The 72089-nt window shown below is 39.1% G+C and overlaps 1 protein-coding gene across 1 annotated transcript; it reads left to right on the forward strand.

The window, feature by feature from the left end:
* The first annotated feature begins 12774 nt into the window (after positions 1-12774).
* On the forward strand, positions 12775-53277 carry LOC146002870 (RNA-binding protein MEX3B). Its single transcript, XM_083140887.1, has 2 exons — positions 12775-13172; positions 46367-53277. The coding sequence occupies exons 1-2, from the start codon at positions 12932-12934 to the stop codon at positions 47878-47880; spliced, it is 1755 nt and encodes a 584-aa protein (XP_082997013.1). The 5' UTR covers positions 12775-12931; the 3' UTR covers positions 47881-53277.
* The last annotated feature ends 18812 nt before the right edge of the window (positions 53278-72089 follow it).

The following is a 72089-nucleotide window of genomic DNA, read 5'->3' on the forward strand; positions in this document are numbered from 1 at the left end:
GACCCTTGGTTCCTTGACGTAATAATGTCCGACTTTCTTTCTAGCGGATAATTTAGGCAGCTGAACGCTTTGGAAGTGTGCCGAGAGATGGGGTTGTAGTTCAAACTCCATCGAAATACTCTTACAACGACAATGCTTTTATCCCGGTGATTTATCTACAAACGTATTACTTCCATCAATACCATCTCCAAATTGCTCGCAGAAGCTTAAGGTGTATTCATTTTGGCACTCAATTTACACTTATACACATTATACCCCACTTTAAAAACTACTCCCAGTCCTGGTTACCCTATCGGGGTCCAGGACAGTAATGTGCGTCTACGCGTAAACAACGAAAGTCTACATTCTACACATAGACTATTTTATACACGTGGTAGATTACTTAATCTATGTAAACAACATGGCGAAAGGTGATAACTTAGCAAAGGGTGCCGTAGAATTATAAGAACGTTATCTGCGTATCAGTTGTTGATGTGTGAGAAGAAATTTTCATACTCTTTCTTCCAAATTCGAACAATTTCTCACTTAGGATAACCTAATATAGGAAATATTCTAGTGTTTTATGGGGAAAATGCCACTTTGCCTCACGACTGCCATCTGTTGTCGTTTTTTGCATACTATTTATCTTCTTCCATAGATGATAATAGAAGAGAAGAGAAATTTGTTGTAAATAGGATTCTTTTTATTTCGTTAGAAACCAATATAGTTGAAAATGTCACTTTCCTTTCATGAAACCCTTGAAAATCAATTTTAATGCACTTTAGATTGTCTACGTAGTCTATGTAAACTAGAACCCAATGTAATCTACGCGTAGATTACGTGTAGACAATGCATGAAGACGTAAACTTATAGTCTACGGCACATCACTGGCCCAGGCTTTATATTGTATTTCTTATACCCTCAATCAGCAATCCGGCATTTTGTTTATTTATACACCATGTTTGGAGAAGATATAACTCAATTTACAAGTGTATCAATATACGCTGTAAAAACATACCTTCTTACTAACTTCGTTGACCCTGTACTATAACTAACTGTTCCGCTGGGCTTGCTTTACATAAAAATTAATTATTATAAATATAATATAAATAATAATCAAAATGAAAACACTAACACGAAAGATACTTGAATTCCCGGTCGAACTGTACCTTTCGCAAACATGCTGTGTAGACATGGACGTTCAGAAGAGGGACAAGGGCAGCCAGAACCCCTGGAAAATGATTGTCAACCTAAAATTATATATTTCATGTATATTATTTCATTTATGCTAATTATCAGAATGGCGTTGCAGTAACATGATAACTTCAAACTAAAGGAGTGCTTCTTGAGGGGGAGTCGCTATTAGGAGTGAAAATATGCCTTGTTTGCCCCTCCCCCTGGAAAAAATACCTTGCTTGTCCTTCCCCTAAAACAAATCCTGTTGACGCCCATGTGTAAAAAGGCGAGTGTAAGCGGGATTCATAGGCGTAACTTGGTGGGGGCAAAGGGCATCGAAAATCATGTTTATTTAAATTTAGGAGCAATATGAAGATACTATTTTTATGATTTCGCAAATGTAACAGGTATATCAAAATAGGCCTGGGGAGCTGCTATTATGGGAGAGAAAACTTCGAATTTGCCCCCCCCCCCCCCGTCAGTTTAACCCCCACGTTGTGCCCATGCCTGGACTCGCAGCCAGTATAATATTTTGTGCCGCTGGCGTAGTAGTAACGTCATCATCTTGTAATCAAAGAGTTTGATACTCGGTGGAGGCACAAGTGGTTCGGATACCACTTAAAACTGTAGGTCCAGTCCCGATTAGTTCTCCTTACATAAAGCGGACTTAAAAACAAAAACTCGACTCTTCTGTGAGGCTCGTGTTGTTTGTGCGTTAATGATTGTCTTTTACACTTCATCATCTTCGCGATTAGCCAAAGCTAGCAGAAAAGTGAAGTAATATCAACCAATCAAAATTTTATGAAAACATGCAAAACTTTCCCAAAAATGTCGTTCTCCCTGTCCCTCACGCATCTTACCCATTCTACCCGATATACATAGATCTAATCAATGCATTTTAGTTACAACTTATGCAAATGTGGATCTTAGGTCAACAGGAAAATTTATAAAAATGTTTGCTTCGCTTACTACGGTTTATTGCGCTGAAGAGAAGAGTGACTCTTGTTCCGCATGGAATAATAATGCTCTTGGCCCATCTTATGTTACTATTTCGCATGCACGATTGACCAAACAAGTTTGTTATCCATTGGACAAAAAAAAACTTGCTCAGATCAACTCAACTACTTAGAAGTTGTGCAAGGGCAGAAGGCTGCAAGATAACCTTCCACGACAACCAGCCAACCCTTGTAGTTCGTCATTTTGTCGCTAGATGGTGTTTGTTGCCCGGAGCGTAGCAGGTGCTAGCAGGCAATGTTGCAACGTGAAGGGAAATGTTCCTTTATACAGGGATATTCAGATAAAACTTTTAGATGAAAACGGGTGGAAAATTTCAAGACTAGATTCAAGCCCATTTGAAATGTGACTATTTTTCCTTTCTTTCTTAAGATAATTTTTACAAATTTATTCCCTCAAAATGGACTGATTATTAACAACGTTTGTAATGTTTATATTAACTGTATATGATGATTGTGATTGAAATAATCTAGTTCTGTCGTTGGCATGTCTTTCCATCATTGTCACCAAATCATCCTCATCATCGCGATTATCTATTAAATTTTTCGGAGACGACGGGGAAATTTGTATGGAAAGGGAATTTTTTGTACTTAGGGATGAGAAATTTTGATTGATGGTTCTGGCAACACTAGTGGTTAGCTTATCTTCGCAAACAGCGCCAACTTGTCTGAAATGAAGTTTTTCTGTTTGATAACACGTTTCGACGCTACGAATACTGGAGAAACAAAATTTTTAGCCTTAATATACGCAACCACGCAGCACAGGCTTACAATTGTCACTAATGGATTCACTTTGTAAGTATTATAGACAGTGGCGTTCCCAGGATTTTCGAAATGGGGTGACGAGTACTTTTTTTTAGTACTCAGTCCTCATTTTGCCATCTTTTCCTGCCTTCGAGTTCTTTTTTCTTTTAGGAAATCTGGACCAAAGGGCGGGGGTTATGAACCCCACCAACTCCCCCTGGGCACGCCACTGCTTGTAAACTAAATATATTATTTATGTATAAATGATCAGCTGCATATCCGTTTGGTATGTCTCAAGAAGTCTCGTGGTAAGGTAAATTTGATTTAGGCACATATTTCAAATGTCATACGAAAGTCTCGAAATCTCGATTCTCGTTTCGATTTTACTAAGGTCTCGACTCGATAAGTCTCGAAGTGTCTGGTCTCGTTTTCGTTTCGATTTCAGCAATGCTGTCTCGGTAGTACCTTTGCTGCTGCTACAGAACAATGAATTGAATGGGCTTATGTCATTGCAGTAACTGTCCGTTCAACCATGAGATAGGCAACAAGAAGTTTGTTTGTGCCAACTCTGCTTTAAAACTTCAGATGCAGGAAGGAATAGTAAAATATGATGTCGAATATTGTTCAAAGTAGTTGTAATACTTACTATCTTTTGATCGGATCCTATCCTTGAAAAATTCATGGGAACTCCATTCTCCATTTCTTTATTTCTCTTTCTCTCTCTCTCTTTCTCCATTCTTATCTTTCCTTCTTACTGTCTGTCTTTCTTGAACTTTGCTTATTTCTTTCTCTCCCTCTCTCTCTTTCACATTCTTATGTTTCTCTGTGCCTCTATCTTTCTCGAGCTTCTTTCATTTCTCTCTTTTTTATTTTATTTCACCCTTTCTCTGCTTTATCCACTTCTCTTGACGAACCGCGACAATAAGCATGAATGATGATTGTTGAACAGAGGCAGTGGCGTGCCAAGGATTTTCGAAGGTCCACATTTTGCCATATTTTATTACCTTTGACGTTATTTTTTTTAGGAATTCTGGGCCAAAGGAGGGGATTATACCCCCCCCCCTTTGGGCATGATAAATATAGAGACGTGCCAAGATTTTGGTATAGAGGGGTATCCACGTAAGAAGGATAACGTCCTTTTTTAGTAGTCAGACCTATATTTTGCCACATTGCACTAAATTTGCTTTTTATAGGAAAATGTATGTTCCATAGGAAGGCTATTTCCGTCACCACTAACCACCCTTTGGGTACAGTGGCGGCGCAGCGATTGGGCTCCAAAACCGGGGGGGGGCAAAGACAGTATATTTCTCTTTGTACATAAGATTTAGCATAGTGCGTGGGGAAAAGTGGCGAAAAGTAGGGGGATACAGCCCCCTCGCCCCCCCTGATCGCCGCCACTGTTGTTGGCGCATGCCCTGGCTGGTATCCGTACTCAGAATGTTCGGAACCCAATAATCACATACATCCAACTGGTATCCTGTTAATAATAATAATAATAATAATAATAATAATAACCAATTAACCCATGGCTAGACAGCCCTCGAATGGGCCTTGTCCTATCTCCCGACTGGCAGTCTACTTCCTACAGTCTCCTCCTACCTAGAGGTGTGGAGTTCTTCAACCGGTGGGGTGACGTGGGGTCAGCACGTCGAACCCTCAGCCGTTGTAGAACTTGGCGTTGGCCAAACATCGTGAGAACAATCGAAGGGAGACCTAAGTGACAAGAAGTAGCGGACTCCGGTCCGGAAAGCCAGATAACAGCGGCGATGGGACTCGATGCGCTGACCACTTCACACCCAACATAAAATCCTTTAGCATGTCTGGACCCTCAAACGGCTGTTGCGCAATGGTGGAACTCGTTGAGTGATCCAATCACGATATCGAAGGTTCCGGGTTCGAATCGCGGCACAGGCGTTCTTTTATGAGCGTCCCTCCGTCAATTTCAACGAATGGCCATTCATCCTCATCGTCGCGATTAGTCTGGACATGCATAAATGCAACGTAAAATGGGGGGATATTACAATATATGTCTACATGAACACAACTCGTAACCTTGTAGTAAAGTGTTACTTGTTCAAAGTAAGTGAGTTACAGCTATATATTTTAAAATATAACTCAGTACTTTCGAAGTAACTGCGTATAACTGTGTATAACTTTCTGCTAGAAATAGTCTGCCAAACAAGTCGCTTACAATACATTTTAATTGTAATACAAGTCTTTTATTTATGTTTCTGTTATATAATATAAAGTCTTCATGCATTTATATTATTACAACAAATAAAAAGTTATGAAACAAGGCATCAGCTTTGCTTGAATGATCATTCATTAAATTTTACTCTCTACAATTTAAGTGTCGTAAAGTGACTGTGAGAGTGACTGTGTTAGTGCTATAGTTTCTTAGTTTTAAAACTAACTAGTTACAATTATAATTCATCAAAAAGTAACTGTTGCTTGTAATTAGTTACTTCCAAACAGTGCCACGTTCAATATCGTTGGATGGCATAGTGGTAACGTCGTCGCCTTGTAATCAAGGGGTCCCGAGTTCGATACCCGATGGAGGCACATTGCACAGCGGTGCGGATCCAACTTTAAACTGTAGGTCCGGTCTGGATTAGCCAATCTGTGTGTAAAATCGATTTGATTAAATTGGCTCATTTTACGTCGCCTTTTTGCTCCTCGTGGCTAATTGTGAAGATGAGGATAAGTGATGACTAAAACGGAACTTCATGTGCTAAAAAGCTCAGAAATATTTTTTTTTTTTTGTGTCATAAATATTGAAAATATGTGACAAAAATAGAAAACATTTGGTAACAAAAACAAAATATTGCATGCATTTTAAACATCTGAAATCAGTTTCTTAATGCTTACCTCTTAGCGAGCTATTTTTTGGAAGAGTTGCAGTGGATCACCATAGTCTTTTATCCTAATTCTCCATTCTAAATCTATGACGATTATCTCTAAAATGCATCGTATATTGTGAGAAAGATCGCTCCACGTCACAAGAAACAATTCTTGCATATTTGAAGCACGAAATGCCACTAACGCTGAAGTTTTCCAAAGCTTCCTCTTCCTCTACTTCACCTTCCAAAACACGTGCAATTTGGCACAAAGTTTGAAAACCTTGGGTTTTTCCAAAACTTTCTGTACATTTAGACATTAGCACTTCTGCGTTAGATCCAGTGGGGGTAATATTTTCACCCAATAGAATCGTAGGCGAGGCGCCAGAGTCTGCCAGCGAGCGTGTTCAAAGACAAAACAAACATAGCACTCTCGATGGTGCAGAGAATAAACATTTTTCCTTCGAGGAAGCTGAAGTCAGTGAGCAATTTTATGTATTTAAAATGAAAATTCGCAAAATATGTATTTACATACGGAAAACTGGAAAATATGTGTTTTTATGTAAAATAAAATTTTCTGTGTTGACATATAAGGCTATGATCAGAATTTTGGCAAAAACGAGAGTCTCTATCTTATCGCAGAAAAAAAAACATTTATTTACCTAAATTTCCGTTCCCTAGTGATGACATTGATGAAAGGACGGTTACAAAGAACACCCATCCCCAGGCCGGAATTCGAACCCAAGACCCCTGGCGTCGTAGCGTGCTGTGCTAACCACTCCTCCGCAGAGTTCGGCTACTTAGAACTCTTATATCAACCGTCGTTTCTGAGAGAAATGCGCCGTATTGTAAAATTGCGTAACGCCCTGTGTATGTATTAACCGGGTGAAATGCAGTCGTGACCTCACTACTTGGCTGCACACAGCGGCGGATGCACGAAGCACTTTCTCTGTCGTACTCGCCAGAGCGAGGAGAGGAGTGTCCTTGAAATCCATTCAAGGTGAATCTAAACAAGATCGCAGATATATTATCCCCAACGAAGCGCGGTGGGACGTCTTTTTGACCAATGGGTTTTTATACCCCAGTACATTATTTTATTTATATTTCCTACCCTTTCTTCTTCTTCTTCTTCTCCTTCTTCTTGTTATTATTATATCTAGTCACTGGGGCCACATCTTACTGAATCTTGACCTGACTTTTTTTGAGTAGAGACGGTTACATAATATAGAACTGCACAATTTGTATACCTGTCCAGCAGTGGCGTATATGAGTCCAATATCTGGGCTATCTCACTATATCAAGTGGTCCTAGGCTATGAATAGAAATAAATTTACTCCTAAGAAATTAGGTTGCCAACTCATAAAGAATCAGGTTGCCAACTCATAAGAAATCAGGTTGCCAACTCATAGGAAATCAGGTTGCCAACTCATACGAAAACAGGTTGCCAACTCATGTATTTTATTATCTAGACTTCAGGCTTCGCAGATAGCCTAGCGAGCATAGAATATACGCTCCTGTTGTCCAGATATTATTAGAATAATAAAATCAAGAAGACGGAGGTTGGCAGGTCATGTGGCACGAATGAGAGAGGAAAGAAGAGCTTACAGGAAACCTGACGGTAAGAGACCAGTAGGAAGGCCAAGACGAAGATGGAGGGATAACGTTGAGATGGACCTAAAGGAAATCGGTAAGGATGGAAAAGATTGGATTGATGTTGCCCAGGATAAGGACAAATGGAAGGCGTGTGTTGCTGCAGCCATAAACCTTCGGGTTTAAGAAGGCTAGAGAGTTATACGAAACACTTGGGTTTCATTCCCGATAGAAGTGGCGTCGAGTCGAGAGGAAACTAGACGTGCGTCACGTGGGAGAGAGAAAAATGAAAGAAACTTCTCAGAGAGAGAGAGAGAGAGAGAGAGAGAGAGAGAGAGAGAGAGCACGAGAGAGGGAGAAAAGAAACTCAAAAGAGAATCAGAGTGCTATAAAAGAATTGAGAATACTAACTAATTGAACTTTATTTCTGTAATTAAGAATGAAATAACAAGCTCTCTACTTATTTTGTAACTTGGATGTAAGTAGGCTTACCATACATCCGGGATTAGCTCGGACAGTCCTGGTTTCTTAGTCCGAGATTGCAAACTGTCCGGGGTTTTCAGAATCTGAACATGAATATAGTTACCGGTATTGAATATTCACGACCAGAATTTATGACTGGCAAGGATCGATCGATTATACTTTTTCTTTCTTCGAGATATCGACTTCCGAGCGGTTTCGTTTCCGTACTTCCGTGAGCGTCTTGGTGGTCAAGGCAAGCAATTTCTAAGGTGTTTCAAAAGACTGATATTGCATGTGCCAACATTTCTAAAATGGTTGAGTTGGGTTATTTGCTATGTCTTTGCCTGAAACATCGGCTCCAGTTGAGAGAGTGTTTTCAATAATGGGGATATTTGGTCCACAGAAAGAGGTAGACTTCCAATATCCACTGTTAAACAGCTGCTGAATGTTAAAATTAATTCAGAACTTTCATGTTGTGAATTTTATGATGTAATTAAAACAAACAAGCCATTTCTGAAGAAAGTCATGTCTAGTGAAAAGTACAACTGAGTTTACTAACAGATAATGCTACCTAGAACAGAGAGGTTTCCTAAACATCAGAAAATGTATTATTCAATTAAACATTTGAAAATTAATTGATTGATTTTAGAAAATAATGTTAATATTTTTTCTTGTACAATTTATAGTTTAATGTTCCAATAAAATGTTAAGGCTTTTAAGTAATTTCAATTTATTTTTATAAAAAAAAAACAAATTCAGCAGTAACGAGTTGAATGCGAATGTCCTGGATTGGACCCCAAAAAATATGGTAAGCCTATATAAGATGCAAATTTCCGGGGGGTTTGGACGGATCGTTTTGACCCCCTTCCCCCTCTTCCAAGGCCCATGTGTCATCCAGTGTTTCCAGTGTTGATGATCCCAGTCAGGAATTTTTCCCTCCATGCAGTTCTAAGGGTCACTCAGCCTCTGATCGATGAGTGGAAAGTGACGGCCACTATTTCCCCCCATGGTCAACGTCGAAAATAAGTGGAACTTTACTTTCGCACAGTCGATGTGGCTTCATCACACTGAGCAATAAAACCTGAGTCGTGAGCGTAGCGCGCTACGAAGTATTGGATTCTAGGTTTGAATCCAGAATGAAGCATGGACTTTGATTCCATCATCGCGATTAAACTTCAGGGGTAGAAATGCGACGTTGAGTTTTCAGAGTGATACGCCACGTGCTACTTGGGAACAAACCTTCAGAAATAAAAACAACCTTTCATATCGAAGGCAGCTTTCGGACCGAACCGACAGGCCACAATCGCTACGCAACATGTGGCAAGCGTAAATCAACACAAATGGTTCACATCCAAACTACACGCGACACGATGGTTCACGCCGAACTACACGGGCGTCTTGGGAGATTTCAGAACGAAGCGACAAGTAACTGGCGACACGATGATTTAATACCAAAGCAATAAGTGACACGGGCCCATTCAGTCTACAAGAGAGCATTCACTACAGACCGAGGCGACACGATGCATGTCACTGAGAAAACTGCTCAGTCCGACCGACACGCAAACCACAAGCGATACGTGCAGCTTGTCGTGTCGCGTCGGTTCGAAAGGTTGCATTTTGTTTCTGAAAGCTGGCTTCCAAATGACACGTGTCGCATGCCACTTCGGTTTGAACAGCATCGTATACAGATATTTTGGCGCCGTAGGCATGATCATAGGCGTGCGCAGACCCTCTGATTAGGGAGGGGGGGGGCAAAGCCTTGATGAGAGTTCAGTGGGGAAAGAAAAACCATATATATATATATATATATATATATATATATATATATATATGTATCATATATATATATATGATCTAATGCAGCAACGTAGAGGCACCATAACGAATAAATAAATTGTCTCTGAAATGTGCTGCGCTCCTTTTCCTTCGAACAATTGTGTTCATGCATTTAAGACAAAACTGTTTAGCAGCAAGAGTCTGAAGCACTTTGTAGTTATAACTTCTCTCCCTCTGGTAATTTACAATGCATTACAGAAAACAATAAAATTGCGAGCCAAGCGCGCAAGATAATTTTTAGATCCAAATTTTTGTAAACTGAAAACCATATTAATTTAATATGGCACGAAAATTTCATGGGCAGCCATCGTTTACATTTTTTTTTCATTTCGGCGCCGACCAACTCCAACCGCCCACTAGCTACGGCTCTGAACTTGACAAGACTGTATGGAAAGCAGATGTTGCGAGCGAAGCGAGCAATAAAATTTTACGAAATGTATTTTTATTTGTACAAAATTTGGTATCGATGGGGGCAATTGTTTCTATGTACCCCCCTGCAGGTGCTCTTGGCCGTCTGGAAGAAATAATGCAAGAAAGACGTTAAAACAAATTCCATCTTGAGTATATTTTGATTTCAGTCATAGTAATTTACATTAATGGGGGGCAACACTCTTATCGGGGTAATGTGCGCCATGGAAAAAAAAACATGCTTGTCCCTCCATGGTTAAAATCTGCCGTCGTCCATGATTAGGGGGGGCGATTGCCCCCCTTGTCCCCCCCATGCGCACGCCTATGAGCATGATTGTGATTTGGCAATCCGCCCCCTCCCGCTCCCCACTCCCTCATCATTGCTGTGTATGGCGCCCTTACATTACCTTTCACTTCTCCAGGGTCTGAAAGCACGTTAAAAGACATGACGATTTGCCCATGTCACTTGTCGCTTCATGTTTCCTGGCCCGTGCCGCTTGGCTTGTGTCTGCATGATGAAGGTTGATTGATTGATTTGGAGTTTTAGGTCAACTTTATGCACAGTAAGACTAATCGGGTCTTGACCTACAGTTTAAAGTGGCATCCGAACCACTATGTGCCTCCACCGGGTATCGAACCCCTTGATTACAAGGAGCATGATGAAGATTCCACACCGAAACGACAAGTTCCTTTGGAATAAATGATTATCTTGTTCAGGAATTGGATTTTGAGCTGAAAGTAGCCTTTCACCATAAAAAATTGAATTGGCACCAGCAAGATAACACAGTGCCTGCAGCTCCTCTGACATCTTCTCCCGTCCGAGCCGATAGACGAATATAAGACTTTGGCATGATAATTCTGGCTATTGCAATAGTACGAACAAAATCAAACTGGTCAACATCAGCCACATTCTCAAGAGGAGTTCGTTGCGTGTCGCTTGAGGATTTCACCAATCGCTTGTCGCTTCGGTCTGAAAGCACACAATAAACGCAATGCACAAGGGACAGTTGAGGCATTGGGGTATTATGTACAGAACATACACCCAAAAGCTAAAATTTCTGACAGAAAAGGGACCCCCAACCCACAATAATTACCTCCCTGCCAGAGCAATGTAATAAGTCACATGTGCCACCGAGATCAATAGAGGTAAAATTTGGCTTGACGTTTTCTTTTAACTGCAATTTTTACGCTGTTCGTCAATTTTAAACATATCAAAAATGGCAATAACCTTGAGTTGAATGACTCAATAGATTTGTTTGGTTCAGTTTACTTCGCTTTTCCGCAACTTTGGCTAATCGCGAAGATGAGGAAGAGGGATGATATGATGAAATTAATGGACACTCTTGACTAGGCCTGGATTCGAACCCACCCCTTGTAGTTGTAGCGCTCTGTGCTAACCACTCCGCCATTGAGGCCGGCAAAAGCCGTGAATGGCCATCATATTTAACTTGAGGGTTTTGGAGGGGGGTTCACTCGGGGATTCGAAACCTACTCTCCTCTAATCTCAGAATCGCAGACTTGTGTTCTTTTGCTGCTTATCTGTGCGTACTGTTGAATGGACAAGAAGAAATTTCTTCCAATGCACGTTAAGAATACCATTTAATAGTGTTAATTTGTCCACCTTGCGGACAGTGATAATTTTCTTAATCTTTTATTTTTCGTCTGTTTACTTTTAAGATGCATGCGCGAGCGCTAAGGAGGACAAACACGAGAATTGTCAAATTGTTCTGCGCCCATATACGCCACAACGTCGCACCAACTTTACCCGCTGCATTTTTTCCCCACGGAACAGTGTTGGCAACGTATGCACCAAAATTGTGGCAAAATATGAAAGCTTGCTACCACGTGGTCCGAGATAACTGCAGCCGGCCTCTCTGGTATAGCGGTTTGTGTAACGAGCTGCTTTGACAGAGATATCAGGTTCGAATCGTGCGTGAATAAGACCAGGCTATCTATTTGTGCTTGATTTATCATAGATTTCATTAATTCATTTCCACTTATACTCCCCATTGTATCGTGATAAATTTAAAATGTAGGTAAAGTTGAATTGAAACAAGGTATAAAATGTAATGTAATAATTTTCCCTGCGAACTAGAAACATTTAATTCGTTACGGCCAGTGGCGTGCCCAAGGGGGTGTTGACGGGGGTTATAACCCCAACATTCGCACGTATTCCTAAAAAAAAAGAACGTCAAAGGTAGGAAAATATGACAAAATGAGGGCTGACTACCAAGAAAAAGTATACATAACCCCTCCCTTTCGAAAATCCTTGGCACGCCACTGGTTACGGCCATTGTATTGTACGGGTTTGCGCTAAGAATCAGTTATCTTTCATCATAAATACATATTTTTCTGCGTTTACTTTCATCATCATCCGCTCTCGTCATCGTGATTCAGATAGCGCGGTAAAGAGCTGAGCAAAAATAGTGAAACACAAAAAGATTTTGCGAAAAGGCTCGTAGCCGGAATATTCGAACCTCACAAAGAAATATGTATGCCTGGCAACCCTGCACTTTTGCTCTTGCAAAGCGAGTCACCAGTATCTTTGGCAGCCCCCTTCTTCCACCTCCCCTCCAGGCCGTCTGCGCATCGACCAATGGGAGCGCCATTAAGAAAAGCCTCTAATCGTGCAGCATTCCGTCCAGCCAATCAGGGACGAGATTTCAAATTTGCCGCTCGGATGGGCCGTGCGCTGTTCCCATGATGTAAACTAGCGAGCACATGCTTCAACCTAAAGAGGCAAACGTAGTGTAATCCCTGCAGTTGCCTGCCTAGCCGACTCGTAGTTCGGCTCTGAGGCTCAGGCCGATTCCGACACACAGTGGCAAAAGAAGATTTATTTTTGTATAGTGTTCTTTTTTTGTATGTTGTAATTATTTTCCTGTGATGCCTGCTAGTCTGTTTCCAGATATGGATCGAAATAACAGCGGTCTCGAAGACCAAAGAGCTCTACAACTGGCTTTTGAATTATCGATGTTAGGTTTGAGTGAGACATCTACAACGACTGAACATGATACTTTGAACACTCCATTCACGGATGAAAACCGAGGGAAGAAAAGTCAAAATATGACTGAGTGCGTGCCTGTGCCGAGTTCCGAACATGTGGCGGAAATCGTTGGAAGACAAGGTAAGCACAATTTTTTACTCGAGGTTTTATTTCTGTGCGAAGCGTCACGTGTGTTGCCGGCGAGTCGCCCGTCATGGCGGCAGACAAAGAACTTCGTGTTATGTGCCATGTGGTCGGGGAGGTCTTTGTCTGACCCCATGCACCGCGTGGGTCGTAATTCCATTTCTTAGTACATTTACCCTCAACGAAAAAGATTTCGATAATCGTTTCAGGATATCCCCCTTCATGTAGACTTGCACGTATCGCAAAAAAATTGTGGTTTTGTGACAATGACGTTTGCTCGGGCCTGCAACACCGGATGTATTTTTGTGTCGCAGATTAGATATAAACCCTCCCGAAAACAGTGCACGAGTGCGTGCGATTCTAGTATATTTTAGTTAAACTTTAATCCATCAGAAAGCGTAAATTGAAACTACAGTCTAATGAATTCGAATCTTAGAAATGCACGATCTTGTTTTTCGGCGCCGTGGGTTCTAGATAATGTAACTTTGGCAAGAAAATGTCAAATTTATATGAGAATGAATGAATGTATTAGTTTAGTACAAGGCAAATGAATGTTATAACGGTTCTCGTTGTGGTTGAATTTTTTTTTTTGGGTTTCATTGTTTGCGTTTTCTTGAAGAAACTAAATTGTATTATCATTTGTTGGTAAGCAAGAGGACTGGACATCAGGTCCAGCGATTTAGTTTTGATAGTTTTGCAGCTCATCGCGTGGAATTGCGTTCTTACCGGGCACATTGCGTATAGAAGTTGTTAGGTACGGTGGCGCCGGCCGGTCTGCAATGAGGGGAATGGCATCGAGTGAGGTATGACTGATAAGGTGTGGAAACTTGAATAATTTCCATACCTAATCGATGCTGATGTGCACAGGGGCGGTCGTATTTACTAGTCGGTTCCAAATATTGTGGTACTCTAAACCAAGGGATTGAGCATTTCCGGGAATTGAACTACCGGCTTATTGGACAACCCAAACGTGTGATCCTCCTACGACTAGGCGAAGATATTAGTTTTCAGTCAAATTTAACGCCTCTTGCAAGATTGTCCTGCGAAGAATTCAGCATTTTTCTTTAGTTTAATGTGGTTTTGTCTCGACTTAACCATAGTGACTTCGTGATTAGTTTTATATATATATATATATACACACACCACCACCACATACAGTGGCGCATAGTATATTAGAAAAAGCTAGTGATTAATCGAGGCGTTCGAATCACAGTAAAGGCGCCTGCTTTCGTGCATCTATAGTCAATTACAGACCAGTATTAGCAGTTCTGAATTTTGCACTTTACTACAGTACTCGTTGTAATGCATTGTCAGGTTTCATTCATTTTTTAGGCCGTAAGATTATTCTCGATCTTGGAAAATATTTACTGTAATGAATTTGAGATGGTGCTGTAAATATGACGAAGTCGTAGCATGTATGTGTAAACTAGCCTCCAAGTGCGTATTTAGCAATTGTTGAAATTGGTTACAATGAACTATATTAATTCCTATAGGCGTGTCGGCTAGATATTGTCCGGTCGTATATTCGCGGTGTTTTTACGGTGCATAAGAGTTGTGGCAGTTTCATTATCAGGGTTTTCCAACCGCAGTCAATGTTTTTTTTTTTTTTAGCTCTCATTAAGTGTTGATAAGGTTTTATTTACAAGACGGGATGGAAAACAAGTTCTTTTTTGCAGGAAGCTTGTGGATGTGAAGCGCGATGTTTTTGTTTTGGTTCAACCCGGAATGTTACTAAATTTTATTGCATAGTTCTTTATCTCCAAAAGCACGTTGCGGTCATTCTCAGCTCGTGAGAGCAAAGTTCGCGTGATATAAATATGACAACACTGTAAAGCGCCATCGACCGCTTGGTTCCAGGTTTAGTAGGGGAGGGACGGGCGTTGTCTAGGTGGCGCGCGCATCGCATCATTCTTCAACTCGTCTGTTCGTCTGCTAAAAATCCCAGTTGCAGCTTTTTTCAAGACCTCCCACAGATGAAATGCGTACGTGGGGACAAGAAATCATGAATGAGTCGAGGCAGGTTTTTTTATCGTAATTATCTGATTAATGTAATATTCTGACTTATAAGAAAGGATGACAGACGCGAGCTTTTTCCTCGGCACGAGTTAAATTTAGTGTGGGAGCAGATATCACTTGAATAATTGATAGGTTTGATCGTTTCGTACTCACGTGCTCTTGTGCTTAGAGGTGCCGGGTTCGAATTGCGAATGTTGCGTGGTAGCATTTTTTATTTGCATAGACACTGACAATCCAGCTAATTGTTTTCTTGGAGTGGGATGGATACAAAAAGACTGGACAAATTTTCAATCTCCGTATAGTGCTAGTACAATTCAGTCCCATAAAAGGTCTTAAGATGTAAGAAATAATTGAGCAATAAATCTCGCAAAGCTAGTCTACTGCAAAATAATTGGCAATGTTTCTTTATAATTGGAACAAAGAATTCTTGTTTGGATTTATTTTTGTTTATGATTAGCTATTTTGAGTGTTAGAGGAAATGTCTGAAATAAAGATTGTAAAACTGAATATTTCTCTGCTAATGCAGTTTTTGATTTTTTAAGCTAACAAACGTGGTGGTGCTAAAATTGCAGTTTGCATAATTTAGATTTTAGATTGTTACAGTTCTCACGTACAAATATTTTTTTTGTGTAGTGTCTGTTTACACCTTCTTTGGATATCCACGTATTGTTTTTGGTCGTGATTAACTTTGTTAAAGTTTATTGCTTAATTGGGTAGTTTTATTCATGGGGATGAACCCAAGTAACACTTCTGAAAAAAATCCAGCATTGCTCATATACAGACACAGGGAATATAATTAAGGGGCTTCATCAAAACTGCGATAGTCCACATGTACAATAGTTCGTCGATTTTTCCATGCTTCTTAATGGCGGAATTTTTTATTTCACATTTGAAAGCAGTAGCACCAACTTTTGAGAAATATTTGGTAGGCTGAACTTTGAGATTTGTTTTATAATTTTGTGCAGTAATATGTATAGAGTGAGAATTTTCCCTAAAATGCTTTTTTTTTCTTGACCAGAAAATTTAGGCTTTTATGTTTAAATCAGTTTCAGGCAATTTCAGAGTGGCAGTTTTGCCTATTGTAGTCATAATTGCCTATTTTGAAGGGAGCGGCTTTGAATACCTAATCCAGGAAAACTAAAAATCTGATTTATCATTTTCGGTTTGTCTATTTAGTATTTTGGTGTTCTTTGCCTGCCTATTTTTAGCAATTTTAGTGCCTATCGATCTTCATCATGGTTATAACATGTGACCATGGATAGTGTAAATATCACACTGAAAAATATCATACTGGAGATGTAACAAATTATTTGATATATTTTGTTTACAATCTGTCGGTAATTAAGTTTGGAAATCTTTAAATGTATGATGACAAATTTTGTTTTGTTAAGCGTGGAAATTTTATTTGTAAAAAAAAAAAAAAAAAAAAAAAAAAACGGTAAATTATTGATTTGGCTCTTGCCCCACAGGCCCATATGAGTTGGCTCCACTGTTTAGAATTTGTTTTTGTACATACAAGAGAATCTTGTTTGCAATGGAGCCAGAAAAAAATTCCTCCTAATAGTATGGAGCTGAAACGAAAGAAAATTTGTTTCTGTATATTCGAAAATTAAAATTCATACTAAGTAAGACATTGGTTACTAAATTTGATGGTTTCCCAATGCATGAAGTCTCCAATGAAGAAAATAGTTTCTATAATTTTATTTTTCTTAAATGTTACATATGGTGGAAAGCTTTCAAAATAAGTTAACACATTTCATGTGTTCACTCTGTGGGGATTAATGTGCATTGCCCAAAGTTCTATTCTAGAATAACTTTTCCTTGGCCCAAAGTTGTGTGGAGGGGGGGGGGGCCTAGGATCTCGATTGGCAACATCTTTGTAATCAAGAAATTGTGGGATTAATAAGTCAAGCTAGTGTCACATAAACTAATTCTTAACTTCTAGTTGTTGGTATAGTAATTAATAGTGTCAGAATTTTTTTGGCACTTTTTTGTAAGGGCTAAAAGGTCCAAAAATATATACATGTACTCTTGTTTCGGAAAGATAGTGAAGGCGTTGCCAGGGATTGTGCATGCACATATGCAACCAGCATATATTTACTTTTGTACATGAGGCTTTGTTTACTGACAATAGGTTGTCATGTACATTTAAAAATACATGTATTCACTGTGCACTGCAACTTAGGTCTCATAAAGTGAACTAGGAAGAAGTAAATCCCAGAAAATAGTATTTATATTTGGAAGTGAATACCCGATATTTTCAAATTCCATAATTAGGCTAACTTTTTTTAATCTTAGTAAATCTTGCAACCCATGAAAACACAATTTCTCAATTAAATTTTATCATTAGGTTCTGTTTTTTTAAGTCATAGTTATGGAAATGTTAGGTCATAAGTGCATATTTAATTGTGCACATTTTGGTGATTTTTAAGTTTTGAGGATTCTGGCTCTTATTAAGATTGATCATATTTGGGAATTTCATTATTGCATGGACAGAGCAGATGCTTTTCTATGCAACACAGTGTGAGATTAGGATATAAGAGGTATCTTATCTGTCCTGTTTACACTTCTTAATTGTTAATGTCTCTCCTTGAAGTAAAGCAAGCAGCTTTTGGGCAGTGATATCTAATCTTTCTTAAAAGGAAGCTTGAAATTTCCTTCTGCAGAGATTGTGAACAATGGCTCATTCAGAACTGAAAGCCATGTAGTTCAATGTGGAAACTTGTCATATTTTGAGAAGTTGAAGCTGTCATTCCTGAACTTGCTTAATTGATTGATTTGGTGTTTTAAGTCCACTTTATGCACTGTAAGGCTAATCGGGACTGGGCCTACAGTTTAAAGTTTGATCCGAAAGTAGTGGGCTCAACAGGGTAAAAAAATTGTTACTTTCACTGGACAGAAGTACAATCTGCTAACACAAGGCTACTATTCTACAGGGTTTATTTTATATCCGCTGTTTAGCATCTGTATCCAGTATAGTTCATAACTACCTATAAAGAAGCATTGAGAGGTTGGAATTAATCAAATGAAATAAGTAGTTGATTTTCAAACTCTTATGCATTAGGTGGTTGGGAATTTTGAAGTGGGTTAGAAGTAAATATTTATGTACTTGTTGAGCAATCCCTAAGTGTCTTGTCACTGTTTTAAGGCTGTATTCTCTTGGGTGAACCTGGTATCTGTCTGAATGTACTTGACATTCTTGTTCTTTGCTTTGTTTCACTCTAGATTTGTCAGTATTCAGATTTTTTAACAATTTGTCTTTAATCGCAGTTGTTTTCATGAGACAAATTATGGTTTTGAATTTTTCTCTGCTGGATTGTTTTTAGCACACTGAACCTACATAGGGCCTCTCGATGGCGCAGTGGTAGGGTCGTCGCCTTGTAATCAAGGGGACCCAGGTTCGATACCCAGTGAAGGCACAAGTGGTTCGGATACCACTTTAAACTGTAGGTCCAGTCCCGATTAGCCTTACTGTGCATAAAGTGGACTTAAAACAGCAAATCAACCAACCATGATTGAGCCTACCTCCTGGACATCACTATTAGCATTTGTATGTGGGCAGTACATTTCAAAACTCCGTGGAGTGTGTTTAAATCCTTAGTAATCGTGTTAGTTTTTATTAATGCCCAGGTTATATAACGTGTTGTAAGTGGAACGTAACAAGTGTGCGAGTTGCTCAGGTTCGGCAAACAACTGTGGACCTACATACTGTAGCTCGACCGCTTTCGTTTTCAAGACGTTCAACGTTCCCTCCTTTTGCAGAGCTGAAGACTTGAATTTGTCATGGCTGGTATTCTTTACTGACAAAGCTAGTGAAGGTTGAGAACGAAAGTGCTAAAATTTTGTTGAAATCGAAATTGTCTTTGCTAGTTTAGTGTTGTGCTTTTCTTTACTATGGAAAAAGTCCCGAGTCTTGTTACGGAGTATTTAACTCCCACCGCGAGAGGCGCTGTAACTAGTTAATTTCCGGTCATCTCAAGAAAAGCTATCTTATCTATTCAAGGAATAAGAACGCCTTCCAGTTTTCCGTGTTCTTGATCGCAGCTCTTTCTTTCGGCAGAATTTTATTCATACTTTATATATGTAACAGATAACGAGCATTCACTAGTAAGTTTTGTTGATCCATTGCTGTTGGCCTTGATTGTTGATAAACAAATTTCCTCTTCACTGCACATATCAGGAGTTGCAATGATAAAATACTGTCTCATGTTGACGTTTGGAGTTGAGCGTGGATGCCTTTGTGTAGGTGCACGTTTTCAGCTGTGATTTAGGATGTTGAACAGGACAGGAAATTAGTAGTGGTTTCCTCTCAGAGCCGGGAGCAGTAGCATGTGGGGTGGGGAGTCAGGAGTTGCATTGTTGCCAGATGTAAATCCTTTGTCACTATTGTGAATCGTGCAGCTGTTTTTCGAACGTTCTTTGATGCAACTGTGCATTGTCACAATGTTGTTGATGCAAATTTACATGCAATGTGTTCAGTATTTAATGATATCTCCCCATAGCCTTTAGTTACTTGGCCAGATCTGAGGATTTCATTATGTCCGAAACGGAATGTTTCCTGTGGTTCTGGGTACCACGTGAAAACTAGGCATGCTATTCCTAACGTGATATTTTAACGGAAAGCTTATTGTTGAGGAAGGGGAACGCAATGCTCTGGATTATATTTTTGCTCACATTAATTCGTGTAGAATTGGTAAATGAAGCAAGCTCAAAGTCAGTCGAGCAATAAAGTTATACATTTTGGCTTGACCCCTACCAAAGTCATTGGTCGGCCATGTTTTTCGAAGTTCTTATAGCTATTTTAAGTACAGGACAATGCAGTTTTGTGGAAAGCCTGAATTTGTTTCCGGAAGTACAGTGGGATGCATATGGTTTGCTTGACAATTTTTCCAATACTATTTTCGTTAATTTTCCCCTTGCATCCTACACGTTAATGAATGGACCTTATGTCCTCTGGCACATAGGTTGTCCGCTGCTTGTTTTGTTCAATAAAAGTATGGTGATGAACAATTTACTTGGTAATACTTATGCATCCCAGTGTACCTGAACTCTTAAAACTCCCATTTCATTCGAACCTCTTTGTTTCCGTTATTTTGCGTCGCTTTAGTAAGGTCTGCTTGAACAATTTGCATAGTAGCGAGAGAGCTTGGGGTCTTAATTTTCGTTTAATTTAATAGGTACGTCATCCTGAACCACTACATTCAAGAGCGTTGTTGTAGTGAACTCCTAGTTTCCGAACAAAGTTAATCCCACGTGCTAGAACTGCTTACCCTTTCATATGCAACGTTTTCGGTGTCTTAATCGTTTACTCGAGGCGGGAGATGTTATTCACGATGCCACTTTCCCCTGTACCTCCTGCTGTAGCAGATTGTATTATTCCTCCACCTTTCTTTGGTGATTCTTGCTAGAGCATCGCAACCATCGGGTTCAACTTGGAGCCATAAACTGTGTCCTTGACACATTTAGGAGGTGAAGATTTTATCGCCTGTCATTGACTGCAAATAAACTTTCACATGTTTTGAACACACATTTTCCTAGGCGGATATCTCCACCCAAGTTTCAATCTAAAAGAATTGAAAATACAAGTGTCAGATTTCATACATGCTTTGCGAGGAACTTGTGCGCGCCAAGCATTCCCTTGTACATGTTACAAATATTGACTGCATTCCCACACGTGTGCTTTGCGGTTGTGTTGATGCGACAGGTTTTCTTAACACAGTTATCGCCAGGTGGGTTTAGTCCATTGTTGTGGCAGGAAATGGTTCGTAGATTATTGCTGTGTAAAAAGTTGATGTGAAGTACCTTTGGTCTTGTGTTCTTGTCTTTGTTCCCCTTGCACTTCGCTACAGCCGTGATTGTGTGTTTATTTTCAGAACAGGCTTGTTCCAATTTATTTACTTCTATTGTATTGTTTTATGAGTTTCACTGAAGTTAGTTGGTTTGTGGTTTTGAGTGCTTCTTTTATAAGATATGTAAAATACTGTGTGGAAATACTGTCCGGCGTCTAATTAGAATTTAGTAACAAACTATTCGCTTTTAATTTTCTTGGACTACTTGCTTTATATATTTCTGTATACTGATGTTGCCATCGTTAAGTGTGTCGTTTAATGGTGGATGTGAATATCAGCAAAATAATAGTGATGAAAACGTTACGGATAAAACTCATTTAGATATTCTCTATTGGATACAGTTGTCTTTGTACTCGAAGTACCATTATTGCTGTTCCAGATGCCCCTGGCATCCTGTATTCAATCCGGACCCCCTAGTTCGATTCCACTTAAAGGGTTTTCAGGGTTTTTTCGATATATTTGAATGCAGGAGTTCGTGATGTTTTGTAAAGTAAATGAAAGTTGGTCAACTTTTCAATACACACTCCTTGCATTTTCTTTACTGTTCGATTTACTCATTTCGATTATTGTAGGAATACAATATTTCCTTTCTGAAAATCTGTCCAAATTTTCTTTGAGAAAATTACTGCCAATTACAGTGTTTGTTCCATATATTCTGAAACATGCATAAGTTGTAAAGTAAATAACATTATTGCAATTGAAGATTGTGACCATCCACTACAAATAAACGTAAAGGTTTCGAAATTATAGTAATATAATGAATGATTAATTGTTGATTTGAATGTGTAATTAACGCAAAATGTTTACTAACCTAATGAGAGGGGTGTGGACAAGTTAATAAACCCCTCCGTTATACACAGCCATCAATTGGCATCAGATTTGTTTGTGCACTGTACGGTTTGAAGATTAATGTAACCTCACATAATGCTGATTGCACGTGTTCTTAATCTCCTCCATAGACGGATTAAGTCTTAAGAGGGTGATCGCCTCCATGCAGTCTAAAGTTAGGCCTTCGCTCTGAGAGGGCACTGCCAGACTATTGGCCTCTCACCAATTAATTGGGTAACTTTTGGCCAGGTTTGTCCTTGAACCTTGAATAAACCATTGGGCCACTGTTCTTGTAGGACATTAAGCAGCTCACATGTTTCAGTGTATGTATTTTCGTGAAGACTCCGAAGCTGCAAGATATCGGCATGAGTGTTTGCTCTTGAATTCGCTTTCATGTACGCATGCGGTGACTGTTCAGCCACATTCACTTTCCTTCAGCGTAATCACGTGGAGTCAACAGTTTCAGATCGAGGTTACCCCTCGCTTGATGTAACTGTAGTGTTTTATGATTTCAAGGTCACGGTTAGTTGGCAACACTTGGATTTTTTTAATGGGCCGGGAGGCTGGCGGGAACTTGGCTCGTTAATTTTTTTCGTGTGCATTTATTTGTCCAAAGCACGTCTCGGTTTCACCTTTCGCTTTAGAAGCCACTGTAATCCTGTTGACTATTTTGTGACTGTATTGCCGAAACGTTACAGTCCCTCCCTCTTTTGTGCGAGCAGCCAAACCGCCGATTAAGATTTCTACAGTTTTGTAGATAGTGTTGGTTTTCTTCACCTTTACTTTTCTTTTAAACAAGATTAGTCATTCAGATACGCTCGTTGAGTGACACGTGGCCAGCGCATCTCCTCCCCCCCCCCCCACGCTCTTAAATCTAGGTCTGGTTCCGCTATGTCAGTTCTCACTGATTTATCGAACTTTGTACCACTGGCATCGACTAGATATTTCTAGCGTAGTTATGGGCAGAGGGTAACAGCCCTGAATTCTATGCCCTTGGACAATTCACCTGATATGCAATGAATTGTTTCGATATATTTGTTATTGTCACAGGCATATTCTACGTATGTATTAGTGTAGTTTGTTTTATGTGCAGAAAGGCTAATCGGGACCTACAGTTTAAACCGGGTTTCGAACTCGGGACATCTTGATTACAAGGTAAGGTTACCTGTAATCCATCGAGAAGGCTCGCTAAGTGTAGAGGTATAATGAAGTATTTACATATACACGTTGCTTTTATTAACGCAGCTTTCATTCATAATTATTACAAGTGATTTTGTGTTATTGTTGTAAACAGTGAAAACATAGAGTGGGTGACAAGGATGTAGACAACCTTTGGGGGAAGGGACAAATTTGATATACTATATATAAGCCACCGAAAATTTGGGTGTGCAGATGCAAATTTCGGAGGGGCTAGTGCCCCTTAGCTCCTCGTTGACGACGTTCCTGTCTTACGACTTTTGTCAATATCAATAAACTCCTGGCGGGCTCAAATTACCTTAATGCTGACATTCGTTTAACTTGCCAAGTTCACTTGCTATACTAACCTGGCAACACTTGTGCAGTGTGACATTGAAAAACGCGTGGTGAGGCAAGTTTGGTTGCAATTCGCTTGAAGAGTTTTTCTTGCTAGTTTCCATTGCAATTAGCCAAAACAGAAGTATCATTGTGAATAGGCAAAGTTACAACGCTTGGTAGCAATGTTGTTGATAAACAGTGCCACAGGACAAATATTCTGTGTAGATCACGTGATGTCGCAAGATTGAAGTGACGTTATGCTGTGTCCTACGTGTCTGCGTTCTTTGTGGATATTCACGTATTCGCTGGCTGCGTAGGGGGCTGTGACGTCACGGTGCATTGACCTATGCGGCGTTTATCTATCGCTACTTGTGGGAGGAGGTTGAGGTGTGATGCGAAGTTGTTCTCGCTGTTTTATTGCGTATTCCTGCGGATTGGAGGTCTTTGTGTAATCTGTATGCAATCGTGGCTATGGTATGCCTCGCATCAGTTTACGTATGGAGGGGAAAATGGGTATTCATTTGTTCGTGCCTTATATAGGCAAGTCGGCGTTGTGCTTAGCAAAGCCGTTCTAAGATGTATGTTATGTACTCTCTGCGAATCTTGTGGTTCTGGGTTCGAATTCGAATATATATAATCTCATCGCGGTTAACTTGTCAGGGATGGTATGTATGGGCGAATGTTTTTTCTTTGTTATCGAACGTATCTTCTATTATCTTTGGAAAGTTATCAGTAGGCCTGGGATTTTTATGACCTCAAATTGTACAAAATATGCACTATAATTTGAAAAATATTCCCTTATGACTAGACTGTTTCAAACATAAATATGTAACTTATGCTGAAATATTTTCATATACACTTTCGGTAAATTTTCAATTAAAAATGAAACATTTTGCTGCAGTCCAAAAAACAAGAGAACTCGAGTGAACATGGGAGTAAAAATGAATCCACTTGGAAAATGACTTTCTTGAAAAAGCCAAAATATGCTGAATATGACCGAAAATCCATCAAAATATGGTCTTTAGAAATGGCCAAATATGCCCTTGAAAAGCACCTTAATTTAGTTTCTTAACAGTATGAATTTCTATATATTTAGGGAACAAATCATCTTTACCAAAAGAAATATGCTAAGTCATAAAAATCTTAGCCCTAGTGATCAGTGTCAACGGAAGCTTATAAGTTACTGCAGAGTTCTTTGAACTAATTGTGGTCGGGCTTGTACTTTTCGTTGTGCTAGTTTTTACCAATAATACGCAACTCAAGTGAATGAATTTGTTTCTTCACTTACCTGCTGCTCAGATAAGCTAATCGGGACTGGGTCTGCAGTGTACAGGAATCAAACCCGGGACCTCTTATTACAATCATATAGTTAGCATTTGTCGCGATATGGTACTATTTTTGTACAGTTATATTCCCTTGTCAGGTCAATGAAAAATTACTATTTAAGGTTCGTCAAAGTATTCAAACTTAAATGGCTTTGTCATATGGTAATGTCTGGAATTGTTTCACTCCATAAGTAAGATATCATTATTTGTAACTTGACATCAGTTGACAAGTTAAAATAATGTGGGCATGCTAGGGTTCGGCGCTACAGCGGTTGAGGTGTACCAAACTGAGAATGTTGGAATCAAGGACACAATTCTATACATGTTACGACGACTACATTCTCTTGTTTTTTAGTCGTTGGATAAGTTACTCAAAGTAACACGTCACAGTAACTGTTTCTTTGCATCCAAAAGTAACGTACAGTTACTCTGCCATACAATAAGAACATTTAACTGTTTTAAGCTAGTTCAAATAGTGCACGATTTTAACTTTTACATCAGTAACTTCCTTCAGTCAACTCATAGGAACTAAACATTAAACATTGTTAGAGATGAAGGAAATATGCCATGGTGGGTGTTAACTAAATTTGTGAATTAATTATCTTTACAAGTGGAAAGCTTGAAGTAAAAAAAAAACGTCCCTGAATGAAGCTTATACATTGAAATGTATATCGTGTAGTGTACATAGAACAAAGTAATTCCTCAACGTTTTTAGTTTTGAAAATATATTCTTAAATTCAATATTGGTGTTACATTTATATTAAGGGTGTTAGGAATGTTCTACGAATTCAAGGTCAGTACGAAATAGACACGCTAAGAACAAAATTGGAACAATAAACTCGTTGGATCCATACAGTTTGGTATATTTTAAACTAAACTTTCTGTATCTGGTTAAGATTTTTTCCTCTAAAACTTTTCAGGGAGTTTCTCGTCCCGGTACAAACCCGCCGCATTGATTCGTGGTTCTTTGTAAACCATTGAGAAATCTTTCACTTCAATGTCTTCCTCTGCCTTCTATTCATCATCTTGTTGATGAAGAGTTTGTAATTAACTTAGCATCTCGGCGGAGGCAGCGTCAATTATCATTTATGTGTTAATAGTGTGTGCGTTGAGTTTTTTAGTGGTGTCTTGGGTCTCAACAGTTCAGTCTTGACGCCTGGCCAGGTGTGGTTATGCTAAGGCTGTGGATTGGATTCCTGGGTTTGGAGGGAGTCTATATCCGTAACCATTTGTCCTTCTCGAATAGGGAAGGTGATCGGTAGGTTTTTGTCTCGCGAAAGAGATACTTTCCCCAAGCACCCAAATGTGATACTATTCCACGTAGCCTCTGGCGTCTGCAGATTGTCTTACCAGTCTGGAAAACGTGTAATCTTGTGTAAAGATCAATAATTTTATAGTGCACTAAAAGTAGGTGTTAGAAAAAAGAACAAGCAAGAAATTTTAAATATGTTCACAAACTGTGCTTCATTTTGGTATAATGTATTACCAGGAGTTTCGGTAAAATTACATAAGTACTGGGGGGGGGGGGAGCTGTCAGATTTTTAACTTTTCAACGGGCAACCTACTACAGTAAGTGGCTGTACCACTTTTTGGTGCAACTTGTGGATTGTTTCGTACATATTGGAATTACTGCATACATTACTAAATTTTACTATAATTGTGTATTTAGGATTTTTATTGAAAATAATTCCTCATTAATCAATACGTGGCAGTTATTATGTAAAAGCTCACCCCCTGCTGCATAGTGGGTTTCTGAGTATGGTGTTTATAGTTAAAATGTAGTCCTTGTGCAAATGTGTAAATACATGAACTGCCCTAATGACTCCTCGAAATTTTACACCCTGGTCTGGCAACGAGTGTTCCTTTCTGCCCTAACAATGTGCTTGTCCTTTCATCACTCATTCCAGCCTGTACGATTAGCCAAAGTGGCAGAAAAGTGAAGTACGCGTAAACCAAAAAAATATGTACCATGTGACCGCACAAACTATCAACGTATAGATGCAATTTTGAGGCAAGGCCTTTTCCGCTTCGTCTTGTTTCGACGCTGCAAACACTCGAAAGCCAGAATCTGAATATATTCGACCACTTAGCACAGGCTAACAATTGCCACTAATGGATTAGTTTTGTAATTACTATAAACAAAATATAATGTATGTTAATGAACAGCTAACTGGTACAGCCATCTGCAATAAAATCATGTTGTCCGTCACTCTAAAACACATTTCGTATATTCTATGAAATAACTTATTTGCAAACAAAATATCCTCAGATTTAACTGAACGCGCAGAGGATTTTCAAAAAAAAAAGGGGGTATGTATACTTTTTTAGTATTCATTTTGCCATACTGTCTTATTTTTTTAGAAATACTGGGTCAAAGGGTTTTTTTAGTCCCCCCATCCCCTCCCCCTTGGTGATTCACCCGCATTCCTGTGCCTTACTAAGAGGGTGTAATTTTCTATTTACCAGGAAGTGTTGCAACCTTGATTCCCTGTAATATTCCTTTGTAGTAATAGTTATTGCAGTCATTATCAAGGCTCTATATATTAATGTCAGAATCTTTTGACTTCCCTGTCGCGCTTTCGGAGCCTGTACCCCGCCGCACATAAATTACTTGAAGGTCATGCGCATTTATACCTTGTCAATACTACCGGCTTTCCTTCATGTATTAATATTTTCTTGGTCGGTTGGCACTTCTTGCTTTATTCTAATGGTGTGTGGGACGCTTGTTTATTTATTCTCTTGGTCGCTTGTTGACGTTCACATTTTCTGTAAACTTTCTACGCTGTTGAAACTATTTCGTAAGAGCTGGATAAAACAAACTTTTGATCAAATAAAAGTTTTCACGAGCATTTTCTGTATCCTTCAGCTATCATTACTGCCATACTGTTAAGAATCCCCATTTATTTCAAAGTTAGTTGAATGAAACAGTTTTAAAGCTTAGAGTAATTAGCTTTCTTTGCCTCTACATGTTTCACAAGCATGTGGCACTATATAATCAGGAGAAAAGGATAAATTAGATTGTGAATGACACAATAGTTTGACTCATTTTTAAATTTCCTTTTACTGAACGGAAATTTCAAGTTCCTATCATGCTTTCGTTATCTTGTGTGCTGTTTAATGAAAAATTCGGTGTAGAATAGTTTTCTAGCTGTTTATAAACAATATTATACTCTTATAATAGAGTATTTTCAAACCGATGAAAGTTCTAGCAACGTGGGGGAGGGCTTTGTCATGCAATTGGTTGTCTCATTGACAAGTCGAGGTGTTTAAACCTTTGCATCAAGACTAACAATGTAGGATAGGATATTGTCATAAGCCTGCAGAAGTTCATTCTAAAGTTGGACCAACATATGCTATCCAATATTTGCAAATATGTATGAATTCAATTCGAAAGCGCGTGTGTAGTGACAGATTTAGTTTAAGAGAATTCATGGATTTTGATTAGATTAGTCTTTCCTTTACTTGGAGTAAATGGGAGTTCAGTTTCCGCATCAGAAGTATATGTATATAATTACGCTTAAAATTACATTAAATGTGCATAGAAATAGGTTTTCTGGGGTCTGAACCTTCCTAGGTAAGCCGCTGTTTTGTATATTTGTAAAGCAGCTAGATGGAATGTGTTTTCCTTTCCCCGGCTGAACGTTCCAAGACTTTTGCCCCTCCCCCCCCTCAGAGGGTGAACGCGTGACAATGATATTTTTGCTGTGACTATGGCCTCCTTGTGCAGCTTTTCTCGTTCCAATGAAACGTTAAAGGTACAGTCCTGTCCAAACTTATACAATGTGCCACTTTGTGAACAGGAGTGTACAAACAAAACCTTCGTACATGTCGCTAAATACTGAACCGGAGGACATGAGAATTCGCATCTGGGAGGTGATTGTCCGGCTCTTCGTTCGTTGCTCCGCCTGGCTACATGCCAGACAGGAGCGCAAGACATAAGGTTCCTCGCAGTTCGTCACCTCGATCCGATTGTGGGAACGTTTGTTGAGGCTGGAACTGCGGTGTCAGTTTTCCCTCGCGACTGATAACACTAGACAGTGTGGGGAAAAAGCAAAGATAAGATAGCTTTATTTGCTTTTAGAGCGATGTAGCCAGTGGTCGATGTTTGCGAGAGTTGTTTTCAGTGCAAAGGGTATTATCAGAGCACGCAAGCTTGCATGCCAGCGAGGCTCTGGCGTGCAATATTTCCCTTTCAGATTTTTCATGCAAAAAATTTAATCGCCATGTCTACTTTATCAGTAGTATTATAGTCCGACAATATTGATTCATAGTAATATTTCATTTGATTGAATAAAGAGCAATTTATACACTTTGGGACAAATAAACGAAATATGAAGTTCAATGTTCAATAAACATTGTTTGCTACCTGTTGTTAAATTTTTAAATTCCTTGACAGTTCCTTATTTTGAACCTTCAGTTCAGATATGTTAAATACTTCGTACATGTGGGGCCTGGTCCTACAAAACCATGGTGAAAATCCCGGTTGCAGGGTTTTTCCAGAATTTTGTCTGGAGGTAGGCCTCCCAGATAACGTAGTGGTAACTGTCGCCTTGAAATCTAGCAGTCCCGGGCTCGATAGCCAGTCGAAGCACATACTGGTTCGGATCTCCTTTAAACTGTAGGTCCAGTCCCGATTAACCTATCTGTGCATAAAGTGAACTTTCTCTAGCATGGATTGTGAGTGTACGCTGGAGTACGTAACGGCAATGCGAGTCACCATAAAGACTTCAATGTGACGTTTTTTAGGATCCACCCGGATAACGACTAACCTGCATATTATAACCCTTCCCGAAAAGAATGATCTCGATATTCTTCGGGTTTTTGAGATGCATAGAGAGTTTGGGAAACAAAGTGTACGTTGATATTCGTTCAGTAATCAGCTGTTGTGAAATTAACCTTCACCGTGCTTATTGATCTAGTATAAATGTGTTGAAATTTATTTTAAAAAGAATTTCTTTCGGTATAAATGTACAATACCGGAAGTATCTCAGATTACTTTGAAATTCGGCATACTCGCTAATTTTGGCCTCGTAATCACGAATCTGCGGTTAAAAATTGGCGGTCACGTCTAGAAAATGCGAAATAACCTTGTCAATTACCGCTATGATTCTCCATATACTAACATGGAAACCATGTTTTCTGATATGAAGACTTCTTCCTTTTCGCACAACGGTCTTGCTACCAACGTTGCTCAAGTGTTGTGCATTAAGTGAGAACCGTTCAGTGTAGCGTTGATTTACGTGTGAGAAAATGGCATTTTGCGTAAAGGTGGAAAACATGTTTGCCCCCCGAACAATTCACGTTAAAGTTAGGTTAGGCAAGCATAGTTAAAATTCAAGGTAATCATAAACATAGTTTTGGAATGCTAATCATTGCAAAAAAAATTGTTCTTTCCTTCATAAATTACCGGTGTTTACTTCGTTCACGGACCAACTTATTTCGCATTTGCTAGACGTGACCGCCACTTTTTAACTGCAGATTTGTGATTACGACGCCAAAATTAGTGAGCATGCAGAATTTGAAAGCAATCGAACATACTTCCGGTATTGTACATTTGCTCCTTTCTTTCAAGCATTTATTGTGATGCAGTATATTAGTTGGGAACTATAGTGGTTAGCTACATTATACGTGAAAGATCACTATGTACAATCATGAAATAAATTACTTCCCCCGTAGAGCCTGAACACCAGTAGTCTTATAGGGAAAGTATTTTTTTCGACGACTGTGCACTGCTGTTCACTTTAGTCATATTTTGTGTTGTTGAACAGTTGAATTATGTGCCACCTTATGTGGACAGGAGTGAACATGAGCAAATAAATAATACTATTTGTTTTCCAGCGCGCATATAAAAGGTTATATAAAGGAAGTGTTTTGTAGTTCTTGATTAAGGGGGGTGATAAAAGTACCAAAATCCATAGAACCTTTATAAGAGACTTGTGAAGTATAGCGGTTAGTTTTATCCACACGAAACTTCCAAATGCACTTTTGAGTTGCATTTCTGTGCATGTCGTTGATAAATTATTGACATGATTTTATATCGTAGATCTTACGGCCCTGTCAATCTTCATTGGGAAGAAATGCATGAGGGGGCTGCATGGAACTTGTTTGCACCCCGGAAGGCTTCCAAGAGTGCAAAGTGTCGATATCCTTACCTCTATTGATTAAACTTAGTTCGTGAAGGATATGCAGTGTTTCTGCTGTACAAATGAAGTTTTCAGTGGATGAAAATAACATTTAAGAATGGAGGAAAGAAATATTTCTTTTCTGTGTGGTGGCTGCTACCTAATATGTAGACTCGCATCAGTTTTGAAACAATACTCCTGCTTTTGACGTTCTTTTTAAGAATACTGGGCCAAAGGGTGGTTATGGCCCCCCACCAAACCCCCTTGGGCACGCCACTGGGTATACGTCTGTCCAGAAGTATTTTTGTTGTCACTTTTCTGAAGTTAGTGGCAATAATGAGGATGAGATCAGGGGCCTTGACTTTATATTTAAAACAACCTCTTGCGCATTGCTTGATTGATTTGTTTTACTACCACTTTTGGCTAATCTCGAAGATGGTTATGTGGCAAAGAACACCCATGCCCAGGCCGGGACCCCTGGCGTCGTAGCGCAAATCGCGCTAACCACTCCGCCACAGTGGTCTACTCGTACCACATTTCATTATGACGTGAAATCATATAGGGTGATGTGGAGGTAGGGACGCGAACATTCACTATATTCGTCCATTGTGGATGTGATGTGATTAGTATCACTCTTCAGCCTCCTTTACCCCAGGTAGCCATTTGTTAGCCTTGGCGAACCCCAGAGCCGCTTCATGCAGGCATATTGCAGCATGCTCCTACCGGCTGGACCACCCCGTCTGTCTATAGATGTTGTAGAAGTCTATAACTATTTGATCAAGGAATCCGGGTTCGATATCCCGTGTAGGCACATGTTTTGATCCCACTTTAAACTCTAGGTTCAGTCCCGATTAGCCTTTCTGTACATAAAGTGGACTTAACAAACTCAAGTCAAAACTATTTGAGCAATTGATCATAGGCTATATTGCAATAGTAGAGTGAGATTATTTCCGTAACAGCTCTGGCCGTTTTGCGCTTGCACCTTGGGAGCGAGTCATAACTCCAGACACCTCCAATCAAGAAGTGAACCGCTGACGTCATCTCTACTCTGCGCCTATAGCTTACTATATTGCTCACGCTGTACACTGCTCGCTGGCTAGACTCGCGCAGTCTGCTGGAGATGTTCCGAATGCACTCTGACTACTGATGACTTTGTCCTAAGGCAAACCGCATTGTAAAAGATAGTGGGCTCAAATTTGCACATAGAGCCATGAGCTTCAGTGCCTTAACCTGGGATTCGAAACCAACCCCCCTGGCTTCGTGGCTCGCTACGTCAACGTCATTCCAGCTGTGTTTTTTTCTGAGCCTATAGCTATTGCCACGATACTCGCAAAGGAATGCCGTTGGGCAAGCTGGAGCTCGAACTCTGAACTTACATACTTGTTGAACTTACATACTTGTCCATTATCCATCGTGTACCATGCTTCTGAATGCGAATAACCTTTTTATAAATACATAATTCTGCAACTATCAGACTGATTATAATTCATATGATTGCAGAAAAAAGATCTGGAAATTTGGGTGGGTCACTGCGTTGTCAATAGAAAGTTACGACACACCACTTTCTCATGCTTTCCTTGCCTAGCTGCTCCCAACAGTCTACCACTAACCGCGAACAGATGGTTGGGCGAGCACAGGCTATTGCGCAAGTAGGGGAAGCTCTATCGTTGTGGCGTAACATGGGATGGGCAGGGTTTTGATCTGATAACGGTACAGTTAACACTCGGGCGACAGGTCTCCTGTGTTATGCTTTGTATGCTGCGGTCTTTACAGAAGCACAACGCATAAATCATCACTGAAACGTTGCCCTATAAACATATTGCTCCAGTTTTCACATATTGGGTGTACACTACTTAGTATAGTCGGGGTATTACCAATGATTTGCCAGGTAAGACCCCTGATAATTGTTTTATGCGTATTGTTGTAGTATGTTGTGGTAAGCATAATTTTTCGCAGGCGCTGTCAACCCAAAGCATAATCTAATCTTGCATGTATGTAAATACGTTGACGTTACAGTGGTCTGGAAATTGTTCGGTATTGGCCTAACTTTTGCCATATTGCTTTATGGGAGTCCGTATTTCTCATCCGTTTTTAAATATTTTACTACATAGAGTGAAAAAATACAAAACTGTAGTGATCGTAATTGAAATGTTGCAGAGTTATGGTTCCAAACGGTAGGGCATCGGATTGCCACGCACCGCGGTTCGGGGGAAGCCTATTTTCTCAGCAAAGGGTATCCTGTACAGGGGGACAGCGTATGAAGTTCCTTTTTTATATTGTATTAAAAGAATTTAATTCTGCAAATAATAAGATTTAGAATTTTAAAAAAGATGGGATGTGTAAATTGTGATGCATGAAAGGATTTGAATCCAATGTTTTGCAAAAGTTGGAGCCCCTGATTGACTTGTTTCATCTTGCCACAATACATCGTCGTTGCAATTAGCCGAGAGTAACCGAAAAACTATGCAAAAATAAGATAAATACAATAGAACGCGGAAAAATCAAATTAATAAGTTTGCAACTAAGAATATAACGTCACGTTCTGTGCCTATTTTACCACCTTTATAATGACTTTTTTTCATCTTTCGTGAACATTTTCACAACAGCCGATATTGAGAATGTGTGAAGCACTACCTGCATTTGACTAATTTTTATTTGGTGATATGGTGAAGTTTTTAGTTGCAGTTCAATGCCGGTTTATTTTTAGTTATTCGTACCCACATTTTGACGAAATATTAATTGTCTGCATTGTAACAAGTGCCATTATTATGAAAAGATCGACCGGAACTGCCAACGTAGAGCATCCATCCTTGCATATTGCGATGGCTGTTTCCTTATGCACGATGGACAGTTTGACCTTGACAGAATAAAGACATGGCAGACAGCACGTGCTGTTATCACACTTTCCATTTCGCCCTCCGTGCAAGAGGTGCGAGTCCATTTGGAGGGAGTGAGTTTTGTTGTAACAGTGGGGGAAAGTAATAAATTGCGACGTACGAAAGTCAGCACTTGCAGTGTTACCAACTACTCGAGCTCTGCATCGACCTATACGATACATGAGTATTACCGTGCAAATTGTCCATGGATATTTTCATTAATTTTTCTCTTACATCCTGTGTGTTCTTAAGCGATGACTTTTTATGTATGCTGGTGCAGAAGTTGTCGACAGCTTGTTTTTAGTTTTCTTTTCATTCTTGAAGCTCTTATTGGGTCAAATGATGATGGACAATTTGCACGGTAATACTCATGGATCGCACTGTACCCTGTCTGTTGTGTAGAGATTTTCTGTCTAGTATTCGAGCACACGATGGTTTTTATTTCTCATCCTTGAATAGTATCATAGTGGAAATTACCCGTAGAAGTTTTAAAAAAAAGTTAAACAAATAGTGTAACCCTGCTTTGTATCAACCAATGAGAAATGTTGCTCTGATTTAAAACATCACATGTGATAGTTCATATAAAGTTTGTTTTTACGGTGGTGATCTCTATCCACAGTAAGCATAGGCGGATCTAGATTTTTTCTATGCTGTAAACATGAGATCTAACACTAAATACAATATGAAGATTTTTCAAGATAATATACACATCTTTGTGTGTGTGTAATATTCACATCGGGATAAGAAGGGTTAGTTTCAGGTCCCAATTTGTGGTCAAATAAATTAATCGGCACTGTCTTCGAAACCGTGTACTGAACCGTGGGCCCTTTGATCATAAATATTGCATTAGTAGATTTTTTAGAAATAGAAGTTATTTGTATTTACAATGATTACACAGAGAAGTGTGAGAATTAATTTCCTCAGGCATAACTGTCACAACCCTGGAAAATATTTGACCTTGGAATGCTCGCTTTGTTTAAATCACTTACTATTTGTGCTTAAGTTTGTATAATTTTTTATGACCTGGTATAGGATTGCTCTAACATTTTTTGTTAGTTTACAATATATATATATATATACACAATACTTATTTACTTGATCAGTAGTTTTGGGATTTTGCACCAACAAAACAAATTTCAAAAACATTAACAATGAACATTACAGTGTTTTTTTTTTTTTTTACTTTTCTTGTTTTCGTCAAACGAAATATGCACGCATCTATAACAATAACCCATGGCTCGACAGCCCTCGAAAGGGCATGTGCCTATCTCCCGGCTGCCAGTCTCCGTCCCAGAATCCTACATAGAGGTGCGGAGTTCTTCAACCGGTAATGAGGTGGCGTGGGGTTGGTGCGTCGAACCCCCAGCCGTTGTATGAGATTTCAGAGAACGGGTTACGCTACACTCGTAGCTCCCCAAATTTCCTCATGATGGTGGGTTGCCACCGGTCATACACACAGGCCGAGAGCCCAGGCGGACTCGAACCCATGCCGTCCCGCAGTCTGAGCCCAAAGCACAGCGCCTTAGACCGCACGGCCTGCCTACTCGCCACGATGAGGATGAATAACATGAATTGGACAGCCAGTTTGTTGAGTCCGGACGCCAGAGCCTCGTTAGTCTGCACAAGTGCAGTCCATGAAAAGGTCAATGCTTATACCTGAACGTGTATTATTTGTAATCGAAAACTGGAAGATAACTTCTAAAATTCATGTACGTAATGGAACATTGGTGCGGTTGGCAACATTGCTGGCTCGTCTCCCCAAGCTTGCCCTGGCTTAGCAATTTCAGACGTACGCACTGCAGTTCTGGTGAGGCGCGCGCGCAACCGACAGCCGAATGCGGAGATATTTTGGTCGAGCGAAGCACGTGGATTTCTTGTAGCTTTATGCATGAAGGCCGCCCATTGGCTGGAACTTTCACCCTCAGCGGCCGGGAGCGAGTTACTGGCTGGATTAGTGTAGTCATTATGCGCGTCCAATTTTACTCTTTCCACACATTCTGTCTGCCTTATCCGCTTATAATTATCTCCACGGTGGAGTTAATTTTCTGCGTGGTTCGTTATTTGTATGTTCAGGTGCATCACTTCTATGAAAGGGGCAGTGAGCACGCTGAAAGATGGAACTTTTAACGCTGACAAGCGTTCAAGTTTTGGTCAGTATTTTGTACCCCTCTACCCCACTGAAAAAGTTAGTCTTCGGAAGAATATTTAAACAATAAATTAAGATATTAACCTATGAATGTGCACACGGACATGCAGGATTTTTTTTGTTCGATAGTACATAGGTGCTTTCTAGGGGGGGAGGCTGTGTGCACAATAAGAGATATAACACTTTCTACTCTCAAAAATGACAATCGGGGATTATTTGAAAGGTGTTTGCTTTAAAATTTTGGTGGTTCTATAGTTATTTACTGCTTTTATTTTCTAATTTTGGGGACTGGCTGTAGCCCCATCAGCCTCCTCTGCGTACGCCAGTGAATGTGGACAGTGTCTTATTTACCTCCTTCACATATGCTAGTTACGAAACTGTTTATATACCTTTCTATAGTGCTTTTTGAATAATTAATTTTCTTTTTGACAATTTATCATAAACTTTTCATATTGAACAGTTTCCTGTAAATATTTTTCTTCGTTGGGCAATTTTCTGCATTGTGTATATTTGTTAGACATAACACTGTGACTGCAAATAATAATACTGTATAACACATGGATATTTCTACGACCGCAATTTTATATAATGAATTATTCATTCTCTTAACCAACAGGTGGCCAAATCCATCGGATAATTTTGTCCGGATATCCAGATAGTTCTATCGTTTATCAGTTATGGGCTATCCAGATATTCTTAGCGCATATCTTTTTCACAAGTGTGTTTGTGTATAAGTACTATTATAATTGAATGGTATATGGCGTATAACTAGAAACAGCTCTTCTTGGGATGATTAAAGTCTACTTCTGCACGGTTAGGTAATTGGGACTGGGCATACAGTTTAAAGTGGGATCCAAACCTCTGTGCCTTCACCGGGTATCCAACCCGTGACCCCTTGATAACAAGGTAACTGAATTTCCATTCTTTTTACAAAATATATCTTCTTGGCATGTTTTAAACGTTCTATTTGAAAGGAAAAGAATGCCAACTCTGTTTAGAAGTAACTGCTACTCGTACGTGACACTGCTCTGTACCATCCTTACCCGCTTATTAAAAAAGGTGTAGTTCATGTAGAATAAAGATCGTTTCATCATACAGTAGTTCACATGGTATAGTTGAAGTTAGTGAAAATTTAATCTTTTGTTGATGAAGGTTCGGGAGAGATTTCCCGAGAACCTCCCTGATAGCAATCTCTCGTGTTTACCTTGAAAAGGAATGTCTTTTTCTGTAGTTACTGAACCCTGGCAGTGAGATCATTTCCCTTCTGCCGAGAGATGAGTGGGTTGGACAGAGTTTCTGATCACGTCTACCCAGAGTTGAAAGCCCGCAGTCAAGGTGAGGAGGCTACATCCATGCTGTCATGCTCTGAAGGCTTGCTTGCCGAACTCTGAAGGTCACTCCTCGACCAAGTAATGGTTGCCAGTTAAATCGTTCTAAAAATATGCATTTTTCTTTCATTTGGGATCATCTCGCTGTGGAAATTAGTGCGGATTTCGTTATGGTCGGATTTGTACAGTGCTGATCGAAATTACTTTTGTACAACTGTCAATATCTCGATAACTGCTGGAGCTAGTAAGTCGATTACACAGGGTGTGTTTGTTATCACAGTGACGGATTGATTTAATTTGTTTTACTTAACTTTTATGCCCCCTTTTCTAATCGGAAAGATGAGAATGAATGGTAGTAAGATAAGGTGGATAAAGAACAAACATACAGGGACCACAACACGAGCACCATGCAAGATTATACTTGCTGTGAATCCAGAAGCCAAAGCCTCGCTAGTCTGATAAATGCAGTCGAATCCATAAAACAAGTTCTAATTCTCTCGTGAAATACAGCTTCAGCTTTAATTTTAACTGGTATTTTGGTAGGAATTTTTCATGAAATGTATTTTCTTAGTTGCTTATTTCAAACTTTACCTAAGTAGGGGTCGAATAAATAAAGGTTAAGAAAAACTAAAAAAAGTAGTAGATTTATTTTGGTCGACGTCTTGTTATAAAACTCGGTCAAGTCCTGGACGTTCGTCATGAGTTCCATATCGTTGCGATGAAGCTTGAAGAGTTGGAGTCTTGAAGCCGAAGACGCCCAAATGTCAATCCCTCTTCCACGTGGCACAGCCTAGACTGCATTTTGCAGACAGGTTGTGATGTCTGGACTTGCAGCTAGTATAGTCATCTGTGGAACTAGTGTGCGGTAGCCCGTTCAATTTCATCCCATCGTTGCGATTAACCTCAATCCTAATGGCGCACACACACACACACAACTTTACGTGGCTTCTAAATTTACGTCTACAATTACTGTTCAACTTCTGCAAGGGTATCGCGGAGGTTAGAGCCTATAGAGGGTAGGTACTCTCTGGGGTCTTGTCATATTTAATGCACCCCATAATATCGCCCACAATGCATTTTTGGCATAAGAGCATTAATTTATATGTTGTTTCCTGGGTGGACTAGAGTGGTGTCCGCACACCGTGCTCCATCTTGCAGTCGTCACTGGATGGAGGTTTTTGTTAGTTTCATTATAATAAAACATTTCAATTACTGTTACAGTAGAAGAGGCGAGACAAGAAACTCGCCCACCAGTGTGCTGGTTCGGAAACGCGGCAAGCGCATGCGCGAACTTCCCTTATCGTGCACACAGGCAGGGTTGCCGAACGTCATAAATGTTGTGTGAGAACGAAGAAACAGTGATGGACTTCCTGCGCCTTCTGCCACCTCCCGAAAATATACTATGATTCAGTGGCTCGCTCAAAACAACATCCCCTTTGACGCACACATTTTCAAACCAGAATTGTATTCATTGGTGACACTTAACAAACCCTGTTTGAAGATGTACAAAATTGATTCCATCTTAGCAGAACACGGTCATTCCGTTGTACGTTTACCGCCATACCACCCAGATCTTAACCCGATAGAACTACGGGCAGACATGAAACAATACATTTCGAAAAAGAACGTGGAATGCGCTACTAATTTGTGCACAGAATTTGCAGCCACGTTACCACTTTCAGCGTGAGAAAAAGTGTCAAATCACGTTAAAAAAATTGAGGATGAATATCTCAAGGCAGAACCGTTAATCGATAGTGCAACAGAGACACTCATTATCAATATTGCCGACGACAGTGGTTCTGATGTTGATAGTCCCTTGGAAGATCGTCCCATCAACGAGGATGACATGAGTGCCATGGAAGACATAACCGATAGTAGTGGCGGCGATTAGGGGGGGGCAGTTGTCCCCCCCCCCCCCAGTTTTCGCAACTTTTGGGCCCGCACTATACTAAATCTTATTTACAAAGGGAAATATACTTTTTTTTGCCCCCATAGTTTTGACATCTTGCCTTCTCACTTCTTGTGTGTTTTTTTAATGTAAAAACCTATTTTTTGATGAACTTCAATTTCTTGTTTACTTTTCTTGTGTTCTCGTTCTGCGTAGACAGTTTGGCCCGTATGCACTGCCAACCCTGCTTCGGTGCGTCCCTCCCCTACGTATAGCTTGGGCGTGAAGCAGCGAGGAGTTTCTTGTCTTGCCTATTCTACTGTACCATCCATCAAAATATATAACGATGTGTTAACTGGTCGGGTAGGGTCAAATAATGACTCGGAAAGCAAATTGTAACAGTAAAATTGAACGCGTGGTCATTTACACACTAAAACATTACGAGAACAGATAATGGTGCAATATTTTTCATTCCACCAAAATTCTGAGGAAGTAATTTTCACCCCACCGTTATCAGTTAATTTGGTAGGAATAACAGTAGAGGCACTCTAGATTGACAAATCTGAATGTTTAATATGGATACAGAGAACAAACCCAGAATAGTTATTTCAAAGTCTTTTGCTACTGGGTACAATGAACAAATGTCTCCAAATAACCCATGCATGTATTCGCGTAGAAACTTTCCGTACAGACCTAACTCAAACTACCGGCATTTTCCTCAAAACGCGTGAACAAGTTTCAGAAACTGAAAAATCACAATGCAGTTGCTGTTTTTAGCCCTTGTACAGGCTCCCAGTGAGGCTAAGAATCCTATTTTCGTACGCTTTTGTTCGTTTGTCCCCTCCCCTCCTGCGTATTTGCTGTGCATCATTGTGTGTCCTTGAAGGTTTTGTTCATGACCTACTTTGTCTGCGGGCACGCCAAGCCAGGAGGCGTCGCAGTCAAGCGAGGATGTGTCGTGCTTTGTTGTCACTATAGAAGTGGGATGAGAAGTTGCTGATGTGCTTTAGGCATTGCATTCTTATTACGTACATGTTTGTCAGTTTTATAATATGTTCGTTGCTGTTACTGAGCAATGAAATGGCTCAAGTAAATACAAGGTTACCTTTTCTCAATTACGCATTGCAGGATAAGTGAAGTTTTGATCAGTTACGTTTTCAAATCGGCATTTTATTTTAGAAAATTTCAGACACAGCACAGATGGCCATTTTACACTGAAATTGTTAACAAAAAGTAATTTAAAAGAGCACTAATTTGATGTTATTTACAATTACAAGGATTTCTTCTTAATTATATTGTTTGGGAAGTTTTGATTTATTTTTTTTAATTTCTAGTCTAGGTGTTTTTTTTTTTTTTTAAAAAAAATAAGTTTGTTATGTGTGCGCGCATAGGTACTCGAAAGTGAAATTCAAGCAGTGTGTTGCAGCGGATTTTGCCATTGAAAATTTTGTAAAGTTACAATATTGCATTCTGCAAATGGCACTGATATGCAGTCTGGGCGTCGCAAGAATTTTTAAGGGGGGCAGATCATTGGTAAAACTTAATAGTAGAAATATATTATACTTGATTATTATAGATTAATAAACTAATAAATATACCAATGACATTGTAAATACACTATCGTTGGGGAGAGTATTGTATCCGATCCATTAGATGTGTGAATATTCAGCACAACTTTTTTATTTTATTTTCTATTTTGTTTGTTGAATATTGGAACAATTTATTCTTTGATTTAAGTGGTAGAATATAATTGCATAAACTGGTTCCTGTGCTTAACACTCTGTTCGTATGCTAACTAAATTTGATTTACTTGAAAATGAACTATGCTAATTTCCTGGCGGGGGGGAGTTGTCGATAGACCTGTTCAACCCCGCCCTCCCGACTCCAATGGGCAATTGGAACACATTTAGAATACAATTGTTGCCCCAGTTCGAAAATAGTTTTTTCTTTAGTCGGGAAGCTCTGCGATAATTGTGTTTGACCTTAACCTATTTACACGGGCTCCCATATGTCTATGCAGGCGACATGCTGCAGATTATTGCACGTTGCAGGCCAAGGAATTTGTTAAATTTAGAAAAGTCTGCGACCGAGGTTTCGCGTTTTCACGCCGCTCCACCGTCTTTCGCGATACGTATTCGTTTATATCATGTAGGGTCATTAGTGCGACATGTGATGTTTCATAGCACTCGCGCCCACGCGGGTGTGAGGTTATGGCCTCACCAAGCTGTTAATACTTGAATATTTGGACAACCTCAGCAGTTCAAAGGGTAGTGTGTGTTGGTGCGCGTTTGCAAACACAATTTGGACGGGTGCCTCCCCGATGGTGTTACGGTAACATCATCGCCTTGTAATGAAGCGGTCCCCGGTTGAATTTCGGCAAGTGTATGCATTAATATGTAAATGCTCCTTTAATAAGTTACATAAAATTACCCAATAATACCTAATACTATATGCCTCCAATACAGAGGCGTATCGTGAACGCATGCGTCAATTGTGGGAAAAGAATTATTACTTTCTTTCACTTCAGATCCAAGAAATGTAATATAAGCTTAGTTGAGCGCTCTCGTGTAAAATAAATACTTCTCCTATATGAAGAAGTTAGAATGTAGAAATGCTCATTAATGTCGTCGCAGAGCAAGCTGTCCTTTTTCCCACTATTGGCGAATGCGCAGCATGCACCGCATGCGTTCAGGAGACGCACAATATAAAGTATATTTATCGTCGTCACATGTCATGTGTTCTTTGTTAGTGTCCGCTCATCTTCGCGATTAACCAAAAGTGGCAAAGAGAGAAATAAAATTAACCAAATAAAAAAGTTCGGTTGGTTGCAATTTTTGTTGTCCGTTGGTGGGACAGATTACTTTTCTTTTCCTGTAACCGGCTGGTTTAATTTACTTTCATTAGTTCTAGAGAACTTGAGAAGTGATCATTCGATTTTACATGAGAGGGAGGGGGGGTTTATTTTTGTGACTAAGTCGGATTTGCACCAGTTTCCTAATTCATCCACATATTGTATTGTCTGCACTTTTTCCCACCGCCCTCGCATAATTCAGTAGCGTATTGAATAAAAACAAATCGCCATACACTAGTGCTGTCCTTACACCTTCATATCTCAAAAGGAAGCAAAAGTTGCAACGTATTTCTGTTTACCATACGTATATTAGTTTTCAAGCTACCTTCATGTTACAAGTCCAACCAGTTTTCAGGTGATAGGTACTAGTCTTCCTTTCGTTGAACGATTTGCAACTGCGACCGCATGTACAAAACTGTTAGACAAAGGAACAACATTGTTGCTTGTATTTTTCTGTCAAAGCTACAGGCGTGGCAACCCTGACGCTTGCTTTATCTGGACTGCTGCGAACACTGCGCACGTAGCAATATCCTGTGTCAACTGCGTGGATTGTTTTCAAGTTCGGGGTGTAAGTCCCTCGGTTTTCATATTACCGAAGAAAGTGAATACGGCGCAATTCTGGGTCGTGCATTTTTTGTGTGAACTGCATAAATCATTATTCGCTTGCTAGAACCAGTTGAACTTCTCACTAAAGACAAATTGTAAAAAATAGCCACCCATTAAAATTAAATTTCATCGGTTTGAATTGGTTTATTTTACTTTGCTTTTCTGTCACGTTGGCTAATTGCGAAGGTGCAAATGAGTCATATGATGAAATTGGACACTCACAAAGGACACCACCCATACCCAGACAGGGATGTATTTTTAGTGACATGCCCATGGTGGTGTGTCGTGGGATGTTAAACAGGCTTTTGGCCAGTGTTGCCAACAGCACGAGAGAAAAACGGGCTAAATCGCACCCAAAATGGAGCTAAAATTCACATCCAAGGGGCTAATTTACAAAGGTGTGGCTGCGCACTGAAAAAAAAATCTGGTTCTTAATTCTTGGGTGTTTTGGTGCAAAATTTCTGAAACTCAAGAACACAACTAATCAACTGTCAAGATGAGGGGCATACGCTCAACTAAATTAAATTTTCTTAACTTAAATAATTTATTTCCCCCGTAAATTGTGGTGCAATAGATTACACAAAAGCATTACACATTTTCGGCATGTTCCTCCTTCATATACAGTAGAGCGTCGATTATCCGAAGTAATTGGGGGACATGGGTGTTCGGAAAACTGGTTTGTTCGGATAATCGAACTGTACATGTTTATTTGCCAAAAAGAAGTACTGTACAGTAAATTTATTCATAAAAACGGGCATCTCTTTAAGTATGTATTACAAAGTAACGTACAAAGGCAACTTTAGTAGGAATATATAGTATGTGGTACAGTTTATTAAACAAAAATATGTACATATTACATACGCATTTTGCATGAACAATACACACAGTACACAAAATTAACGTTTAAAAAAATCCTTTATTTTGGTCTGTCTAAGCAAGCCTACACGCTTACGAGCAGCTAAGTCACGTACTTTTTTCATTACAGATATCTGAAAGTGAGCGAGTACACAGTTCGGTTAAGCGGTCGTTCGGTTGACCGACGTTCGGATAATCGACGCTCTACTGTATATGCACACGTACACTCTCACTCACGGCCGCACGCACGAACTAGTCTCTGGGCGAGCCTCACTGTTACGAACGATTCGTCGATTCCGCACCGCACTTCTGTGACCTTTCAAGGACCAGATGCAATGCAACTGAAAAAAGATTCGCATTTTCTGGAATCGACGTTATCAGTAATTCGCCTCGGGCTACACAGCATACCCCAAAACCAGAAACAAGGGGATAAAGTGACAATGTGCACTTGCTACCTGCTCCCCAGGATGGGTCGCAGGACGAGCTTGCAGGTGCAGAGTAGGGTCGGTTAAGTGAATTCTTCTTTGCAGTTTACTGAAATACCAAAAAACATTTCATTACTGAAAGGGCTAGATTTGTAGCAAGATTTCTCTCTGTAGGGCTAAAAGCCCCTTGGGGCTTTTGCTGAATTTTGGAGCTGAGTACGTAATCAAAAGGGCCAACTTTGCAACACTGCTTTTGGCCCTATTGCCTTGTCAAAATAAACTTAATACCCGAATCATGAGATGTGTGTTTAAACCGTAAAAATGGGCTTTTTTTGGGGGGGAAATTTGTTTTCAGTGCCATGTACTCTTTCAAACCCACCGGGCGGTTTATAATCCCACTCAAGCACCCACTGTTGTAGTTCACCATACGTAATTCAAATATACAATTATTTATTCCGTGCAGTATTTTTGCCCTAGACCATACCACAAGAAATAGAAATTCCATAGAAGTAGAAGTTGTAGTGTGACTACCTACGTTCGTTGTGTGGCTGCCCACATTAGCTTGAACTGTGTATTAGAGAAAATCTGAAAAGCAACGAACAGTTTTGTGTAAAGAGTTAGTGGGTTCGGAGTGGAACCCAACCATTATGTTGCGGCGGTACTTTTCCAGACAGGAAGTTCTGCCATTATACTGTTAGGGGAGACAACGGATGTCATTCATAAAAAGTCGCGACTTTCGTTTTGTTTTCGTAAAATCGTTAGCAGTAAAGGGAGAATACGAATGTATAGAAGTCAATTCAAGGAAATGACACCGCATTGTTCACTGCTTGATTGTAATTGTAGCAATTGAAGCCTTGACAGCTTACCATCTTCAACTAGCTTTCATGATAACCTGCATTTTTTAAAATATATGAAAAAATTGCTGAACTATTCCAAATGCAATGTTTCTTTTTTACAAGACTTTGTGGCCTTCAAATTTAACTTTGCTTCAAAGTCATGAGTCTCCATACTCCTGAAGGGTGAATTACATGATCAGTTTGAACTAGAACATGCTTTTATTGTATTCGTTTGAAATGCCTTGTGCAATTTAATGTGTTTATATAAGGGTTATTAATAATTGTTCGGTACATAGTTTGTGCAAGGACTATTGAAAAAAAATGGAAGTGCAGGGCATTGCCTATTGCCTAGTATATCAATGTCCTTACCGTGAATGGTGCAAAGGTTAGGGTTACCAGACATTCACTCCCTTCTCCCCTGCCATGTTTGAGCCTTTCATAATTTGCATTATAAAATTATTCATCTGGTGAATTTATTACTCTGTTCCTGTATTATCTAAGAAAACTTATCTTGTAATATTTTTATTGGTATCTGTTTGGTGCTGAACTATTCAGATTTCGAATTATACTTTGACCAAAACTGAAATGGGGGAGTGGGTGTCATCGGAGAAATATAGTTGAAAACATATGTAGTATTTTATTATATTCAGTGATTACTTTTTGAACAAAATTACAATTCCACATTATTTAGTAACGTTTTTTAGTAATTTATATTTATTGTGAATGCCATTGTGATCTAAGATTTGGGAATTGTGACACAATGTGACTGCATCTTTTATCCCTAGTAAAAGGGTAGTTGCAATTACCCTATGAAGGCATTCCAGCCTGCAAGTTTACTTTACATTAGTAGTAGTAATAATAAATCTTGTACAAATTGCAAAAAGTAATTTGTATATTAACACAACTGTAAAACTGTTATTTAACTATCGAACATTAACCTTCTATACAAATTATTTATGTTACAATCAAGCAAAAATTAAGTTTGAGATTTAAATAAATGTACAAATGATTTTTCAATTAAATATAATGTTAAGATCCCCACCATAAGATTGATCCTAGCACCATCTGAGATCCTATCATAATAACATAAATTTGCATTCATGAAGTGATCACATAAACATTGCAATATTATTTTGATTATTCTGTAATCTTGTCCACCCTCTTCTCGACAATAATCCTGGTCTCCCTTCAGATTGACAATATTGACACTGTAATTAGTATTTCCTACAAAAGTTTAATTAATAAATTTTAATTTTAAAATTCTTGGTCATTTTTATCACAGTTTCTTCTGTGGTATATTTTAATATATTTATAAAATGTCTTTTTCAAGGGGTACAAATAAAAATATGTCCTGGTTTAAAAACTAACAATTGAGCTTTAGTGATTTTAAAATTAAAATACTGAAGTTTTAGCTAAAAGTAAAAATTAAAGCTCTGTAATGAACTTTGTTTGATAAGTAATCATAACATAACAATGGAGGAGCTTATTATCTCTATACTGTTACAACTTGTTTGTTGTTTAAAGGTACAAGACAATGTAGCTCTTGAAAAGGATGGACTTTCGAAGTGTCAAATCTTCAAGATTACATAATAGCATACATGGCAAGGAACATGGTGTTTATTATACAAAGAAATAAAAAAAAAATCATAATGTAGTGATATTATTGCACAAGATGGATAACAAATTCAGATTACTAAAAACAATTTTTGTTTCTTCTCATTGCAGGTTGTAAAATCAAAGCACTGAGGGCAAAGACAAATACATACATCAAAACACCTGTTCGAGGAGAAGAGCCAGTCTTCGTTGTTACAGGACGAAAGGAGGATGTGGCGAAAGCAAAGCGTGAGATCTTGTCAGCAGCCGAACACTTCTCGCAGATCAGAGCCTCTCGGAAAAACACGCTGAATGGTGCCGTGGCTCCAGGTCCACCTGCCAATATCCCAGGCCACGTTACCATTCAGGTGAGAGTGCCATACAGAGTTGTTGGACTTGTCGTGGGTCCAAAAGGTGCGACCATTAAACGGATCCAACACCAAACGCACACCTACATTGTCACACCTTCTCGGGATAAGGAGCCTGTTTTTGAAGTGACTGGTTTGCCAGAAAACGTAGAAGCTGCTAAGAAAGAGATAGAAGCACACATAGCTATGAGAACGGGAGGCTTGTTGGACTTCCATGATGATCCGGAGCTGAGAGGTATTGTTGATGGATTCCCCGTGCCTGGAGATCTCCTCACTTCTCTTTGCAAGTCTGGACTGAATGGCATGAATTCCATCAATAATTTAAATACCCTTAACTCAATCAATGCTGGCCTCAATGGTCTCGCATCTAGGTTAGCTAACGGTTTGCCAAATAGTGCAACAGGCACAGGTTTTGGAAGTGGTTCCATCACAAATGGTCTCAGCAATGGAATCAATGGATTCCAGGCTGGAATTATGGACACGCAGTTTGCCTCGTACCTGGACAGCAATAATGTGATCCCTACTCGTGCCCCGGCAGCTCAGGATAATGCATTGTTCTCTGCTTTTTCATCATCATCTTCGTCGTCATCTTCATCTTCAACATCGTCCACTTCAAGCAACAATGGTACAAGCACAGGGAATTGTGTGAATAGTGGTCAGGGATCTACGACTCGGATAGGAGAACTTGGATTCGGCAGCACCATCTGGAATAGCCTGGACAGAGATGAAGGCATTGGTGAGTCGCCATCCTTTGAAACGACTGTGGCACCTAATAGTATCTGGTCAGATTTTAAGCCATTGGGTTCGTTGGGGACCACATCGACCACCACAACTCAGACTTCGACGGCTACTGCCTCTGTGGGTGGTGTCACATTCCCCCGTCGAAGCAACAGTGTGATTGGAACAAGTTCTGGCGCCCGTTTCTCACCACCTTTGGACTCATCATCTTCATCTCCGCACCCACCAGCTCGTCGTATTTCTTCAGATCCCCTCGCGGGCCTGGTCGCATTGTCGTCAACAAGCACTGCAGCCTCGTCACCTACTTCGGTGTCTCCTACGGATTCTGTCGGCTCTCTGGTAAGCATGGGAAGCAACAGCAGTCTGGGAGGAAAGCGGGACTGTCTAGTTTGTGGGGAACGAGAGATAGTGGCTGCGTTGGTACCGTGTGGCCACAATCTGTTCTGTATGGAGTGTGCTAATCGAGTCTGCGACCAGTCTGATCGGGAGTGTCCCGTCTGCCATCAGACCGTTATGCAGGCTATCCGTATCTTCTCATAACAGAATAAGTGCCACATACATCCACATGTCATAACACTTATTCACCCATACAAGACACAGCACCAAAACAATGAAAGAGCTGGGAACTGCAAAGTGGGAGACAAAATTTAAAAATCACACAAGAGATAATATATATTATATATATGTATATGAAGACTAGAATTTCATTTAATAATAATTAAATAAGAAAAGACCATTAGGAAACTTTTAGGAATGTACCAATACCAGTGCTGTTTTGAAAATTTTATACAACGAAAGAGTAAATTATTTTAATCTATTTTATGTTAACTTTTGTTGAATGTTTAGTTTGAGTGTGAATGTTTTCTGGTACATTCTGAAAGTTGTCCCATGTCTCAATATTTGCATGCTTCATTAATCCACCTAGAATACCTTACAGGTCTAGGAAGTCATCCCGTTACATAAGATATCACATTTTTCAGAGTATTAAGATATTTTAATGAGATTTAGATTTTTGTATTGTGTAGATAAATATACTAAAAGACAAAGATTGACTAAGAAATCTCACTGAGATTACTTTGTTTTTGAATTAAATTGATAAAGTCAATTCTCATTATTTAAAATGATAATAAATACATAAATAATAATGCTAATACTTATATATATATTATATATAACAGCACTCAGTTGGACAGAGGACGGGCCCATTATTCTCTGCAGAAGGGCTGTGATTTTTAAAAAACTGCCATCGGAGTTTCAGCTTGGCTTAATCCACAGTATTTTTTTTTAAATAAAGAAAAAGTTTGAAAGTTAGGCTACTGGGTAGGGACATAAAGGTTGAAAGTTTAAAAAATATAAATATATATAGAATAAAAAAGTTCCTGCTTGGTGTGGTTGTCTGGCTAACTCAAAAGTATATGTTCAGCTGAATGTTTTGATAAGTTTAAAATTAAAAGTAAAAAAAATTGTCTTGGATGAAATGAGTGGTTTAAAAAGAAAATGAACGTATCCGAGGGGCAAGAAAACCAAAATATTTTTTTTTCTTAAATATTGCAGGGAGATAATTAGTCATCTTTCAAGGTATCATTCCTTGTTATTGCATGGATATTATCTTAAAACATATCCCTTGTTAGAGAGTCTGTTATTTGTTCTGTTCTGATGTGATATAGCCATAAGTTATTAGAGTATTAACAAATTATTTATCTTGCTTGTACAATGCAGTAACTGTTTCATTGTATAGTGCAACATTATTTAGACATTGTATTATAAATGAACTGGAATCTTCACACAGAAGTTTTAATGCTCAATATTTGCGACTGCAACTTTTGGCCCCCTTTAGTTGCATTCTGAAGTGGGGCAGAGGGTAATTTTGTACTGTGTGATAAAAACGTCTTTTGCCACCCTTGTCCTCTGCCTGGCTGAGATGCACTGTGCCTCAAATTCAAGTTCAGTATTTGTTTGTAAATGTTCAAATGATACATGTATTCTTTGTGCATAATTGTAACCATTTGTAGAGAGAAGAGAGAAAAAAAGTGTATGCGCTCTTTTTAAGTTTTATTTTTATTTAATATATATGTAAATTTGTTAGAGTAATGCTTAGCTGTGGCAGATACATTTTTGCATGTTTTTTTCTTAGAGTTATGACAACAGGTATTAAAGATTATATACTGTGGCGATTTTTTTTAATGAGTTTGCACAATGTAATAAATTTATAGTAGTTGTAGCAGTATAGTATTTTCTATTTTATTACAATTCTGTATATGTAGATGTGAAATATTAGTGCTCAATTGTGAAAGGCCAGAGTGAAGGTTTATTTTTTTTATTTGCCAATGAGGCAAGCCATCTTAAATGTTTACCCTTTTTGATTTCATAATAATGTGGTCTTCCGGGGATTGATGTATCCTCCAGTCTGCATTTTTCCTTCTGTTGAATAAGCGTATGCATAAGCATGACTGTTAAAACTTTGATTTGAATGTGTAAGTTATATATTGGAGACTTTAACTTCTTTTCTTGATGTTTTAGTAAGAAAATAATATATATATATTATAATTATTATTATATGTAAATGCAATGTTTAGTGTAATTCTATATGGAAGACTCCCCCTCCCTCGTATTTACTTATTCCCTCTTATTAAAGCGCAGAAAAAAATTTAAGGCGCAATAAGGACCGTTTGTCCGCTTTCATCTCCATATGCAAATAATTGATAAAAATAAGACTCAAAAAGTTGGTGCGATCAGTTTTTTAAAAATAAAGTATATATATAAATATATAACAATTCTTTTTACCAAATTCATCATAGACCATTAATGGCATTTGTTCTTGCTAAGAACTAATAGAAGCAGTTGCATCACAGAATTTCCTGAGATCTAGTTTGGAATATTAATCCATTTTAATGATTGTTAGTTACTGCAATGGACTTCCTTCTGTGGTGTGTCACTGTTGTACTGCAAGCAAGGCGAATACCATAGTAGTCACAACAATTTTCGAAAAAAGAACAAGAGGTTTGGTCTATGATGAAACTGGTTTCTAAATAGAACTTGTATGCAATTAGCTTTTTTGACTGAAGAGGTGTCATATTTAGCATTGTTACATCATATTTCTTATGTGCAGGTTCAGGCCTAACTTGAGGTTACTTGTTATCCATAAAAAAAATCCGGTTTCCTCAAGGAAAATTTATCTGAATTTGTTAACTCTCTACTTTGAGAGGATCATACTGCTGGCATTACCAGAGCAAGTTAGTGAGGAGTTGGTGCCAGTTTGACTTTTTTTTTAACAATTTAGACCAAGAAGGACATAAAATACGAAAAAAAGACTAGAAAAACCACCACCAATTTGCCTTGAGATACCTAAAAGCAATAACTAAATAAATGGTAACCTATTTTCCATTGGCAGCAGTATGGTCTTCCATATCGGTATAAAGTAAACAAACTGCTCAGCATATAAATCTAGTGTAGAATGTTCATGTTCTCGTGCTAGAACCTGCCTTGTCCAAAGGGAATCTTGCATATTTATCCTTACTACAAGCAGATTCTAGCATAAAAATCACAAAAAATAAGCAAAAAACACAAAAAAATGTTTTTAAAAAGTTCTGTATTGTATTGCTGCCTTATAACAGGGGTCAGGAAAAGGCCTTTTTTGCTGTTGGCCACTTAAAATTTAAAAAATATAAAAATATATAGATATATTTATGAATGTACAAAAAAGAGAAGATTTAAACTATTGCCTTTTCTGTTATATTTTTGCTTCTTGTTGTGAAAAAGCTATTTTTTTCATTAGTGTTTGCAGAGTTTTTCTCAGGTCTTTAAACAGATCTATAGGTCATCTTGCTGATCTCAATCCATTTTATCTGCCAAAATAGTTAAAGGAATCTGATCATTATACTGGTGTGTGGGTATTTGAATTCAAAGTACAAAAAAATAAAAAGATGAAAAAATATCTTAGTTTTCCAAAGAGAAGTTTGATAGGGTTTAACTTGCAAAATAGTAATTATTTTTGCTAACTAAACTTGAAACATGGTCAATGGGTGTAGTCAAACATAATGATTACTGCTGGGCTTTTTATTAGCTTATGTTATTTTCTTAGTCTATATTTGCAGTAGCACAGACGCACACATTGTGTGTACCATATCAAAGCTTTACTGTGATTTCTAAGACTGATTATGTGTTTAAATAAAATTGCCATTGTGACCTAGAGAATGAGGGATCTGTGATTTTATGTTCCTGGCATAGGGAGTGTATGCATTTACAGTATATATTATTATAGAATAAAAAGGCCACACATAGCCATGACCAACTTAAGTCATTTATTAAATAGCCAACAGCAAAGATGGGTCCATTTTCTGCTTAAATGGCCATTAAAGTACCGTAATATTATGGAATATTAATAATGGTTATAATTTATATAGCTGTATATTCTTTGTACTATCCCAGTTTTGAAGAGTATGGAGTTGGAGTATGTCTACAGTTCTGCTAGTATTCGTTATTGGTTTCAACAAAAGAAGCAAGGAAAATTTTTAAACAAGAGAACATGTAGCATGTCTCAAATTACATTTCTGATAAGTCGCTAATGAAAGTATTTTTGAAAATTTGAAGTAAGATGGATGTTGAGTATTATTCTAAGCTTAGTTCCTCTTGTTGGGAGAGTTTTCCTTGCACTTGTAGTGTGACGACCATGGAATTTCATGGATTTCTTAGTTCTATAGAAAGCCATGGCTTCGTGTTTTGAGGTGCATTGTTGTGCAAAGTATAAAAAATCTGTTTCTTTAGCTCGAATGAAAGTGTTATGCAGCATCGCAGGCAGTAGGAAACAGTACTGTGTTTTGATATTTATTGGGAGAAGTCAGTTTTGGGATCATGGCCCGGATGTGCTTAGGTCAAGAAAATGTATTAGTTGTTTAGAATTTGATAATTTGTTTATTTTTCAGAGCAGAAAAAAATTAATATTTGAAAAGGTCACATCAGTGTTTTTAAAGTGTTCTTGTATGATAGTAATAGTGTGAGTGTTAGAGTGATTGCTGTTCTGGATGTGCATGGGAAAACATTTTCAAAATACAGTGCAGTTATATAGTGTGTTTGTGTACGTGTGAATGTATATATTTATTTTTCCAGATGTATATTTGCCATCCCAGACCTGACCGTCTCCCTGCGTTGTAGTAAAGTTTTTGATCTGATGGTCTGTGGGTGAGGGGATAGTGTTACCCCTCCTTAAACCCCTTACATTCCTGGTTATCCTCGAGAAGATAGTCAGCTTTGTACCAAGTCAAGTTTGCTCAACACATATGCTTCCTCCATCATTCCATTCTGCAACATTTTATAGAAGGAAATAAATCTGGCTCTCGTGGGCAGCATTGAAAGATTTTCCAGTTTATTATTTGGTTTTGTCAAACGAGAAAAAAAAGTGGAAAAGATAGGCCAGTGTTTTAGGTTTTTCTTCCCCTTGTGAGGGTAAACTATTGAAGGATTTGAATAGGGGTCAAGGAGGGAACCTCTTCACCTTTTTCGTCAGTCTGGTAAAAAGAATGACAGTCTTCAAGATTATATTTAAAAAGAATTTCCCCAAGTTGTGCTCAGTCAAGTATTTCCCCGACATAAATCCAGATATAACCTTTCATCAGGGTTGTGTGTTTGAAAACAGTTACGTAAATAGGTTTGTTTATTTGGAGATGTGTTGACCCAAAGAAATATACTCAGCCTAATACCTAGATAGTTCCATGCAAAATTCTTCACATATATTTTTATTATACATGTTTTAAATGTGCGTATGATAATCTTGAACAAATGTATTTTGAAGTTCAACATATTACCTCCTTTTTGGGTAAAAGAGTACTTAAGATAATGTATGTTAATTTTTCATGTTTGCTGATATTTTATTTTTCAGACTTGTGAATAAATGATTCACTAGGAATGATCACTAGGAAAATAAATTGTATTTGTAACTGATTAATTTGCGTGTTTATTTCATGTGTGTCCCTGCACATCTGGTCTTGATGTCTTTAGCTGTGTGTGAGCTAGAAGAACTAACTTGAGAAAAGTACTTTTGAATTATATGAAATACAATAAGTGACTCAAAAATACAGGTATTAATTTATTTCAAAGGATTCAGACGATACATCTGAACAATAATCAGAGTAACCTTATTACAAAGTCCTATTACGAGGTTCACCTCATCAAGGTTTGTTTTGAGCATTATAGTTTTGGGGGAGAATAATACATTTCTGAAAAGTTATTTGTAAAACTACTGCAAGAGGTACTCTCAGGCTGGAAATAAATAAAAACAGTGTTTCTTTCAGCATTAACTACAATTGATTGGTGTAGGAGAAATATAAAAGTTCTAAAAATGTTTCACACAACAAATCTCTCTAATCTAGTAGGTCACTGCTATAATGGTGGATTCCATCCATCCAGAATCTAATACTAGTGGTTGCCGACAGTTATAGTATGCTAACAGCATGAAGCCTAATCTAACCTACTCACATGTATCTAAGAGCAGAAACTTTTTTTTTAATTGGCCAGCCTATTCAAATGGTTATTTCTATGTTAATATAATGTTAAGTTTTTATGTATTTTTTTTATACTATAAAAGTAAGTTTGCCTTGGTTAGCATTTTAATGTTTTATTAACATGGAAAGAAGGTTTAACAGTGTTACCATTACATGTACATGTGAGTAGGTTATGCACTTCAGGTTTGTTGCTAGCTGCTCTTGAATCTAAAGTATCACTTCAAACAAATCATTTCCACTTCTACTCCTGAAATGTGGTGACTTCAGACTTCACAAAGGATAGTGTGGCAAATACTTTAAGAATGTGTATAGTTTCAAAGAAAAATGCAGACATTCTAAATTTTGGAAGAAAAAAAATATTTACAAGGAATTCTAAAGATGAACAGCATAAATTTAATTCACTACCTAGTACATATTTGTAATTGTTTCTTGGCACAAGACCAAATATATAGCAGCAAAATGCAGCTCTAGTTTTTTTGAGTGCAACATATAAAAGTACTTCGAAATTGCAGTAGTACCAAACAAGGATAAAGTGAGAGATACAAATTTTTGTGTGCTGGACATTTCCGGATTAGTGTACACAGGATGCAAGGTAATGGCACAAATTTTTAAAAATGTTGAATAGGGAACATTCTGGTTCGTTTGCTTATTCATTGGTTCCATTCAGAAGTAGTTGGCCTACCAGCCCAAATGTTATAAACAGCACAAAATTTTCACAAGACCAATTTATGGTTGCTTTGGCACAAGGCAACCAATGTGTGCTAATGTATTCTAAATAAACCTGGCCATGGCAGTTACTGAACTAGTAATTGTTTAAAGCAAACTTTCCATTAAGGTCTAAGAACTCTGGGTATAATAACTATTTTAATATGAAAGTAATGAAGGGAATCAACAAATTCAATGGCAAACTAATTAGTTCGTAGATTTGTCTAATCCTCGCAGTTCTGTACTATGAGGGGAAAATACAAATTGACACAAACCTTCGCATTCTTTGAAATAAATTATTTGATGCATTACATGCAATAAAATTTGGGACATACTATTACTACGTGCAGATCTTATCTGGAAATGCTACTATTGATTCGAGACAACCGTAGCAACTTGGAGATACATGCTAATAGCAATAAACCTGATCTACATAACATATTCACAACTTTATTTCTGCTATTAGATGCATGCATGAGTAGGTTAGGCAGGTCTGGTTTCATACTACTAGCACATATTTCAAAGCTGCTAATCTACAGTGTGATTCGTATAAAACTGACATGTGAACAAGAATAAAGCTAGAATCTGAAATTTGACGTAGGTATGGAAGTTTGTATTACATGCTTCCCCTCGGGACACATCGTATGCTGTTGTAATTATATCGGGTGTTCCGTTCAAATCTCCCTAATTTCAATTAATCGTAGAAAAGAAAGTATGAATGATAGAGCAATGAAATTTCAGAGTATTGAAGAAAAACTCATAAATTTTCCACACACTAATACACCTCCATGTGTGCCCCATTGTTAGAACGAATTCAACATCTTGCCATGTTCTCTCCAACATGACCCCTGTTACTGTTGCAATCGTATCACGTATGCGGGTTCGTAACTCTGGGATGTTATTCACTGGAGTCGCAAACACGATTCTTGACGTAACCTCAGAGGAAGAAGTCCAGCGGAGTGAGGTCAGGTGAACGTGGCGGCCACCGTATCGGTCCATCGCGTCCAATCCAGAGATTCGGAAATGTCGAATTGAGGGACCTCAGAACATCCAGCCTCCAGTGTGGGGGAGCCCCATCTTGCTGGAAGATGATGTCCGGTTGTAGAGCAACTACCTGGGGCTACACACACTGCTCCAACATGTCCAAGTACACAGGGCCTGTTACTGTATTTTCACTGAAAACAAACTGACCGATAATCCTGTTCTTCATTAGACCACACCAAACATTCAATTTTGGGTTATTGCGTACATGTTATTGTATACATGTGGGTTTTCAGATCCCCAGATCCGTACTTTATGCCGGTTGACAATCCCCAACACGTGAAACGTTGCTTCGTCTAAAAACAAGACGTTGTCAAGGAAGTGAGGATTCATGTCGATACGCTGCAGCATTTCCATTCCAAATTCTTTGCGACGCGGCTTATCATTTGGTTTCAATTGTTGCACAATCTGCAATTTATACGGATACAACCTAAGCCGCTTGTGCAGAACTCGATGCATTGTTGTTGGAGGCACATTGAATTGCCTAGATGCCTGACGGATAGATTTACTCCGGCTTTTCTGAAACCCCGCTCGAATTTATTCCACCTTTTCCTCCGACACACGACAGAGAGCTCCACCAGATTGTTTTAGGACACTGCCGGTTGTTAGAAACTTACTAAACCACAGCCTAATTGATTTAGCATCAGGTGCAACTCCTCCGTACACTCGTCTGAAATTTCGTTGCGTTGCAATTATAGATTTTGTCTCAGCATACCACATCACTGCCTGCGCGCGTTGTTGAACAGTCTCCATTTTTATTTATGCGACCGTGGCGCTGCGTAGTGAGCAAACTGACAACTTCAAGTCTTGAAAACAAAACTTGAAGATTTGGCCTTTCATTTGGTGTTAAGTTATTTCACAATTCATCGTACTTCGTTCACAGTAATTAATTGAAATTAGGGAGATTTGAACGGAACACTCTGTATATTTCGTTTCTAATATTTTTCAATTCATACAATTTCGGAGGGCATGTAGCATAGTTTTCCTTGAGTAACCCCAACAGAAGGAAGTCTGGGGGTGTCAAATCCAGTACTCTCGGTGGCCAGAAGTTCCAGAACATTATCCGGTCCTCAAACAATCTTTGGATAAATACCAAGGACTCATTTAATGTATAGCATGAAGTGTCCTGTATAGATATACAAATTTTCACATGCGGGATGCCAGAAAGACAAATAGCCACGTCACCTGAAGCACTCGTTTCTGTGCATGCAGTCTGTTATTTGGAAGTATTTTCAATTGGAGGTGGGGTTACAGTAAACCACTTGAAGCATCACACTAAGTGCCAAACGTTTGCAACAATGGAGTGGCGATTTACCTCGCCTGCCTCTGAACATTAAACTTTGATACACTTGATTTCATGATTCATATTTTTGATCAAAATCAGACATTAAGAATTCTTTTACATAAAATATATCGGACAAAGAAAAATATTCTGCTTTATATCACGGTTGGTTTGTGAAATGTGAACGAGAGCAAGTCAACAACGTACTAAAGGTAAATGGTTGATCGGGACTTGACCTACAGTTTAAAGTGGGATCCGAACCATTATGTGCCTCCACCGGGTATCGAGCGACTACGCTACGACTACACCATCGGGGAGGTCTAAAGGTAAATGGTGTTGTCTAAATATGGGCTACCAGCTGTGCTTCATGGAATTGAGTTGGGGTCAATTGCAAGGGTTAAAAGTAACGCTGAAGTTCATTTCCGGTCAAAACAAATATAATACACTATAATAATAATAATAATGCAGTTTTGCAACAAAATGTCTTGAAGAGGAATGTCTGAATGAACAGTGTTGGATGTCAATGTTATATATGTACGGACAGTGCCGGCTTGTAATGAATACATTGACTTTCAATGGAATCGCTACAAGCCGGCAGTGTCCGTGACTGTACAAGACATCATCTTTACACCTCATTGCAAGACGTTCGTTATTCAATAACGCAGAACTTGCTGGGGAAGAGGGCCTTAGACCTGCATCAACATTGATTGCAGCTTACCCCCACCCTATATTTCCTTGCTGTTTATTCGTACCGGTAGAGTGAGCCTTCTCGATGGCGTAGTGGTAACTTCTGATTGTAATCAAGGAATCCCAGGTTCGATACCCGGTGGAGACTCATAGTGATTCGGATCCCATTTTAATCCGTTGGTCCAGTCTCAATTACCCTAGCTGTGGCCGAGTGGTTAGCACATTGCGCTGCGACGCCCAGGGTCCCGCTCCGGCTTGGTTGTTTGTGAATGTCCATTCATCAATTTCATCACTCATCCCCATCTTCGCAAATTAGCCAAGAGGCACAAAACGCGAAGTAAAATAAACTAAAACAATCAATCAATGAAGTTAATATATGAGGGGTGATCGGAAAGTTCGTAGAATTTTCCATGTGATCAATGTGCGAAATCAACTAAAGCCGTCAAGTAAATGAACAGTCCGGCTATGAGCAAAAAACATGCTCGGAACTGCAGGCGTCGTAGCGCGCTGTGCTAACCACTCCCCCACGGAGATCAGCTTTTAAGTAAAACTACAGTTTTGAGATGTGCGTCATCGCCTTGTAATCAAGGGGTCCCGGATTCGATACCCGGTGGAGGCACAGTGGTTCGGATCCCACTTTAAACCGTAGGTCCAGTCCCAATTAGCCTGAATGTGCATAAAATGGACTTAAAGCATAAACTCAAACCAAGTTTTGAGATGTGATGGCGTAGTGATAACGTCATCGCCTTGTAATCAAGGCGGGTTCGATATCTGGTGGAGGCATATTGCACAGTTGTTCGGATTAAACTTTAAACTGTAGGTCCAGTCCTTACCTTATCTGTGCATAGAGTGGACTGCAAGTAAAATATCCCCCCCCCCCTTTTTAGTGACAAAAGAATATGATGCCAGAGTGGGACGGACATAGAATAGTTAGCTAGTCCACAAAATCTCAAATGAACTTACCAAATTACATAAAATAATGGCCACCTTTAACTCATATGGTGTACCCTGCGTGGCAGAGGAGGGGATGGCCCTTAGGGCAAAGGGGCTCCACTTCCTACTGAGTTTGAGGGCCCCTATGAAGAAAAGCGTAACAGGTGTAGATAATGTGGGAAATTCATTTCGGCACGTATATCAATATGAAAAGGCTTGCCCCCCCCCACTCCTTGAAAATATTTAGTGTGAAGTTACATTTTAAATATCACGTGTACAACTAATATTAGCGGTAAAAGGACATGAATTACGAACTTTGATGTTTATTGTGTAGTAATAAGACATCGACTGGTTGAGCACCTGAATCTTTCTGCTGGATTCATTGCTGTAGACAATTGACATATTACACTACGTTTACGACAAACTGCGTAGCTATAAAGGTATGAGAATAGGAATGTTTTCCTATCGATTTCTATCTGCGGAGCAGGTAATTCTACATTTCGGAGGGGACCCACATGACAAGTTACCCGGACCCCACTGGCTGAGACAACGCCACTGCTTATTATCGCAGACGTCGTCATATGATGTTACTGGGAACGAGATTTCTGTTTCCTTTCGTAAATCGATTTTTTTATAAGCGACACTATCTATGGAGTTTCTGCGATTATATAAAATTTGAAGAACACATTGCGGGGACCATGCGCCTTGGGGCCCCCTCGCATTGCAGGGGGTTGCGGGGACGGCCGCCACTGACTTAAAACATCAAATGAAACACAAAGATTTGATATGCCAACAATACAATTTAGAATTCTTGATGAAAAATACTAAATAACGATGGTATAAAATTTAGTTCCAGACGAGTGGAAACTTTTCATCTACCTTGTTCCTCTCCCATTTCTAATATTCATGCTCAGACAGGAATTTGGCGAACCTGTAAGGAGTCCAGGTAAAAATATACATACCTTTTCTCTGAAGTGCATGTGTTTTCTGTAAAACGACATTTTCTCTTTAACTGTAGCAAGATTCACTTGCGAATACAAAATTGTCTTGCGACGAAAACTTCTAAATGTGCATTTGACACCATTATTTATCTGCTGTTCTATTGGGTAATGTAGGCTACAGTGGGTTCCATGAGTATTACCGTGCAAATTGTCCATCACCATGTTCGTGAATTTTATTTGACCAAATAAGAGCTTCAAGAATTAAAAGAAAACTCAAAACAAGCTGTTGACAACTTCTGCACCAGCATACATAAAAATCCATCGCTGAAAAACACATAGGATGTGAGAGAAAAAAATAATGAAAATAGTCATGGACAATTTGCACTGTAATACTCATGGATCCCACTGTACGTGCATTGTATTACTATGCTGTGTATTAAGTGCATTTATTACTATTGGGTTGGTGCGAATGAAATGTCCGGCCCAGGTGCGTCATTGCCAAAGGCCAAAAGAATCAAAACTACAATACCTGGTTAATCAAAATAGTCGCCGTCTGCAGCCACACACTTTTGTCATCGCTCAGCCAACAATTGGATTCCATGGCGAAAGAAGTCTGGAGTCTGCGACGCAAAGAACTCCTCAACGGCATGTTACACCGCCCGATCATCAGCGAAGGTCTTCCCTGTCAGGAAGTGATCGAGATGCCGGAAGAGATGGTAGTAAGTGGGAGGGAGGTCGGGAGAATATGCTGGATGAGGAAGGGTTTCATATTGTAACTCATGGAGAGTCTGCACCGTCCTTTGCGCGACATGTGGGCGAGCATTGTCGTGCAACATGAGGACACCATGTCTGTGGACCATTTCTGGATGCTTGCGACGAAGTTTGCGGTGCATTTCATGGAGTTCAGCACTGTAACGTTCTGCATTGATGGTTTCACCTCGCCTGAGAAAGACATGATGGATCACACCCACCATAGACCACCATACCAGCAACAACACCTTCCTTGGGTGGAGAGGTGGTTTCGGAACCTGGACGTTGATCACGATCCAACCATTATCCTGATCGTTTACGATTGTCATAGCAGATCCATTTTTCATCTGAAGTGACAATCCGATGCAGGAAACCATCCCGGTTATTCCTTACTCTCAGAGAACTGCACACCTCCAGACGGCGAGTCTTGTTGACCGGTGTCAAATCATGTGGTACCCATGAGTCCAACTTTTTCGCTTTACCGATCGCACGGAGCCGCCGAACGACAGTGGTATGGTGTATGCCTAACTCGTCTGCAATGACACGAACACTTTTCCGAGGGTCCGCTTCCACGGCGTTCCTGAGGAGCTCATCCGAACATGATGTTGGTCGATGGCCACGGGGTTCATTTTGCAATGCTGTGTCACCGGAACGAAATTTGACAAACCAGCGGTGAATGGTGCGTTCAATTGCCATTCGTGGCCCAAATGCACTGTTAGTGTTTTTGGCGTCTTGCTGAGCAGAATGTCCCAGTTTGAATTCGTAAAGACAAATCACTCGCAATTGTGTGTTCTTCATGGTGCACTTTCAGACGACCCTGTTCAGCAACACACTGCCTCCTGACTGTCTGGGTGCTCCAGCCTCTTTGCTGGACGTATACAGAGTTTATGACGTTAGACCCGTGACCTCAGTCAGTCCCTGTGTTGTGTTGTTGAGGTGAGTTTCCCACCAGATGTCAAAGCGGACATTTCATTCGCACCAACCCAATACATACAGAGAATCGTTAATTTGATTGATTTATTGATTTTACTTCGCTGCCACTTTTGGCTAATTGCGAAGATAAGGATGTAGAGTGATAAGATGAAAGAATAATCACAAATACATATGGACAGCACACAACCAACACAAGTCCCATAGAGAATTATACTGGGAATTAGTTCAGACGCCAGATCCTCGTCAGTCTGCAGAATGCAGGTCAGGGTGTAGCAGGGCCGGCGCTAGTTATTTTGCCGCCCTGGGCGGTGGCGGCAGAACCCCCCCCCCCCCCGTCATTACGCAGCAACGGGAAATTGAAAATCAATATATCCCTAAGTAAAACATCAAACTATAAAATAAATAATGAGACTTGTTACGCCATTTCAATACTATTAAGCCCAAAAGGATATCTCGCTCGACCACAGTTAAACTTTAAAATATGCGACACTAATTTTATATTATTATTATATTTTATGAAAACTCTCTCGCTCTCTCTCTCTCTCTCTCTCTCTCTCTGTCTCTTTCTCTCTTAAACGTATCTGAAATGTAACAAGTATTAGGAAAGAAATGAAGTTTTGACTTCATGTGTTTACCGTTGTAGGTCTGTGATATATGATTGGATTTTTAAAGGAATTACATGTATAATATTCCCAGATCTCCGCGTGAGTGATCTGAGGTCTGAATTCTTTCCTGCGTTGTCCCCGCATAAAGCGGCTCTTCGTTTCACCCAGTCTCAAATTAATGGGTACCTGGGGGCAACCCTCCGAGAGTAGTGTTGATCACATCACCTCCAAAATGGCCGAGATCGAGAATGTATGTGGCACTACCCCCCTCCCACATCCTCTAAATGTGCCTTGATGACATGGTGCTATATGCACAGGTATCTTTACCTTTGCATGTAATATTCTATTTCGTATAATGCTATCTTGCATAAAATGGGTACAAACGTGTTTCAGACACATGATTGACCGAAGATAGTATTTTCATTAGCCTTAAAAAAAAAAAAAAATTGCTAGCCACTTGCCACGGTTACCGACAAAGTTAATAAATTGGACGTTCTACACTCACATTAGGTGCAAAATCATAACCCTTTATCAGTTTAAGGTCTCCTTTGGTGTATTTTTTTTATTATAGCCGAAAACACTTTTAGTTCATCTTTTAATTCAGTAGCCTTCATGTGTTAACATTCCCGGAGTTTTCTACACTTTTCAAACAAAATATCAGATGGCATGTATTTATGCTTACTACCTAATATCATAAAGGAAATTGAAAATTCACTATGATGTTTAAGCTGCTCAAATCTTCCTCTTAGAGCTAAAATAATCGTCTTGAAACTTGGTAATAAAAATCAACTTTGTGCCGTTTTTGTGGATCTTCAACAGTGCCATCATACTGAAACTGCTTCTTCTTTCGATTTCGGCCCTGTACAATGTTGCCAATCTTTGAATCATCTATATCTAAATTCGATAGCAATTCTTTCTCATCCACGGGGACTGTCGCCGCCCCCGGACGCCTCCACGAGTGGAGGTAGGGAGGCCCTGCCAGGCTGCCATGTGGCATCTAAGAAACTTTGAAATTTTTCGTCACTCCTGCTATTTTGAAAGCGCTGATATGTTTGCAAGAAATCATCTAACAGCACCTATACTTTGAAGACATTTGCTCATTACATTACGTGGAGTAAAAAGTCATAACACTTGCTCATTACATTAAGTGAAGTAAAAAGTGATACCAGAAAACTAGTGAGAAAAGGAATGTAAAGCCACACAACTGGTTCGCAATACACTTGAGCCTCATATGCGACCATTTGAACAATGTTATTATCTCCACTTATTTGAAGGAACGCATCATAGACCTTCCTCCTCATGGGCGGAGTTTGAGCTTTTGCTTTGGGAGGGGGGGGGGGCAGACTCTGGGAGAAGCATATGATGTACCTGAGGGTTGTTGAATATCCCCTAGCTTATAAGGGGTCCGGAGACCTTCCCCAAGAAATTAAAAAACAACAACTTAAAAACACTGAGTTCTAGGCCTTTTAGATTTGAAAATGTTAAATTTAAACTGTACGATTATTGCATTTTGCATTTCATTATTTTTTTATTGATACAATACTCGTATTACTTTTAAAAGGTTACGGTACAATAGTAAGCTTCAGAAATTTTAGAAAAAATAAATTGAAAAGTTCTTTTGATGCCTCAGCAGTAACTGTTGACTCAACACAAAGTCATTTTACGTTTTTCTTTCTTCAAACTGTACACATCAATCAAATCGTCTAAGACCCGCTATTGCGGCGTAATTACCGCACATGCCATCATGCCAAACGTCAAGATTTGCGGTATGGCTTCATAACAAAAATGTAGTAATTGAACTTAATCATGTGTTATTTTTTTAGTCTTTTTTAAGTTGTGGGGGGCGGGGTCCAGGTCCTCCCTGGCCCATCCAGAACTCCGCCTATGCCTCCACTTGAAATCTCAACAGACTTAAGGCATCGAATCTGCTTTCCCACCTTGTGGCACCCAATGGTTTTAAAGTAAGACTACTGATATGTTCCTTCAAACCGGTGCGTTGGCATATATTAACTCCCAAGTTATATAATATTATAACTTTCAAGTTTTCAATAGGCTTATTTTTTTTCTTCTCTTCAAATTTTGCCGCCCTGAAAAGTTTCCGCTCTGGCGGTGGCACGGTTCGACCCCCCCCCCCCCCATCCCTTTCCTCCAGCCGTGTAGTACGTGGAAGTGAGGTGGACATTTGGCTGTCTTGAGAAAGGGTCACCTCTTAGTTCTTACACCCCAGAGAATCCTTAATATAAAATATATTTCTAATAGAACATATTGCAGAAATGATGCAATTTTTTCAACAAAGTATTATTTGGTATTTATCAATATACTGAGAATGCCTGCTAATGCACCTGATTGAGTTTTAAACACGTAAACAGTGACCTCACTGTATAAAGTGGCCGTTTTTTTAAGCAGTAAGTATAAACTTGATACGAGGAAGAGTCTTACAGAAATAGAAATATTGCAAGCGAAGTGAGCAAGACATTTTTAGATTTGTTTACTTTTTACCTTATTTTTCTCTTGCTGTTTCAGCACCCACCCACCCCTCACCCCCTGGCTGCTTGAGCCAGTCTCACTCGATTTCCATAATTGTTTTACATCATCAGTTCAGGAAGGCAGCGGGAAGAAACACATTTCAAAAATTTAGATGCTAATAATCGTTGGAGAAGCGGAAACCAATGGTTTTTCTCCAACATATAAAATAGAAGAATGACCCCACTGACTAAAAATACATGTAGCATTTTTAGTTAGAGTGCGCGTCAAATCTCCTGCATATGGCCTTCAACGGCTGAACAGCACCAGCGAATCACAGACGTGCGGCGTTGCCGTGCTCTCCTTCACAAGGCGTTCCCTCAACCACGCTCTATCTTTTCCGTGTGAGATTTCGACATGGCACCGCTGCAGTGCGCTGCTATTGGCTATCACCATATGCAGGAGATTTGACGCGCACTCTAGTAGCAGTGATTGTGAGTAATAAAACAATATTTCAAACTGACTACCACTTTAAAAACACATTAGTATACGGTTACAGCTTCTACGTATATTACGATAGGGGTTACACCAGATGAGAAACTTATCTTCATCGTCGGTTTTGAATATTAATCGGCTATACGAACTATAGCCGAATAAACCAAATAAACTTCACAATAATATTCAAAATAGAAGAACTGTATAGTGTTCACATTAGGATTATCACGTTTGCTCTGTTGGTAAAATACTGCGATATTTACTTCTAAAGCCATGCAGCATTTACAATTCGTAATTTAAAAACAACCATAACAGCATAATTACACGGATACACACACACCACAGTTATTGCATATTATTATTGCATTACAATTTTCGTATAGGACTACATGGACTATGAAATAAACAATCATGATTAACAGATTCTTCAATCAAAAATCATCCTCTCAATCTAGTCGTGTCAAAAGAGAAAGTAAACAGTCGAACATCTAGTGTGCTCCTAAATTCTGATTGGGAGTTGAATGAACTTCAGGATAGTATATAAGGACTTGTCTACTTCGTCTCGTTGAGAACGGAAACCGACCTACGGGCGGAGTGGTTAGCACAGCGTGCTACGACGCCAGGGGTTCCGGGTTCGAATTTCGACCTGGACATGGGGTGTTCTTTGCGAGTGTCCCTTCATCAATTTCGTCATGTCATCAATCATCCTCATCTTCGCAATTAACTAAAAGTGACAGAGAAATAAAATAAAATAAAAATGGTTGGGGGTGGTGTTCTTTCCTGACTTGAGGACACCAAATGTATCCTGAAAGTTGGATGTTTATTCTGAATTCAGGACTGAGCCAAGTACCATGTGAGACTGGTTTTAGGGCATGTTGTTTTAATATAAACGTTAAAATTGTTAAAGTCCATGCTTCCACCGTCTGATGCTCTTTGGGTGGGCAGGAGAGACGAGTAGTGGCCACCCTCACCCTCCGATGGATACGCACCTGATTATATAACGGTAACTTTGGGTTTTGTCTAAGCTGTCACTGACCCTTCCGTAATATTTCTTTTTGCGCATTTGGCTAGACGCATTTAAAAGCATTGTGCATATCTTTCAAGTATTATTCTTGACAATGTTTCTCTGTTGACTATAATGCAACCATAATGCTCCCTGCTCTTGTTACTCCTCTCATGCCGTTAGTCTACCAACGTGCATTACTGATATGTTTCATGAATGGCGAGACGACAAGGAGCTTACTCGCTTTGATGAAACACCATTCTCAAATTCGTGCCACACCAATCCTTTTGGGCACGTGGCATTCAAATCCTTAGTTTGCATTTCTCCTAAGACCGAGGTAGATTGCTGCGAGACACTATAAATAAGGAACACCAATGTTGCCACTTGTCAGAGAGCACAGGTAGCATCTATAACTACAATACAAAAAAGGAATGGCACGATCTGGCAACTTTGCATTTGCTCGTAGAACGACGGTTTTAGTGGCAGCTGTTGCAAGAACGAATAAAGGAGGTTTGGGTTTGAGAAGTTCTAACAGCCGTAGTCGCTGGTCAGGTTGAGAAAGAAGAAGGAAAAAAAAGGCATTAGAAAGAAGAAAAGGAAACCCGTAAGGTAAAGGCACCCTTTAATTCAGAAAACTTCCCCCTGTACTTTCTGGATTTTGTGGGACTATCCCTTCTTTACGAGCTGAACAAAGAAACAAACCTTGGTTATTCAATTTTGAATATGAACTACAATAAACAGGTTTAAGCATGAGACAGCTTTCCCATTCCGGTAGCATAACGACTTCGTGCACACTGTGTGATGAATTGAAGCTTAGCTGTTCGCCAGTAAAGCAAAACAACCATATAGGCCTCTTTCGTTATAAAGATAAAATAACAAAAAGTAACCTGTGGTAGCATGTTCAACAAGCTTGCCATAACGATAAATTTTATTTTCATTGATTTCATTGATTGGCTGAAAACATTACGTTTGAGAATTTGTCCATATTAAACATTGCGCTATCAAGTGAACAAATATTACATAAGTAGGCCTAGTTGTATAGTTCTACAGAATTCCTCATTGATCGTTGGTTACAAATTTCCCTCATTGTACGTACACTTTCATTTGTTCGTCTTTGAAATACATTTCTTGATCTAAACACTGCCACCACATACATATGAACAGTGCATTAATAATGATACAGTACATGTGTTCGTCAATTACGAATATCAGTGCTAAAAAATATATTGAGAATATTGTTTTTGATAATTACTTTAATATTGGGGACATAATATGAACGAATCGCACTTGCAAAACCTAGTTAGTACGTGACCATTTCCTCCCCTGGTTCCTGGCTAGATTCAAATTTATACGTCGTTTAAATATCTAGTGATATTGAGGCAACATTTTACTCAATTATCAGTGTCGGTTTAATGATTCAAAACTGCCGAAGTAATATTTTTTTAAATATTATTTGATAAGTTTACGATATTATGAAACCTACAGTTATTTGAAATTGCAAAATTTATTAGCCCAATGGATGATATTCAGCGAACAACTTCTCCCACAATTCATTGCGCGAAATCACGCTCCGCCACTATATTTTGGGCAAACAGGTCAGATCCTGACATGCCGGGTAAGCATGGTGCATATGGTCTCTGCCGAAGTGATTCAAAGTATGATTATCAGTATTGTTTGAGGAAGGTGAATTTAATTCTACATCGTGGTTTCGTTCATAGAATGCATTACTATCTGCATTTATGGATATTGGCCAAACATGCATTCAAATTCCGATTAGCCTGTCTGTTCCACTCAGTGACAATAATATTACTAGTTAGATTAAATTACCGTATTATTGTGTAGAGAATTTATGTAAAAACAAACTGACATTAACGATATGAAGCAGCTCTTACAAACTTCATCAGAAAGAACGAAGTTTTAATACGAAGAGTAGACAACGCTGTAAATTTTTTAAACGAATAAGAGTGCAACAACGTTTGTAATACTGCAATTCACTGTCTTACATTGTGAAATATACGAAAAATATTTGTTTGTATGTATTTCGCCTTTGTTCTTTGTTCATCACAAGTTTTACTCAAGGCTGCGTTTGACCTTCGAACGGATGTTCTCTCGCCTCTGAGCTGGAACAAAACACAAACGTTCATTTTTGTACAAGGGCAATACAACATAGTCGTTCGTGGCAGGGGCAGGGATTCGTGTTTTATATCTGCATGCCTTATGTCTTTAGCTTGAAAGAAAGAGAAAAAAACAGTTTCTATAAATAGGAAACATGTACTTGTAGATACTGTACGTCAAACTGTTATTCTATATGCGTGAATTACTTATAGGCTTCAAACGATCACATTTGAGACACACTAGCTTCAATAAACCTTTACATGGTACCCTCAAAATCAGTTCAATCCAGCCACTTTCCTCCGGGAGGTGGGGGGGGGATGCCATAGGCATAAAATTGTAATACCAATAAAACAATACTAATATTTTTAAATTGTCGCTTACGTCTGATATGTATTTAAATTAAATTATGAGTAATTAGGTTTAGTTAGATATGATTTAAAGAATGAAAATCAATAAAAAATATTACAGTATTCAATAATTTATATTTGCAGCAGACTAAGGCGTTTAGGCTTTCTGCAGCATATCTGTGGATGACATCTATGAAACGTTCTGTGGGTTCCTCGTCCCCCTCAGCACTTGACACATTCACACAAGTTTGAAGTGTGTCCTGATCCGTAATATTTCAATTTAGCTGTTAACAAAACGGACGATAATTTAAATTTCTTCATTATTTTAACTTTTAATTTTAGAAAGGACTGAATCCGTGCTCATTATTAGAAAAAACAAAACAAAAAAAGTACGTTCCACGTTAAATTATAGTGATTGAATGAAAGACAAAGTGACATGGTCGCAAAATTTCTTAGCAATTGTCCGAATTCAGGTTACTGAAATTTTTGGAGGGGGGGATTAATCATTGCTCAAAACATGCACTAGCTAACAGATAGGGTGGATCAATTTGATCGAATGTTCTACCTTGGGGAAGCCTGTAGTTAACATATTTGCCAAATATCCTGACGTTTCGGTGTAGTACGGTATTGGAATGTTGCCCGTTCAGGTTTGCAACCCTTCAAACTACAAGCTTTGTACGGCATTCGTCTTGAAGGAAGAGATAAGGATTTTGTACTTCCCCTTGTAAACTTTCACATTTTGTTCCATTGTGCGAAGTACACAGGCGGCAACTACAGAATGGAGGGAGAAATCTTGTAATGGTGGTTTGGTGAAATGGAAAAGTGGGCCCCCCTGTTGTCCTCGTGGAGACACTGAACTGTGATTGTCTTGTTTTGCCGCCCTTGCTGGTGATATTTCTGGAACTGCATTTCCCGCCCAAATTCAGCAATTATCTTAAAAGCAATTGCTAGGAATAACCTTTGGAAAAAGCTAGAACGTCCCGTGATAGTAAATATAAGTTTCTTTAGAAATATTTGTATTTATTTATATTTTCCTTGTGCAAGCTATAGGATGTACCCAGTATGCACTACATAATTTTCTTTTATACAATTCTGTATTCTCCCCTTCTCTTGCATATTTTATTTATTTATTTGGAGCAATTACAGAATACCGGGAGTATCTCCGGGAGTATCTTCGGCATACTCTCTAATTTTGGCGTCCTAATCACGAATCTGCAGTTAAAAATTGGCGGTCACGTCTAGAAAATGCGAAATAAGTAGAAATAAGGGGGTCCGTGAACGAAGTAAACACCGGTGATTTATGAAGGAAACAACAATTTTTTGCAATGATTAGCGTTCAAAAACTATGTTTATGAATACCCTGAATTTTAACTATGCTTGCCTAACCTAACCTAACCTAACCTTACGTTAATGGTTCGTGGGGCTACGTGAATGGTTCGTGCGGCAAGTATGTTTTCCACATTTAGTGAAGTGGCCATATTGTCACATGTAAAGCAACGCTCCATAGAACGGATAGCGAACTTCACTTGTTCACATCATCAAACATGGCCACCATTAGTATCGACAATCACAGCGGTAATGTATGCACGGTATTTCACATTTTCTAGACGTGACCGCCAATTTTTAACTGCAGATTCGTGATTTTGAGGTCAAAATTAGTGAGTATACCAAATTTGAAAGCAATCGGAGATACTCCCGGTATTCTGTAATTATACCATTTATTTATTAATATATTTATCTAACGTAATACAACAGGTATAAACCCATTTAGAGTATTCAACGTAAAAGTAATACGAAGAAAAACACTAATTTATAATGTAGGTGATAGTACCTAGAACCAGTGATGTGCGTCTTCACGTAATCAAAGATAGTCTACATTTTACACGTAGACTATTTTATACACATAGATGTCGTAATCTATGTATGTAAGGTGCTAAGGACGCTGTGGAAATAAAACAAAATTATACTGCGTATCAGTTGGTAATGTGTGAGATGAACCTTCTTGCAAATGAGAACAATTTCTCATCTAGGAAAAAAACCTAACATAGTAAATGTTGTAGTGTTTTGTGGGGAAAAGACTACTTTTGCCTCTCAACTGCCATCTGTTGTTTTTTTCATACGATTTATCTTCTTTCATAGTTGATGATAGAAGAGAAGAGAAATTTTGTTGTAAATAGGATTCTTGTCAGTTCGTTGGGAGCCAATATAGTTGAAAATGCCACTTTCCTTTCATGAAAGCCTTGAAAATTAATTTTAATGTACTGTACATTGTCTACGTAGTCTATGTAAACTACAACCCAATGTAATCTACACGTAGATTACTTGTAGACAACGCATGTAGATGTAAACTTATAGTGTACGGCATATCACTGCCTAGAACCTGTGGTTAATTGATACTGTAGAAAGTGCATAGATGAACTGTATACAAACTTCGAAAAGAAATACGCATTTAAAAAATTTGCCTCCTCCGTGGCATAGTAATCTGCTATAAAGCCAGTGTGTGTGTGTGTGTATGTGTGTGCGTGTGCAACTTATTTGTTAGTTTTTATTTTTCTCTATTGATATCCTGACATTTTTTTTCTGTGTTCAGGGGTTATCAAATAAATAAATAAAGCAAGAGGTCCCAGGTTCGAATCCTCGGTTGAAGCATGGATGCATCATTATGTCAGTCCCATCATCCACTTGTAAGAGGGTGACCTTTCAATAAGAACCAAAATGTCAGCCTCAGTTCCGCGTAGTACACCCCGAACTGCAATTTGCAGGCTAGCGAGGGTTTGGCTTCTGGCCCGTATAATCCTTCTGGTGGCTCGTGTTGGGTCGTCCGTATATGGTTATGATTGCTCCTTCATCCATCTCATCATATCAGCATTCATCCTCATCTTCGCGATTAGCCAAAAACTGGCAGAGAAGCGAAGTAATCATCATCCATTTCATCACCATCGTCGCGATTAACCCAAGCGATAAAAAGCGGCGTAAAATAGCCGAAACGAACTAAATCGCCATTGGGAATTGGAATGAGAAGATAAAGGTTAGTCCACAACATATTACAGTCGATTGAAGGTATTTTGAACCCCTTCAGTCCCAGCTTCTCCAGATCGCCTGGAGTCCATCACACTGTCTCGCCCTCCTCCCTGCATAACTTCTGTTGCGCGTGGGTCAGCTGGTCGGCGCCCTAATTTCAGGAATCGTCTGGTTCCCGCTGGGCTGACACAAAGAGCGAATGTGGTTTTCCAACTTTTCCCTCTCCGCTCGAGTGACCTTGAGAGGAACAAAGATAATTCCAAGGTTTGTTACCCTAATTTACTAACCCTGGGCAATCTTTTCCACCCGTGCCACGAATCATCACCGACGCTTTTCTGCACCAATTAACTCGGAGTCTATTTTCAGCTCTTTCGGGCGAAATTATTTTGATAAGTTCGAGCTCTGGTTGTATATAGCGTGCTTCACAAGTACGACGAATATATGATTGTTTTTTCTCTTGTAGGGTTGACATATGACCATTGGCGTCGCCACAGAATGGGCAAGAGTGGCTCAAGCCCACGTGAAAAATTTTCAGAATTGTTTTGAGAGAGGAATAATCGGCGACTGGATTACACCTCGCCAGGGGTCACGGGTTCGAATCCCTGCAAGGGCATTGGTATTCTTTCTGTGTGTCACTTCATCGATTTCGTCATATCATTACTCACCCTCATCGTCGCGATTAGCCGAAGGTGGAAGAAAAGCGGCGCTAAATAACAAGAATCAATCTAGAGAGGAATAATCAAACACGTGCACACGTATTGCGAATAAGGGAACAGGGAAAGAAATAGGAAGACTGAGAAGTGATATATAGTTTTTAAAATTTTGAAATCTATCTGAAAAATCCAGAATGCGGAAAGAATCCATATACATCAACATCCATTATAGAACATCCATCATAGAAGCCGAAATTAACAACAAAAAGGAGAACAAG

This window comes from Lepisma saccharinum, chromosome 19, assembly GCF_977018435.1.
Source record: "Lepisma saccharinum chromosome 19, izLepSacc3.1, whole genome shotgun sequence".
Lineage (NCBI taxonomy): Eukaryota > Metazoa > Arthropoda > Insecta > Zygentoma > Lepismatidae > Lepisma > Lepisma saccharinum.

What these genes read in the sequence shown, in the direction of transcription:
- LOC146002870 (XM_083140887.1), top strand. Translation starts at nt 12,932, where the DNA reads ATGCCTGCTAGTCTGTTTCCAGATATGGATCGAAATAACAGCGGTCTC. An exon ending in GGAAATCGTTGGAAGACAAG is followed by an intron (nt 13,173 to 46,366) that starts GTAAGCACAATT and finishes TTCTCATTGCAG; the next exon opens with GTTGTAAAATCAAAGCACTG.